The 71988-nt window shown below is 42.9% G+C and overlaps 5 protein-coding genes across 5 annotated transcripts; 2 read left to right on the top strand and 3 right to left on the bottom strand.

The window, feature by feature from the left end:
• The first annotated feature begins 3665 nt into the window (after positions 1-3665).
• LOC101550093 (olfactory receptor 7D4-like) lies at positions 3666-4604 on the top strand. The gene has a single exon (XM_012934160.2). It carries the CDS (start codon positions 3666-3668, stop codon positions 4602-4604), a length of 939 nt encoding a protein of 312 aa, XP_012789614.2.
• A 5460-nt stretch (positions 4605-10064) lies between these two features.
• LOC101549036 (olfactory receptor 7D4-like) lies at positions 10065-11042 on the bottom strand. The gene has a single exon (XM_004614836.3). It carries the CDS (start codon positions 11040-11042, stop codon positions 10065-10067), a length of 978 nt encoding a protein of 325 aa, XP_004614893.2.
• A 12628-nt stretch (positions 11043-23670) lies between these two features.
• On the bottom strand, positions 23671-24648 carry LOC101549838 (olfactory receptor 7D4-like). The gene has a single exon (XM_004615034.2). It carries the CDS (start codon positions 24646-24648, stop codon positions 23671-23673), a length of 978 nt encoding a protein of 325 aa, XP_004615091.2.
• Positions 24649-43705: 19057 nt separating this feature from the next.
• On the bottom strand, positions 43706-44644 carry LOC101549303 (olfactory receptor 7D4-like). Its single transcript, XM_004615032.2, has one exon. The coding sequence runs from the start codon at positions 44639-44641 to the stop codon at positions 43706-43708; it is 936 nt and encodes a 311-aa protein (XP_004615089.1). The 5' UTR covers positions 44642-44644.
• An 8234-nt stretch (positions 44645-52878) lies between these two features.
• LOC101549037 (olfactory receptor 18-like) lies at positions 52879-66401 on the top strand. Its single transcript, XM_004615031.1, has 2 exons — positions 52879-53033; positions 65459-66401. The coding sequence occupies exons 1-2, from the start codon at positions 52879-52881 to the stop codon at positions 66399-66401; spliced, it is 1098 nt and encodes a 365-aa protein (XP_004615088.1).
• Positions 66402-71988: the final 5587 nt, after the last annotated feature.

Below are 71988 nucleotides of genomic sequence, written 5' to 3'. Positions count from 1 at the left end.
GGAGCCCTATTTACTATCAGGAATCCTCCTAGGGCTTTCCCTAGAGGCTGGGTCTCATGGTGTTGTCACCACATGCCCACTTACACAAGTTTCTATGGGTCATTCTCCCTGATGTGAAGTTGTGGGGTTTTTTTGTTTTTTTTTTTTTTTTTTGCTTTTTGGGTCACACCTGGCAATGAGCAGGGGACACTCCTAGCTCATGCACTCAGGAATTACTCCTGGCGGTGCTCAGGGGACCATATTGGATGCTGGGAATCGAACCCAGGTTGGCCGTATGCAAGGCAAACGCCCTACCTGCTGTGCTATCACTCCAGCCCTGAGGTTGTGATTATTATTTGCATTTCCCTATTAATCTGTAAGAATGAATGCTCTCTCATATGCCTAACACCAATGCTAATATCTTCCTCAAGGACTGACTTTGCAACTCCTTTCCCCCTTGGGGATGGGAATGTTTCCTTGTTGGATTGAGGTCAGTGAGTCTTTACAGCCCCTGGGTATTGACCTCTGACCGGTGTATGGTGTGTTGGACTATTTTTTCTCAATCCACAGGGTCTTGTTTTTTGTTTTAATTTCAGCCATAGATTGATTTTTGTCTGTGGATATGCCGCAGATAGTCATGGAGATGGTTCTGAGATTCCAGACCATTGTGAGCAATGACAGCAAGTAGGTGTAGCTGAGCTGGACTTGTGTCACCGCTGTATTCATGACAGGAATATCAGATGGCAATCAAGGAAGGTAAGGTGCCATTTTTACTGAGGACTGATCAATTCATCGTGACTTACAACCATTGTTGGCTGCCTCATCACAAGAAGCATATCAAGAACTAACAGTTACTCTGGAGGTGACAGATGGTGCTAAATTTTAAAAGTGCCACTGAAATAATAATATCAATAATAACAGTTGTGATTTATTAAACAGATTGGGTTCTATGCATTTCCCATAGAATTGTGTCATTGTATCTTTTGGGGGGGTCACACCCAGCAGTATTAAGGCTCTGTGCTTAGGGATCAGTCCTTTTGGTGCTTGGGGACCCTGTGTGGTGCTGGGAATTTGAACTACCGTGAGCTTGATGCAAGACAAAGCCTTATCCCCTCTATTGTCTCTCCAGCCCTATGCCGCCTCTTCTTAACAACACAGGCAGCTCCCATAGCTTCCCGCAGCCACATCCTTTACGTGTTCCATAAGGGATGGAGTCAATTTGTCCTTCAGAAAGAACTGGCTTAGGGCTGGAGCAGGGAGGGCGTTTGCCTTGCACTCTACCAACCTAGGTTGGATAGCCGGCATCCCATATGGTCACACACCCCGCCCCCAGCACCTCCAAGAATAATTCCTGAGTGCAGTCAGGAGTAGCCCCTGAGCATTGCCAGGTGTGCCCCAAAAAGAAAAAAAAAAAAAGAACTGGTTTAAAACAACAACTGTTGGAAGTCACATTAAAGGGAAAGCCACATAGACACAGAGTTAATTTTCAGTCAATGCTTTCTGTGGCGGTCCCGTCCTGTCCAGCAGGGAGGACCTTTCATGGGACTGAGAAGGGAACACAGCCAAATGAACAGACGCAGAGCCAGAAGGAGGAGGAGAGAGAAAGAGAGTTTATTCTATGGCAGTTACAGTATTTATACCTCTCTGCTTGGGAGGTGGTGGTATGGTATGCATGCAGGGACCCCCAATAGAAATGCAGGGTGTGGCATGGGCATTAGCTAGTGATAAACAAATGGTGATAGGATAAGATCAGTAAAATCAGGAGTGGCAACATTGCTACAGGAACTTAAGTAAGCCTCTGTTTAACCAGAAGATAAGAGCCAAGCTTTGTAAAATGGCTCCCTACAGCTTTCTTGAATCAACTTCAAGCTGCTGCATGCTGAAACCAATTTCCATAGCAAAGACAAGGCCTTTGGCAAAATTCAAGTGTCTTTTGTTGTTGTTGCTTTTTCATTTGTTTGGAGGCCACACTCAATGGTGCTTGGGAATTACTCCTGTTTCTTAACTCAAGACTCACTCCTAGTGGTGCTCAGGGATCATATGGGATGCCTGAGATAGAACCCAGGTCAGTCGCATACAAGGAAAATGCCATACCTGTTGTAATATCACTGTGCCCCTCCCAAGTATCTTTTAACAAAGCAACGGTCAGATTGTTAAATAGTTCTCTTTCATGATTGAAATTTATTTGTTTGCATTTTATCAATATCACTTGACTTTTGTAGATTATAAAATGATGAGCACAATAAGTTTATGCCACAGGCCTTGAATAATTGATTGCCAACTGAGAAAGTCCTATTTGTCTTCAAGTTTTCTGAAATAAGTATATATTTACTCAAATGCTTTGCTAAACAGAAATGAATCAATGAAATTCTATAGAGTTCTCCTTTTAAATTGAGATGTAGCTGTCCTACCATTATGTAAGCTCATGTCTTACACGTAGTATGTTGAGGTCTTACTCATTGGCATGTTGAAGTATTGCCTATATCCACACAGTAATATTAGTTATAATTTCTGACATATCACATACTTGTCATTTCTCTCTGCTAGAAAAAAACAATTAATATTGAGTCTCCTAGCAACTTTGTATACTATTCACTGCAGCTTTGTTGGTGATCATTTCCACAAAGCATGTAAAGACTTGTCTTGAAATCCCAAGGCGGGGCTGGAGCAATAGCACAGAGAGGGCATTTGCCTTGCACGCGGCTGACCCGGGTTCTATTCCCAGCATCCCATAGGGTCCCCTGAACATCACCAGAAGTAATTTCTGAGTGCATGAGCCAGGAGTAAACCCCTGTGCATTGCCGGGTGTAACTCAAAGAGAAAAAAAAAATTCCAAGGCTATGCATGTTAGGGTCACTCTTCATATGAGTTCTCTAAACCATGAATTCATTGAACCATCCTGACAATTCAATAGAGGAAGCACCATGAATCATCCCACTGTGCCCATTAGGAACCCAGGTGCAGATGCAATGACTCACCAGGGGTCACTGGGGTGTCTAGTCGAGATTCAGTCCAGAGCTATCAGCCTCCAGCTTCCTTCACTCCTTGTTACTATCGATGTATTTTCACTCCTTGTTACTATTAAACTTGTGCCTCTCTATATGCAGGAGTGTGCTAAGAACAAGGATTGTTTTATGCTTCAGTGGATGCGTTTGGTATCAATTTTGATCACACACCCCACCCTTGCTTGTTCTGAGCACCTGCTATGTGTGGACACTCAGGTAAGTCAGCCCCTGGAAGGGCTGAAACAATAGCACAGCGGGGAGGGTGTTTGCCTTGCATGTGGCTGATCCAGGTTCGATCCCTGGCATCCCATAGGGTGCCCTGAGCACCACCAGGAGTAATTCCTGAGTGCAGAGCCAGGAGTAACCCCTGTGCATCTCCAGGTGTGACCCAAATAGAAAAATAAAAGTCAGTCCCTGGAATAACCCAGAAATCCAAATGGCTACAATCCCTCACCCACCTACAAACACAAAATGACTGCTGAAGATTGGAGGTACGTGGGGGATTGGGACAAGAAACTGCATTGGGGACCTTACACACCCTGACTTCCTGACTCCTGTGATCTTCCCCATCGTCTCTCTTTCATTAGCCTCTCATTTCATCAAAATGACCAAACTCGCAGTCCCATCAAGAATCTGCACATTTTCTTCACTTGGCCTTTTCTTATTTTTCCTACCAGCTCCATGGAAGCAGCAAACCAAACGGACGCATCCCACTTCCTCCTCCTGGGACTCTCCGAGGATCCGGACATGCAGCCCCTCCTCTTCGGCATGTTCCTGTCCATGTACCTGGTCACTGTGCTGGGGAACCTGCTCATCATCCTGGCCAGCATCTCTGACCCCCACCTCCACACGCCCATGTACTTCTTCCTGTCCAACCTGTCCTTCACAGACATCTGCTTCACCTCCACCACCATCCCCAAGATGCTGGTGAACATCCAGACGCAGAGCAAAGCCATCTCCTACCTCGGGTGTCTCACGCAGGTCTACTTTTTCATGTTATTTGCAGGACTGGACAACTTCCTCCTGAGTGTGATGGCCTATGACCGCTTTGTGGCCATCTGCCACCCCCTGCACTACATGGCCATCATGAACCCCCGCCTGTGTGCCTACCTAGTTCTTATGTGCTGGTTGGTCATTTTCTGGGTTGCCCTGTTTCATATCCTCCTGATGGCACAGTTGACCTTCTGCGTGGGCACCGAGATCCCACATTTCTTCTGTGAACTGGCTCAGGTGCTCAAGGTGGCCTGCTCGGATATCCTGGTCAATAGCGTTGCCTTGTATGTGTCCACTGCACTTCTGGGCATGATTCCACTCGGGGGCATCCTCTACTCCTACTCTCAGATCGTCTCCTCCCTAATGCGCATGTCCTCCAGTAAGGGCAAGTACAAAGCCTTCTCCACCTGTGGCTCTCACCTCTCCGTGGTCTCCTTGTTCTATGGCACTGGACTGGGTGTCTACTTGAGTTCTGCAGCGACTGACATTTCCATGAAGAGTGCCGTTGCCTCGGTGATGTACACGGTGGTGACCCCCATGCTGAACCCCTTCATCTACAGCCTGAGGAACAAGGATGTCAAAGGGGCACTGGGCAGGCTCCTCAGCCAGGCAGTCATATGTCAGTGAAGGGTTCCTGGGCTAAGGAGCATTATGGCCCCCAAGGGAAATTCAACAGAGAATTGAATTATCCTGGGTCATTATCTCCCTAAGAGACAAGCTCTGTTTCTTCCATTCTCATGGCATGGAAGTCATTGGTTCTGTTAGTCTTCGTATTTTCTCTCACCCCCTCTGCAATTCCATGTCCCTCTTTTTCTTCACTACTTGAAGCTCCTAATGCTGTTTCTTTGGTCATCTCAGGCTCATGTCTTTTCCAAAGATTCCCAATGCTGAAATGAAGCCTTCGTACCCAATGACGGCAGCGATACCCCCAATATCCACCCAAGTGATAATGTCCTCCACTAAGTTGAATTCTGCCTGTGACTCCCCTGAGAAATGGGGTGGGGAGGCCTGGAATTATACCCTCCTCGTCATGAAGGGAATTCTGATCAAGTCACTGCATGCTGTTGCCATGGATGAATTTATTTTTCTTCAAAGCATAATTTTGCAATATTTCTTCTTCTCTGCCCCACTTTTCATATGAAGGAGAGAGACTGAACTGGACTCTCACAGGGCATGCCCACACTGAATCTAATGTTTCTGTCATACTTTTTCATGCCAATCATATTGTAGTTTTAAACTTCATAGTAGGAATGTGGACTGGAAAGCTATATCATTTGAATGATTGGTAGGAGTAAAATGCCTAAAGAATTTTTCTAGGCTGCTTTATTCTTTGTCATCTGTGCTTCCTTTCTTTTCTCCCTTTTTCTCTCTTTCTTTCCTTCTTTGTTTCTTCCCACAATTGATATTTCTTACTTCTGATATTGGCATAAAAATCACCCCAGTTTTTGTGGTTTAGAGTTAAGGTGACTATGTACATCAAAGTTCTGAGATGCAACACTGTTCAAAGTCTGTGACCAAACAATAAGAAGAAAATTAAAATAAATGAGTATGCTACAGAGGGTGGTGGAGAAAAAGAAGATTGTTGGCAAGGGTTGTTGATGACAGTGATGAACTTGGGGAAGAAGCATTTAATGCCCAAGATTCTGCTATTATTTCAGAGACAGAAGGGACCACTATGACAATAATGGGTGGAAATGATCACTCTGGACAAGAACTGAGCTCCAGAAGAAGGCGCAGGAATATGCATGATACCCTTTCAGTAACAGTAACAGTATTGCAAACAACTGTGCCTAAGAGGGAAAAAATGGAAGTTGAGAGGAGAGAGACAGAGACAGAGAGAAGAAAAGTGTCTGTCAGGGACCAGAGCAATAGTACAGCCTTGCATGTTTGTCATGCACGTAGCCAACCCGGGTCCAATCCCTGGCATCCCGTATGGTCCCCTGAGCACCTCCAGAAGTGATTCCTGAGTGCAGAGCCAGGAGTAACCCCTGAGCATCACCGGGGGTGACCCAAATAGAAAAAAAAAGGAAGAAAAGAAAAGTGTCTGTCATAGAGACAGGCTGCAGTGGAGGGGGCAGGAAATTGGGGACATTTGGGTGGTGGGAAATGTGTGCTGTGAAGGGATGGTGTTGGAGCCATTTTATAGCTGAAAATCATGAACAACGTTGTAATTATGTGATTCACTGTGATTTAATTTAATGTTTTAATTTAAAATCATGCTATTAAAAAATATGCTATTAAAAACTTTATAAGTAAATAAAATCAACCCAAAGTCAGTGGCACAAAACAACAAGTATTTTATCATGCATGAAAAGATTCCTCATAGGGAGAGCCAGAGAGATAGTACAGTGGGGAGGGAGCTTGCCTTGCATACAGACAACTGGGTTCGATACACAGCACCCCAGATGATCCCAACACTGCTGGGTTGGGCTGGGTGGGAGGGACAGATTTAGTCCATGGGGACCTTTTGTTAATGGGATGATTTTTTTTTCTTTTTGAAAAAAAATTTTGAGACACCAAAGATTCATAAAGTTCTCCACAGTTGAGTTTCAGGCATACAATGTTCCACCTCCAATACCAGCACTGGTGTCCCAGGTTCCCTCCCACCCCATACCAATCTCCTGCTGTCTCTTTGGCAGGCACATTGTTAAGTTTTTTTGTTGTAGTTAAGTTTGCTTGTTGTAGAATGAAGGATCTCCTGCATTTGGTGTTGTTGATTCTGTGGTTTGAATGTGTAGCTGTACCACATCTCAATACATCTCATGTACGCAAGGCCCTTGACCCTGCCCTTCAAAATATTCCCCTTCCACCTCGTCTTACTTAACTGCTCCCTGTAGATTTCTTTCTTCCTCTGTCCTTCTCCTTATAGCCCTGAGTCAAGGAAGATCTAGTAGTTCCCACTTTACTACATTGCATTTCCTCATCTGGTTATTTTAAATAAGTAAAATTATGCTGCATTTGTCTTTCTTCTTCTGGCTAACTCCACATCACAGGATATCTTCCAGTTCCATCCAAGTTCTAGCAAATTGCAGGATTGCCTTGTTCCTTGCAGAGGCACAGCATTCCGTCGGCACACGGGGACCTTGGTCCTCTTTTCCTCAAGTCTGGAACTCAGATCTGAAACTGAGAAGCAGTGAGCCTGTGTTTACACAGAGGGACAGCATCTGCTTGTCGTGGTTAGTTCACTGAAAGGACTGCACGTGTAAGACCTGATGAGAAGTCTCCAGAAGCTGCTGCCCCAGGGGTAGGTGGCCAGACTGCACTTCCCGTGAGGTAAGAGAGGTCAACAGCCTCAGCGAAGTCTGTGAGGGTCTCAGTAGAGCCATCCCAAATGGCTTGCAGAGCGGTGCGTTATCTAACTCTAAACTCGTGTCTTTGTTCTCTTGGCGTTAATATCCAGAAGAGGAATTGACTCATCTTGTAGGGGCAGTTTTTATTTCTTGATGATCCCCCCAATAAATTAGAGACTGTGCCAATTTCTATTCCCATGAACAGAAAATAATATATTTCTCCTTAATCTACTCAACAATTATTAAAATTTGGAGTCTTGAGCTCAAGAGATAGTCCAATGGTTAAGTTTCTTGTTTTACAGAATCTGGAAAAAACCTGAGTGCATCAGAACAGACGACTGGTTGAAGAAACTTTGGTACATCTACACAATGGAATACTATGCAGCTGTTAGGAAAGATGAAGTCATGAAATTTGGGTATAAGTGGATGAACATGGAGAGTATCATGCTAGGTGAAATGAGTCAGAAAGAAAGGGACATTCATAGAATCAATGCACTCATTTGTGGAATATGAAATAACATATGAGACTAACACCCAAGGATAGTAGAGACAGGGCCAGAAGGACTGCTCCACGGTTGGAAGCCCGCCTAAAAGATGGGGGACATCTGTGGAATATAAAATAACAGAGTAGGAGACTAACACCCAAGAATAGTAGAAATAAGGACCATGAGGTTGGCTCCATGGCTTGGAAGCTGGCCTCACATGCTAGGGGAAAATGCAGTTCAGATAGAGAAGGGAACATCAAGTAATCTCTGGTTGGAGGACCCCCTCGGGAGAACAGATGCATGCTGAAAGTAGACTATAGATTGAACACGATGGCCGGTCAATACCCCTATTACAGACCACAACACCCAAAAAGAGAGAGAACAAAAGGGAATTCCCTGCCACAGAGATGGCGGGAGTGGAGGGGATATGGGAAACACAAGTATGAAAATGTGTAAATCTGTTACTGTACCCCCATGGTGATTCACCAAATAAATAAATAAATAAATAAATAAATAAATAAATAAATAAATAAGATTGGGGGGAAAGGCAGCTGGAATACAGAAGGAATCACTAAGTCAATGATGGTTGGAAGGATCACTGGGATGGGAGATGTGTGCTGAGAGTATATAAAGGACCAAACATGATGACCTCTCAGTTTCTGTATTTCAAACCATAATGCCCAAACATAGAGGGATAGTAAGAGGGAAATTCTCTGCCAGAGAGACAGGGGGAGGTGTGGGTTGTGAGGGAGGGATACTGGAAACATTGGTGGTGGAAAATGTGCACTGGTGGAGGGATAGATGTTCAAACATTGTGTGACTGAAACTCAAACATGAAAGCTATGTAACTGTAGCTCACGGTGATTCAATTCAAAAAACAAAAGTTTCTTGTTTTGTGAGCAGCTAACCCCATTTCTATCACCAGCCACAGAGTGCCAGGTGTTATCCCCAAGCAAAGAGCCAGGACTAATTCCTGAGCACTGCCAGGTAGCCCTGATGGTTCCCCCAGTGAGGTTCCAGGGAGGGCCGCATTACTGTTCAAACCTTGATCCAAATTGGTGACTATCTCAGAGTACTGTCCCTGAGCATTCAGGCATGGTTAGGAAGCTCTCAGACCTCACAGTGATTCAGTGATAAGAAAAATATCAGTCTCACTGTCATCCCATTGTTCATCAATTTGCTTGAGCGGGCACAAGTTACATCTCTATTTGTCGAGCCCTGAGATTTTAGCAGCCTCTCCTTACTCGTCTTTCCCAATGACTGGAAGCTCTTTCAGGGTCAGGGAAATGAGACTGTTATTGTTACAGTATTTGGCATATGGAATACACCAAGGGGATCTTGTCAGGCTCTTCCGTGCAAGAAAAAATATAATAAAATGAAAGACAGAAGGTGGGATTATGAAGACCTAGGCAACATATTAGAATTTATATTTACAGTTTAAAACTTAACAGTCATCTGAACAAGTTTCAGATGCACATTCCTATCTTAAGGTTTAAAGCCACACTAAGTTTGTTGTAAAAAAAGAGAGACCGCAACTTTGGGACTTGCCCTCAAGAGTCTGGCTCAGTCTCTCTCTATCTGTCTCTTTTATCTGCAAAAGTACAATCATATAAATGTCTCAAGGAAGATTTTTGAGGAAAGACATGGGCATGCATGCATACACTTGAGCAGGAAGCCTGTCTTGACTGGCCTTCCCCATGTTGTGACGATGGTGAAACTTCCATTCCTCCCTCATCATTTATTCTGGGCGAGATATAGAAGAATTAAAATTTGTTGAGGTGCATCATCATTGGACTTGGCATTTGGGAGAAAAATATCATCACTTGATAGGAAAACTTTTAATATCATGCTGTGGAAGAGGGGTGAGGGACGACAGGAGCTATTACAGCAAGTAAGGTGCTTGCCTTGCATGCATCCGACCTAGGTTACATCCCCAGCACCCTATATGGTCCCTGAGCATTGCCAGAAGTTATTGCTGAGTTCAGAGTCAGAAATAGCCCCTGAACATTGCCAAGTATGACCAAAACAAACACACAAATAAATAAATCTCATGCTGAAGTCTCAGAAGAGAGTATGAGCCAAGTTGACCAAAGACAGCTCTTGAGGGGATTCAAATAGACATGAACAAGGGGAAATAGAATTGCAGATGTCATTGTGAAAAATGCACAACTATTCAATCCAATGACTTGCAGGACCCCAGCATAGAAGAAATAAAGTCTGTCTTGGCGAGAAAATGACCCAGGACTTTCAAATTCTTGATTAAATCTGCCTTGGGGGTCACAATGTTCCTTAGTAATAGTCCGGGGACCCTCTCACTGATAAGAAATTGCTCTTCTGAGGAGCCTGCCCAGCGCCCCTTTGACATCCTTGTTCCTCAGGCTGTAGATGAAGGGGTTCAGCATGGGGGTCACCACCATGTACATCACCGAAGCAATAGAATTTTTCTCAGAAGTGTGAGCGGCCGGAGAAATGAGGTACACACCCAGGCCCGTGCCATAGAACAAGGTGACCACGCAGAGGTGAGAGCCACAGGTGGAGAAGGCCTTGGACTTGCCCTTCCTGGAGGACATGCGCATTAGGGAGGAGACGATCTGAGAGTAGGAGTAGAGGATGCCGCTGACAGGAACCACACCCATCACGGCAGTGGACACGTAGGAGACAGCATGGTCGATGAAGGTGTCCGAGCAGGCTACCTTGAGCACCTGAGCCAATTCACAGAAGAAATGTGGAATCTCGGTGCCCACGCAGAAAGTCAGCCGTGCCAACAGGAGGGTATGAAACAGGGCAATCCAGAAGCTGAGCAGCCAACACATAAGAACCAGGTAGGCACAGAGGCGGGGGTTCATGATGACCGTGTAGTGCAGGGGATGGCAGATGGCCACGAAGCGGTCATAGGCCATCACCGTCAGGAGGAAACTTTCCAGTCCAGCAAATATAATTAAAAAGTAGACTTGCGTCAGGCAGCCGAGGTAGGACATGCCTTTGCTCTGCCTCTGGATGTTCACCAGCATCTTGGGGACAGTGGTGGAAGTGAAGCAGATGTCTGTGAAGGACAGGTTGGACAGAAAGAAGTACATGGGCGTGTGGAGGTGGGTATCAGAGATGCTGGCCAGGATGATGAGCAAATTCCCCAGCACAGTGACCAGGTACATGGACAGGAACAAGCCAAAGAGGAGGGGCTGCATGTTTGGATCCTCGGAGAGTCCCAGAAGGAGGAATTGTGGTGCTCCTGTCTGGTTTGCTGCCTCCATGGAGCTTATGAATCTGCCAGGGAACATGAAAATTGTCATGAAGGTTTTTGCAGGGCAACTATCCTGAGGCTCCCACATGTCAAGCATCTGCTCTTCTCCTTTGAGCTATCTCCCTGGCCATGATATGATACACCTGATTTTTCTTTTTCTGAAGATAGCTATTGACTTAGTTGATTGTTAACCTATTTCTATTTTAAATATATATGTACTCAGATTTCTTTATTTAAACATAATTTCTTCATCTCCTACTCACTACCTCTAATTCTTTTTCTGAATTTAATTTTTATTTATTATCTGCTTCTGAGTTTAATCCAATTTCTTCTTTGCAGTTTCTTCTGAAATAACTAAAGGCAGTTCAACTATTCTACTGATAATTTCTCTGAATTTTTTTTATTTGAATAACTATATTTTTAATTATAAAAGGCAAGAATTTTGCACATGAAATGACGTCAAAGTTAAAAAACTAGGAGAAACATGGGCTAAAATTAAAAGATACTCAATTAATGGAAGAAACTAGTTGCACACAAAATATCCAATAAAGGGCTACTATCTCATATACATAAAGTACTCACACAACTCAGCAGAAAAGGTACAAGAATGCCTAACATGGATGGCCAGTAGACATGCAAATAAATGTTCACAGTTATTTATTATCAGGGAATTGTGACCAAAATGAAACAGAATACCACTCCATATCAATGAGCGTAACCAATATCAAAAGCCTGGAAATAATCAGCTGTGGCAGGAATACAGTGGAAACTGAACCCTGATTCACTATTAAAAGGAACATTGTCAGGGCTGGAGTGATAGCAAAGCAGATAGGGCACTTGCCTTGAGCGCTACCAATCCGGGTTCGATTCCTAGCATCCCCTATCCCATATCCCATATCCCATATCCCATCCTATATCCCACCCGAGCACTTCCAGGAGTAATTTCTGAGTGCATGAGCCAGGAGTTGCCCCTGTGCATCACCGAGGGTGACCCCAAAAAAGATTAAAAAAATAAAAATAATAAAAAGAACGTTGTCTGGTTCAGTCTCTGGAAAACAGTATGAAGATTTCTCAAAAAGTGAAAATACAGCTTCCCATATTACCCAGACATTTCATGTCTTGGCCTCTACCATAAACACAACAACTTAAAAATGACGTAGCCCTCCCTATATTCACTTCAGAGCTAAATGCAATGGCCAAGGTATCAAACAACCCTACTGGCAGATGTTAGATAAAATGTAGGAGATGTGGTCTCTTTACACAATGGAAACTGTCATTGAAAGGGAGGATTTAATCTTGCCTGTTGCTTCAATACAAAGAGCTAAAGTTGTCTTGTTAGGTGAAATAAGTAAGGAGAGAAAGGCCAACACTGAGGAGGTCACTCATGAGTGGTACATTAAGAAACAAAACATAGGTGGAGGCAGTGTCAGATGACTGACTTTTGACCACAAGACTGAGGTGACCAAGCTGGGGAGGGAGGGATGTTTGTGGGGTGATAGAAGAAGAGACACAAGATGGAAGTGATACAAGATCAGGATGTAGAGTCTTCCTAATTTGGTAGCGGTGCAAGTGCAATTTTGCACTCCCGAAGGGTAAATGGTAATACTCCAGTAACCATACAACCTAATCAACAATTAAAAAGAACCAAAAGCAGAACAAATCAGAAACAGATAAAAATAGAATCCTGGCTGCAGGCAACACAACACCGAGAATGCTCCGGATCCAAAACCAAGCCAATAATACCAGGGTGCCCCAGATGGAGGAGGTGCACTCTCCCCACCTTCACCAGATGGAATCCGGCAACACTGAGCTTTTACAAACATGGCTCCGGTATGTGGGGGCCCGGACTATTTCTCTTGATATACAAAGTGAGCAATGGAAAATAGATGACTTAGCATCTGCTCCTAGAAGGCAGGCTTGAATGGTGGTGTTGAATATCCAAGCAAAATATAATGCCCCAAACTACAGAGAGAGCACAACAGGCACACAAATCAAGTTCAGTGACTTCTTGCAGAAATGCCTCTAGACTGTGAACTAAGCTATGGCCTCGTCCTGACCCGAGAGCAGAAAGGGAGCAGAAAGGTTCTGTCCCTCGGCCTTTTTGACTGGCGGCAGCAGCATGGCGACCACCATCATTCAGAACCCATTGGATGGAGGTACGAGTTTGCATTGATGAGCGCACGGGAAACCTCGGGATGGGGGAGGCGGTACCAGTGCTGCTCCCCACCCAGACGAGACTCCAAGCAGCCGCCCACAAACGGCTCCTCTGCTCCTGAATGGCCATGATCCCAGAGGCAAACAAACCAATAGCAACACCCAGGGGCTTCTGGCAGAAATCACTCTGGACTTAATTACAAAAATACCAGAAATCCAAAATCATATATTCTTTATTATCAGCAATAGATATCATATTATCAAATGATGCCTTTTCGGCAGGTCTGATTGTGGGAGGAAAATTCCAAATAATAATAGTGGGTTTTCTGTCAAAAATTGAATGTAATCAAAGTAAAGAGAAAGTAAAGTGAAAATCATCTGCCACACTGGCAGGGTGAGGGTGGGACAGGGTGGGTATACTGGGGTTCTTGGTGGTGGAACATGTGCACTGGTGAAGGAATGGGAGTTTGATCATTCTATGACTGAGACATAAACCTAAAAGCTTTGTACCTGTTCTCACAGTAATTCAATGAAAAAATAATAACAAAAAGCTTCCATTCCAAATAACCTTAACTCTAGAACCTTGTCTTCCTCTCTGAAACTTTCCCTCATCAGCCCTCTTTCATGTGCCTTCTTAATTTTCTTCCTGAAAATGGGGTAACTGTTATTACCTTCCTTGGTAGGTTAAAATTTCTTCAGTTATAGCAGGATCTCAATCATAACAGATAATAATATTCTTGTTATTCTATTCCCACCGGACAGCGATTTTGACCTAGACACTTCCAAAGTCCAATGTAAATCTAGGTGCTAGGAGCAAGGATCCTGAGTCAGATTCCCTGAAATAAAGTTTTGGGTCACAACTGTATGTGACCTTGAGAATTTAATCTGTCTCAGCTACTGAGACCTCACTCCTTCCAATCAAAGCAGCAGACACATTCTATAAGATGGCAAGTGAATTAAATGAATGGGTTCGTGTTATTCTGTCTGGTGTGATTTCTTCAACAACTTGTGCATAATTCACAGCTTACCTGCAATTCTAGAACTACCTCCATGGTTCTCTACCTGAGGAATAAAAGTAAAGAAAACTATGACTGAAATCAAAGAACACCTTCTTGAACAGGCTATGTGGGAATTCACCCCCACTAACCAAAACCCGGAGGGTGAGCTATGCCCCTAGGTAAGATAGTTTAGGTAATGCAAAGGGGTAGCAAAAATGCACCAAGAGGAACATATCAGGAAAGAATAGAATGGTGAGCAAATACATGCTGGCTGAAAAACTATGCCATACAAGCACAGAATAAGACTGTTACTCTGTGTCTTCTAGATGTAGGGACTCCATGAACAAAAATAGACTAAGAATCAGTCAAGACTTTCTATTTTAAGAGTGCCTTCTGATAGCTAAATAAAGTACACCAGCCTCTGATCTTCATGGGCCTATTGAATTTTGGTGTGCTTACTAATTGTCCTTAGTGTCTCTGGAACAATGGTTCTTCTGTTAGGAGTCCCCGGGGAGTGATAGAAAAACAATATTGTATTGAATCAATAGACTGTGAGACCACTGATGACTGCCTGGGTGACCTGAAGTTTGGACAGTCTTTGTGTATATTTGTCTCCTTATGTGTTTGTCTCATTTTCTGTGACTAGCACCTGCTAAATAGGGGACAAAGGTGCCACCAAATTGGCTTTTAGCCAAGATGTAACACTTGAGCATCCCACATCTGATAAGGGGTAGTAGCTATTATATACAAAGCCCTTACAAAACTCAACAACAAACTTAAAAAAAATACATGAAAATTCTATCAGATACAGAGCAATAGCACAGCAGGTAGGGCGTTTGCCTTGCACGTGGCCAACCCAGGTTTGATCCCCGGCATCCCAGAGGGTCCCCAAAGCAATGCCAATATTAAATCTTGAGTGCAGAGCCAGGAGCAACCCCCGAGTTCCACTATGTGATCCCAAAAGCTAAATAAATAAATAAGATGTTTTAAAAATTAAAAAATGAAATTAGTTCAAAGATAATACAAGGACAGTAATGGAAGGTCATGAGCACTTTAGGGTTGGCACTATATGGTGCCTTCATATATCAAAAATATAAACTAAAATTAATTATAACCATATAACAGAACAAATAATAGCTTTTTTAAAAAACGTGGTGAGGAGCTCAATAGTCAAATCCTCAAGGAAGAAATACTTATAGTCACGAGGCATATGAAAAATCAGTGATGAATAGGGAAATGCAAATAAAATGACAGTGATCTATTTCACACCAATGATAATGATGACCAGTAGCAAAATGAATGGAGTCTATTCATCACCCATGCTGGTGAGGATGAAAAAGGAATCCTCTTTCACTGCTGATGAAAATTTCATTCTGTTTCAGCCTCTCTGGAAAACAGTCTGGAGTCTTCTCAGACCATTAAATCTACAATCCCCAAATGACTCAGGGATTGCACTTCTTGGCATCTATCCCAAGAACTTAAAAATCATTAAACTTGAAATGGAATAATTACATCTATGTTCATTTCAGCACTGTTTACAATAGCCAAGAGCTGGAATTGATCCAAATGGCCAACAACAGATGAGCAGATGAAGAAATCATCTCTATGAACAATGGAAAACTTTTCAGCTATGAGAAAAGATGCAATCTTGCTGTTCACTACAACTTGAATGGAAGGAGAGTGTTTCCAGATAAGCTAGAGTGAGAAGGTCAAATGCCAGGTGATCTCACTTATCTGTGGGATATAAAGAAACAAATCAAGGGAATGGACAGAGGTTGGTGAGGGGTGGGTGGGGTGCAGAGAAATTCTGAGGTTCTGTGTGCAGAGGTGAGGGTATGAAGTGAAGGACAGGAGAGTCGGGGAGGGATAGGGCAGACTGGAAGTGACATAGGGACAGTGATGAACTGTCTTTGGCATGTTGTTAGTGAAGAAATAGCCTCGTAGCCCAAATCACAAACACTATCACTATCCCAACCATGTTACACCAATAATAAAATACTAATCATATATTCAGCAGGAAAGGTTTATGAGGAAGAAGCTATCACGTCATATCCAAATCACAAGTATTATCACTACTCTATCCACGTTACATCAGTAATAAAACACTAAAATTATATTAAGCAAGAAAAGATCATGAGGAATACTGAGCAATCTGATAGAAAACTGTCATAAACATGCAATTGAAGAAAATAAACAGACAGGTAATATACAAAACCTATTGACTTCTCATATTATATAATTCCTGAAAGTGACTAAGGAAAAAGTAGGGTTAATACATACCAATGTGAGGGGAAACAATAAAGTGAAAAGCAATGTATTTGTACCACTTGCCCTTTATGAATTTTTTGACCATAGTAAAACTTCCTATGCAGCCATTTTACAATGCTACATGACATCAAAACAAGAACCTCAAAAAATTAAAATAAACTCAACATGAAGGACTACTCTCTGCTGATTTGAAGTCTTCTCACTGGTGAAGAAATGTACCATAAGCAGTATATTATTTATTCTGTCTATGCCTAAAAGGTAGGGCAGGACAAAAGGACAAAATCAGTGTCTAACATAGAGTTATGCCAGGGGCTGGTAGGAAAACTGGTGACACTGGTAAAGAGAAGTGGACGCTGGTGAAGGGATGGGTGTTGAACATTGCATGCCTGAGCCTCAACCATGAATAACTTCGTAACTGTAGTTCATGATGATCCAATTAAGAAATATTAATACATCATAGATCATAAATACACACAATAGATGCACACTAAAAAGGATGTCACATTTGGACAGAACTTAAAATTCTTAGTAAATAAAAGGTGCTTTAAAAAAGTAAGAAGTTACAACCAAAGGTGCATTGTTACAAGAACATGCCTATCACATGATGGAAGAAAGTTTATTTCCTTAAATGATTCACAAGTACAGGGGGTGGTGGTGTGGCTATGGAGGGAAAATTACACTTGGCTGTGACTCTGCTATAGTTACAGAGTCAAATTATTATGTTTACACAGAAATTACATTGTTATCCACAATATCACCTCAACAAAGTGAAAAATAAAAATAGCATCTTTCTCAAACTATTAAGCAACATCATACTGTACTGAAGTGGGAAAGAGATGACAAAGTTCAATATCAGATAAGCATTTCCTAAGAGTACCATCATCATTTCCTAGAATCTACCTTGTGGAGTTCTTCTGCAGGCTAAGCACGGACAATGATTGGAGATTATTCCTATGACCACTCACCTCCTGGAGTGCCTGGACGTCTTAGGTTTGGACTTCGACCTATACTCATCTTTCAGAAAACACTAAGTCCAAAGGAACCATCCAAGTGGTCCCAGGCGAACACCTGGGGATGGAATGATGGATGGCAAGAGGGCTTTTGAAGTGCAGAAAAGCCCGCTTGTGCTGGAATAAAATTGACAGCACCAGTGGGACAGGCATGTTACTTGTCTTGTCTGTAGGTCAGTTATCTGGGAGCAAAGGAGGGAGATGTGGAGCATTGATCCATTAGGGACTCCCAGAGGTGAATTCTCAAAACTCCCAATTAAAAACATTTTCTCTGGATATTCAAACTGTGCTTGACAACTCCACTCCCAGTTGTCAAATCTGTGTCCCTGATGTTGCATTTCTTCCCATTTCCTGACTAGTTATCATTAACCATTGTTGAAATAATTAGGAATACTTTTAATGATCACATATCTGGTAGGGCTGAAAAGATACTAGAGCTCGCAGGATGCTCGCCTTGCATGTTGCCGAACCAGGTTCGATTCCCGGCACTATATAGGGTCTCCCAAGCACCACCAGGAGTAATTTCTAAGCGTAGTTAGGAGTAACCCCTGAACATTGCCAGCTGTGCCCCCTCCCCGCCAAAAACGAAACACGTCACTAGTGAGTCGATAAAAATGATAGGGGGCTGGAGCTATACCACAGTGAATAGGGCATTTGCCTTGCACGTGGCAGACCCAGGTTCGATTCCCAGCATCACATATGGTCCCCTGAGCAACTCCAAGAATGGTTCCTGATTGCAGCGCCAGGAGTAACCTTTGTGCATCGCTGGGTGTGGCCCAAAAGGCAAGTAAATCAATCAATCAATCAATCAATATGATAAAATCCAACACCGGTCACTCTTCTAGAATGGCCACTGAAATCATTGTGGCAAAAAAAACAAATGTCATTCTTGGTTCTCTTCTGAAAATTAAAGCCGCCATTACATTTCAAGGATTACAGCCTTGAAACCTACCTCCTAAATTTAGGGAGTGGTTTGGGACACACTTGACTGTGTTGGGAGACCATGTGTGGTTCAAGGAATCAAATCAGAACTGGGATCATCGGACTCATGCAAGGCAAGTATCTCAATTCCTGTATCTCTCCAACATAGAAAACTAACTTTCAATTTGCGTGATTAGGGCTTCCCCCTTCCTTCCTAACATGAGACTTCTCTGAAGACAAACCGATGCTGTCCACTGACACACAAAATTCTCATACCTGTCTAACAGAGTTTATGTACATGCCTTTGGAAAATGATTATGCTGAGGCTCCACTTGCGTTAATGTTGATGACCCCGTGTTCCTGTACTAACCCCTCCACTTTTGAACATGGTCAGATGGTCATGTCCACCACTTGGGACTGAATTTAGGGATTTTGTTTGTTTGTTTGGTTGGTTGGTTGGTTGGTTGGATGGTTGGTTGGTTGGTTGGTTTTGGACCACACCTGCAATGCTCAGAGCTCACTCCTGCATCTGCACTCAGGAATTACTCTTGGTGGTGCTCAGGGAAACCTATAGGATGCCGCAATCGAACCAATGCTGGCCACATGCAAGGCAAATGCCTTCCCCACTGCACTATCTCACCAGCCCCAGCCGGCTGTACTTTCATTGTGGATGCCTTGACCAATGTGAGTTCTTTCTCCTTGCATTAGACAATGAGAATTTAACCATGAAGTCTCAAGCAACCGTTTTTGCCAAATCGAAGACCCCTTATGACCCTGAGGGGTTACTTATCCTGAGGGCGAGGGTCCAGCATACTGACCAGCCCTAAATCTAAATCCAGGCAAGGTTTTTCACCATGCCTGATCACAGTGTGGATCGTTGGCTTGGTCGTTCAATCCACTTTCTCATTAGCTAAAGCAAACAAGCAATACTTCAGTACGGAAGCAGTACAATTTCTTTGTCCACTCATCCCATTGATGGACCTTGGACTCTTTCCAAATCTTGGATATTATATATTATATTCAGCGGAAGCAAACATGTGGGTTCTGACAACATGACTGAGTTTGCCTAAAGAGAAGAGAAATATCTTTGGGCGGTGGTGGAGGGTAGTTGGCACCTTGGTGGTAGGTATGGTGTGATAACACGGCCCCCTAAAAACAGAAACATTTATAGTTCTGAACAGTAATATTACCCCAATAAGTTCACTCCAGGAAAAAAATTGATTTATTGCATGAGGAAATGTAATGTGCAAAGGGGGAGTCCTAGGTCACCCTTACTCGGGGTATAGGCAGAAGGACAGAGAAGGAAAAACTCAAGGGAGAAAGGATGGTGAAAAAGGAAAGTAATGGGTTTTCAGTTATACTGCTGATATGAGGGAGTATAGAGTCATTTTCCAAAGCACAGACTCAACAATACTGAAACCATAAAATCGAAACTACAATCACTGTAGCACTGTAGCACTGTCGTCCATTGCTCATCGATTTGCTTGAGCGGGCACCAGTAACATCTCCATTGTGAGACTTGTTGTTACTGCTTTTGGCATATCGGATACACCATGGGTAGCTTGCCAGGCTTTACCGTGCAGACAGGATAGTCTCGGTAGCTTGCCCGGCTCTTTGAGGAATCGAACTCGGGTTGGCCACGTGCAAGGCAAACGCCCTACCCTCTGTGCTATCGCTCCAGTCCTTTGAAATGTGCCTATCCAGGTGGCACTTGTGTGGGAGATTGGGGAGGTGGGGAGTGTTAAGCCCAGAATTCTGGGTTCCCAAGCAGGGAGACGGACAGAAACCCGAAATCGATAATGCAAAAGCAATAGGAGTTTTATTCCAGTATACTGGGGTCAACTATCTCACCCACAGAGGGGTCTCTAGTTAGAGATCCCGACTTCAGGCAGTAAGCAGATTACATAGGGTTTGATTACTTAAGCAGTACATGCCTTATTGTTTCAAAAAAAAAAATCTTACTTAGTTACCAAACAAAGGTGTTTTGGCAAGTGTCTAGGGTAACAGTGCCCAGGCAAAATTAAAAAATAATTTCCAGTATCTGTACCAATTTTATGATTACACAGATTTCTTTTAGGGTTAACAAGAGCAACTGCTGGGACATTGTGATAATTGATTAATTGAGCCCACCTGCTGAGCCCAGGTGCTTTCCCAGGTGGGTTCAGGTTGGCTAGCTACGAATTGTTTCATTGCTGGGAAACTGAATCTGTTTCAGTTCCAGGAACTGAACCTGAGGCCTACCTGATTATTCACATTTCTGCCACCTGACATAACGTCTGTTTCACCCTTACAGGGTCAAGGAAGATCTTGGAGTTTCCCCCTTTGCTACATTGCATTCCCTCATCTGGTTATTTTATCACTGTCACTGTCACTATCATCCCATTCCTCATCAATTTGCTCAAGCAGGCACCAGTAACATATCCATTGTGAGACTTGTAGTTACTGTTTTTGGCATATTGAATACCCCACGGATAACTTGCCAGGCTCTGCCATGTGGGAGAGATACTCTAGGTGTCTTGCCGGGCTCTCCGAGATGGATAGAGGAATCGAACCCAGGTCGGTCGCGTGCAAGGCAAACATCCTACCCTCTGTGCTATCATTAAACTGGTTATTTTATATAAGCAAAATTATGCTGCATTTGTCTTTCTTCTTCTGGCTAACTCCACTTCACAGGATATCTTCCAGTTCCATCCAAGTTCTAGCAAATTGCAGGATTGCTTTTTCCTTGCAGAGGCACAGCATTCCGTCGGCACACGGGGACCTTGGTCCTCTTTTCCTCAAGTCTGGAGCTCAGATCTGAAACTGAGAAGCAGTGACCCTGTGTTTACGCAGAGGGACAGCATCTGTTTGTCGTGGTTAGTTCACTGAAAGGACTGGATGTGTAAGACCTGATGGAAAGTCTCCAGAAGCTGCTGCTCCAGGGGTAGGTGGCCAGACTGCACTTCCTGTGATGTAAGAGAGGTCAACAGCCTCAGTGAAGTCCAGTGAAGTCTGAGAGGGTCTCGGTACAGCCCTCCCATATATTGAGCAGAGGTGTGTTATCTAACTCTAAACTTGTGTCTTTGTTCTCTTGGCGTTAATACCCAGAAGAGGAATTGACACATCTTGTAGGGCAGTTTTTATTTCATGATGATATCTTGATTGGCTGTGCCAATTTCTATTTCCATGAACAGAAAATAATATTTCTATTTCTCCTCAGCCTACTCAACAATTATTAAAATTTGGAGTTTTAGCTCAAGAGATAGTCCAAGGGTTAAGTTTCTTGTTTTACAGAATCTGAAAATAACCTGAGCGCATAAGAGCAGACGACTGGTTAAAGAAACTTTGGTACATCTATACAATGGAATACTATGCAACTGCTAGGAAAGATGAAGTCATAGAAATTTGGGAATAAGTGGATGGACATGGAGAGTATCATGCTAGGTGAAATGAGTCAGAAAGAGAGGGACACTCACAGAATCAATGCATTCATTTGTGGAATATGAAATGAAATGTGAGACTACTACTCAAGGACAGTAGAGGCAAGCCAGAAGGATTGCTCCACGGTTGGACACCTGCCTTATGAGCTGGGGAAGAAGGAAGCTGGAATAAAGAAGGGATCACTAAGTCAATGATGGTTGGAGGGATCACTCAGGATGGGAGATGTGCTGAGAGCAGATAAAGAACCAAACGTGATGACCTCTGAGTGCCTGTATTTCAAACCATAATGCCCAAAAGTAGAGGGATAGTAAGAGGGAAATTCTCTGCCAGAGAGACAGGGGTAGGGGTGGGTTGTGAGGGAGGGATACTGGGAACATTGGTGATGGAAAATGTGCACTGGTGGAAGGACAGATGTTCCATCATTGTAATACTGAAACTCAAACATGAAAGTTAGGTAACTGTAGCTCATGGTGATTCAATTCAAAGAAAAAAGTTTTTTGTTTTGTGAGCAGCTAACCTCGATTCTATCACCAGCCACAGAGTGCCAGGTGTTATCCCTGAGCAAAGAGCCAGGACTAATTCCTGAGCACTGCCAGGTAGCCCTGATGGTCCCCCCAGTGAGGGCTGCATTACTAGTCAAGCCTTGATCCAAACTGGTGACTATATCAGAGTACTGTCCCTGAGCATTCAGGCATGGTTAGGAAGCTCTCAGACCTCACAGTGATTCAGTGATAAGTAAAAATTTCACTGTATCACTGTCATCACATTGTTCATCAATTTGCTTGAGCGGGCACAAGTTACATCTCCATTTGTCGAGCCCTGAGATTTTAGCAGCCTCTCCTTACTCCTCTTTCCCAATGACTGGAAGCTCTTTCAAGTTCAGGGGAATGAGACTGTTATTGTTACTGCATTTTGCGTATTGAATACACCACAGCCTGGAGCATGCCAGGCTCTTCCATGTAGGTAAAAATATAAAAAAATAAAAGACAGAAGGAAGAATTATAAAGAATAGGCAACATATTAGAATTTATATTTACAGTTGAAAACTTAACAATCATCTGTACAAGTTTCAAATGCGCATTCCTATCTGAGGTTTAAAGCCACACTAAGGTTGTTGTAAATGAGAGACGCAGCATTGGGTCGTGGGCTCAAGCGTCTGGCTCAGTCTCTCTCTCTCTCTCTCTTTTTTCTGGGAAAAGTACAATAGTATAAATGTCTCAAAGAAGATTTTGAGGAAAGGCATGTGCACACATGCATACACATGAGCAGAAAGCCTGTCTTGATTGATCTTCCCGTCTTGTGATGATGGTGAAACTTCCATCCCTCATCATTTATTCAGGGCGAGATATAGAAGAATTAAAATTTGTTGAGGTGCATCATCATTGAACTTGGCATTTGGGAGAAGAATATCATCTCTTGATAGGAAAACTTTTAATCTCATGCTTTTGGGGGAGGGGGGAGAGAAGGCAGGAACTATTACAGCAAGTAAGGTGCTTGCCTTGCATGCATCCGACCTAGGTTCCATCCCCAGCATCCCATATGGTCCCAGAGCAGTGCCAGAAGTTATTGCTGAGTTCAGAGTCAGAAATAACCCCTGAGCATTGCCAAGTATGACCAAAACAAACAAACAAATAAATAAATCTCATGCTGAAGTCTCAGAAGAGAGTATGAGCCAAGTTGACCAAAGACAGCTCTTGAGGGGATTCAAATAGACATGAACAAGGGGAAATAGAATTGCAGATGTCGTAGTAAAAAATACACAACTATTCAATCCAATGACTTGTAGAACCCCAGCAAGGAAGAAATAAAGTCTGTCTTGGCTAGAAAATCATCCAGGGATTTCAAATTCTTCATTAAATCTGCCGTGGGAGTCACAATGTTCTGTAGTGATAAGCCCAGGGACCCATCACTGATAAGAAACTGCTCGTCTGAGGAGCCTGCCCAGTGCCCCTTTGACATCCTTGTTCCTCAGGCTGTAGATGAAGGGGTTCAGCATGGGGGTCACCACTGTGTACATCACCGAGGCAATAGAATTTTTCTCAGAAGAGTGAGTGGCCGGAGAAATGAGATACACACCCAGGGCAGTGCCATAAAACAAGGTGACCACGCAGAGGTGAGAGCCGCAGGTGGAGAAAGCCTTGGACTTGCCCTTCCTGGAGGACATGCGCATTAGGGAAGAGACGATCTGAGAGTAAGAGTAGAGGATGCCACTGAGAGGAACCACACCCATCACGGCAGCAGACACATACAAGACAGCATGGTTGATGAGGGTGTCTGAGCAGGCTACCTTGAGTACCTGAGCCAGTTCACAGATGAAATGTGGAATTTCAGTGCCCACGCAGAAAGTCAGCCGTGCCAACAGAAGGATCTGAAACAGGGAATCCCAAAAGTTGACCAGCCAACACATAAGAACCAAGTAGACACAGAGACGGGGGTTCATGATGACCGTGTAGTGCAGGGGGTGGCAGATGGCCACGAAGCGGTCATAGGCCATCACACTCAGGAGGAAACTTTCCAGTCCAGAAAATATAATTAAAAAGTAGACCTGCGTCAGGCAGCCTAGGTAGGACATGCCTTTGCTGTGCATCTGGAGGCTCACCAGCATCTTGGGGACGGTGGTGGTGGTGAAGCAGATGTCTGTGAAAGACAGGTTGCTGAGGAAGAAGTACATGGGCGTGTGCAGACCGGGGTCAGAGATGCTGGCCAGGATGATGAGCAGGTTCCCCAGCACGGTTACCAGGTACATGGATAGGAACACTCCAAAGAGGAGGGGCTGCATGTCCGGATCTTTGGAGAGTCCCAGAAGGAGGAATTGTGGTGCTCCTGTCTGGTTTGCTGCCTCCATGGAGCTTATGAATCTGCCAGGGAACATGAAAATTGTCATGAAGGTGGCGCTGGGCAACTATCCTGGGGCTGCCACATGCCAAGCATCTGCTCTTCTCCTTTGAGCTATCTCCCTGGCCATGATATTATACACCTGATTTTTTTTTCTGAAGATAGCTATTGACTCAGTCAATTGTTAACCTATTTCTATTTTAACTATATATGTACTCAGATTTCTTTATTTAAACATAATTTCTTCATCTCCTACTATCTCTAATTCTTTTTCTGAATTTAATTTCTATTTATTTCTATTTCTGAGTTTAACCCAATATCTTCTTTGCAGTTTCTTCTGAAGTAATTCGAGGCAGTTCAACTGTTTTCCTGATATTTTTCTCTGAATTTTTTATTTGAATAACTATATTTTTAATTGTAAAAGGCAAGAGTTTTCCACATGAAATGACGTCAAAGTAAAAAAAAACTAGGAGAAACATGGGCTAAAATTAAAAGATACTCAATTAAAGGGAGAAACTAGTTGCACACAAAATATCCAATAATGGACTACTATCTCAGATACATAAAGTACTCACAAAACTCAGCTGAAAATGTACTAGAATGCCTAACATGGATGACCAGTAGACATGCAAAACAATGTTCACAGTTATTTATTATGAGGAAATTGTGATCAAAATAAAACATAAGCATGTGGCCGACCCGGGTTCAATCCCCGGCATCCCATATGGTCCCCCAAGCACTGCCAGGAGAAATTCCTGAGTGCAAAGCCAGGAGTAACCCCTGAGCATCGCTGGGTGTGATCCAAAAAGCAAAATAAAAAAAAAAAACATAAATACCACTCCATACCAAAGAGCATGACCTATATCAAAAGCCTGGAAATAATCAGCTTTGGCAGGAATACAGTGAAAACTGAACACTCATTCACTATTAAAAGGAACATTGTCGGGGCTAGAGTGATAGCTAAGCAGATAGGGCACTTGCCTTCAGCACTACCAACCCGGGTTCAATTCCTAGCATCCCCTATCCCATATCCCATCCTATATCCCACCCGAGCACTTCCAGGAGTAATTTCTGAGTGTATGAGCCAGGAGTTGCCCCTGTGCATCACCGAGAGTGACCCCCAAAAAGATTTTTAAAATAAAGATAATAAAAAGAATGTTGTCTAGTTCAGTCTCTGGAAAACAGTATGAAGATTTCTCAAAAAGTGAAAATACAGCTTCCCATATTACCCAGACATTTCATGTCTTGGCCTCTACCACAAACACAACAACTTAAAAATGACATAGCCCTCCCTATATTCACTTCAGAGCTAAATGCAATGGCCAAGGTATCAAAACAACCCTACTGGCAGATGTTAGATAAAATGTAGGACATATGGTCTCTTTACACAATGGACACTGTCATTGAAAGGGAGGAGTTAGTCTAACCTACTTCTTCAATACAGAAAGAGCTAGAGGTTGTCTTGTTAGGTTTAATAAGTCATGAGAGAAAGACCAAACTGTTGAGCTCACTCATTAGTGGTATTTAAGAAATAAAACAGCCCGCGGCAGCGGGACAACTCGGAGCGCCCCAGCCCCGCCGGGCAGGTCCCAGTCATTCGCCCACCGCGCCTGATCCCACCCTCCCGTGTCCCACAGGTATATTGGCTCTTCCCCTTGGAGACCCTGTGCCACCCGGAAAAGCGCCCCCCACATCCCGTGCCCACCCGCGGCAGCGGGACAGCTCGGAGCGCCCCAGCCCCGCAGGGCAGGTCCCAGTCATTCGCCCACCGCGCCTGATCCCGCCCTCCCGTGTCCGAACAGGTTAGGGGCGTGTCCTCTAATTTGGGGATGTGGCCTCAAAAGTGGGCGTGGCCTCTTTCCAGCCGCAGATTTTTTTTTACCATTGCATGCATTGTCCTTTGGCCACAATTGATTGAACCCATTCCTCCGAAGAACTCCCTCATCATCTTAGTTACTATATGTTAATATTCAACTAACCTAGCCTATCCTAACTTCACAAAAACTGTCAATGAATACATCAACTTGCACAGAAAAGTACTTTGTCAAAAGAGCATAGCCAAAAATCTTCAGTCGAGGTTCCTCCCAAGCTAACGAGAGCTCCAGATAGTAAAGCCCATAACACCATGAAGAAACTGAGAAAATCCCCACCACTAGGAGAGAGCCAAGAAAATATCTCACTAACCTCAGCAGCGACCTCCCAGAAATACACCCTCCTCTCAGATAGAGAATTCAGAGAGGAAATTGTGAGGATGGTTCACGAACTCAACACAACTATGGAACGAACATCCAATAAATTAAGGGAGGATATGGATGCAGCGTTGGAACGCCCCACCAAGATAATCCAGGAAGAAATGAGAGCAGAAATTTCAAAGCTACGAACAGAAGTCACACAACTAAAAGATCAGTAGATGAAATGAAAAACTCCGTAGGAGCCCTCAATAGTAGAATGACTACAGCCGAAGACAGAATCAGTGAGCTTGAAGATGAGCTGCACAAAGCATATAGACAACAGCAAATAATGGCAAAAGACCTCAAAATGGCTCTAGAGCGAGTTAGAGTCCTAGGGGACGACCTCAGGAGAAACAACATAAGAATCATGGGAGTGCCGGAACCACACGGAAGCAATCCCAATGAAAAAAACACCATTAAAGACATCATTGCTAAAAAATTCCCAGAGCTAGAGAATGCGGACATCCAGATACAAGGAGTCCGAAGGGTGCCAGCTAAAAGGGACCCAAATAGAAAATCCCCAAGGCATATCATAGTCAGAATGATGGATGCCGTGGATAGAGACACAATACTGCAAGTAGCAAGATCAAAGAAGGAGATCATATACAAAGGCGCACCCCTTAGATTCACAGCAGACCTATCAGAAGAAACCCTCCAAGCCCGAAGACAATGGTGGGATATAGTGAAAAAACTTCATGAAATGAATGCCTCACCAAGAATACTCTACCCGGCTAAACTCTCAGTTAAACTTGAAGGAACCATACATTATTTCATGGACAAGCAACAGCTCAGGAACTTCATAGACTCAAGACCAAATTTAAAAGAAGGACTCAAAGGGCTACTATAAGACAAGGAAAAAGACCTATAAGAACAACAAGCCCTACAGAAAAATGGCACAAAATCCCATGACAATAATTTCTCTTAATGTTAACGGGCTAAATGCACCAATCAAGAGGCACAGAGTGGCAAAATGGATTCGGAAACTAAACCCAACTTTCTGCTGCCTACAAGAAACACGTCTGAATAGCCGGAACAAACACAGACTAAAAATCAAAGGATGGAAAACAATCCTGCAAGCAAACAGCCCCCTCAAAAAAAAAGCGGGGGTGGCCATACTAGTATCCGATAGCATTGATTTCAGGCTGAAAAAGATCAGAAGGGAAAGCAAAGGTCATTTTATATTCATCAAGGTATATGTACAACAGGGAGAAATCACACTCCTAAATGTATACGCACCTAATGAACGACCAGCTAAATACTTAAAAGAACTCCTAACAGAATTTAAGGAGGACATAACTAGCACCACGATAGTAGTTGGAGATTTCAACACTGCCTTATCACCTCTGGATAGATCGACAAGAACAACACTCAGCAAGGAAACGATGGCCCTGAAGGATGAAATGGAGGAGACAGGGCTAATAGACCTATACAGGGCTATACACCCCAAAAAGAAAGAATACACATTCTTTTCCAGTGCACACGGAACATTTTCGAAAATAGACCATGTTCTGGGCCACAAGTTATACCTTAACAGAATTGGGAAGATAGAAATTGTATCAACTATCTTTTCAGACCATGATGCACTGAAGATGGAAGTTAATCATGCATAGACGCGAAGAACCAAATCAAACACTTGGAAATTAAACAACTCACTATTGAACAATGAGTGGGTCATGGAGGAAATCAAGAAAGAAATTAAGAGATACCTCGAAACAAATGAGAATGAAGACACAAGCTACCAGAACCTATGGGACGCAGCTAAAGCTGTGTTAAGGGGAAAATTTATAGCTCTGCAAGCCTTCCTCAGAAAGGAAGAAAGGGCCTATATAGATAGTTTGACTTCGCAGCTCAAGATCTTAGAAGAGGACCAGCAAAAGGAACCCAAACCAGATCGAAGGAAAGAAATAATAAAACTTAGAGCAGAAATTAACGATATGGAAACCCGAAAAACAATCCATAAGATCAATGAAACAAAGAGCTGGTTCTTCGAGAAAATAACTAAGATTGATAAACCGCTAGCAAGACTCACAAAGAAAGAAAGAAAGAGAGAAAACCCTAATAAACCGAATCAGAAATGAAAAGGGGGACATCACAACAGAAACCAAGGAGATTCAAAGGATCATCAGAGACTACTTTGAAAGTCTGTATGCCACGAAACAAGAGAACCTAAAAGAAATGGATGAATTCCTTGACTCCTACAATCTCCCAAGAATGAGCCAAGAAGACGTGAAATACCTGAATAGGCCCATAAATATCAAGGAAATCGAAACGGTAATCAAGAGTCTCCCCAAAAACAAAAGCCCAGGTCCAGATGGATTCACTGGCGAATTCTTCCAAACATTCAAAGAAGACTTGTTGCCAGTTCTCCTCAAGCTTTTCCAGGAAATCGAAAAGACAGGAACCCTTCCGAACAGTTTCTACGAGGCACATATCTCCCTATACCAAAAGCAAACAAAGACACCACTAACAAAGAAAACTATAGACCAATATCCTTGATGAATACCGATGCGAAGATTCTCAACAAAATACTAGCAAATAGAATCCAACAACTCATCAAAAAGATCATACACCATGACCAAGTGGGATTCATCCCAGGGATGCAAGTTTGGTTTAACATTCGGAAATCAATCAGCATAATCCATCACATCAACAAAAGTAAAGATAAAAACCATATGATCATATCCATAGATGCAGAAAAAGCATTTGACAAGATCCAGCACCCATTCCTGATAAAAACTCTCACCAAAATGGGTTTTGGAGGAACTTTTCTCAAGATAGTCAAAGCCATCTACCATGAACTTATGGCAAGCATTATCATCAATGGAGAAAAACTAAGGGCTTTTCCTCTAAGATCGGGGACAAGACAAGGATGTCCACTCTCACCACTTCTCTTTAATATAGTACTGGAAGTATTAGCAGTAGCCATCAGGCAAGAAAAAGATAGTAAGGGGATTCAGATTGGAAAGGAAGAAATCAAGCTCTCACTATTCGCAGACGATATGATACTATACCTAGAGAAACCTAAAAGCTCTAGTAAGAAACTCTTAGAAACAATTGACCTATACAGTAAAGTCGCAGGCTATAAAATCAATACCCAAAAATCCATGGCCTTCCTATATGCAAACAATGAGACAGAGGAAAGGGACATGAAAAAAGCAATCCTGTTCACAATTGTGCCCCAGAAAATCAAATACCTTGGAATCAGCTTAACTAAAGAAGTAAAGGACCTCTACAAAGAAAACTATAAAACGCTACTTCATGAAATAAAAGAGGACATGAGGAAATAGAAAAATATCCCCTGCTCCTGGATAGGGAGAATAAACATTGTCAAAATGGCAATACTCCCAAAAGCATTATACAGATTTAACGCAATCCCTATAGGGATACCCATGGCATTCTTCAAAGAAACGGAGCAAGCAATCCTGAAATTTATATGGAACAATAAACGCCCACGGATAGCTAAAACAATTCTTGGGAAAAAGATGATGGGAGGCATCACCCTCCCCAACCTTAAACTCTACTACAAAGCGGTAACAATTAAAACAGCATGGTACTGGAACAAAAGCAGAACTGTAGACCAATGGAACAGGGTGGAATATCCCCACACACAACCTCAAATGTATGATCATCTAATCTTTGATAAAGGTGCAAGAGATGTGAAGTGGAGCAAGGAAAGTCTCTTTAACAAATGGTGCTGGCACAACTGGACAACCACATGCAAAAAAAATGGGCTTAGAACTCGATCTGACACCATGCACAAAAGTCAGATCAAAATGGATTAAAGACCTCAACATCAGACCACAAACCATAAGGTACATTGAAGACACGGTAGGCAAAACCCTCCAGGATATTGATGATAAAGGTATTTTCAAAGATGACACGGAACTAAGCAATCTAGTAAAAACAGAGATCAACAAATGGGACTACATTAAACTAAAAAGCTTCTGCACCGCAAAAGATACAGCGACCAGAATACAAAGACTATCTACAGAATGGGAAAGGATATTTACACAATACCCATCAGATAAGGGGTTGATATCAAGGGTATATAAAGCACTGGTTGAACTCTACAAGAAGAAAACATCCAACCCCATCAAAAAATGGGGCGAAGAAATGAACAGAAACTTTACCAAGGAAGAGATACGAATGGCCAAAAGGCACATGAAAAAGTGCTCTACATCACTAATCATCAGAGAGATGCAGATCAAAACAACCATGAGATACCACCTCACACCACAGAGGCTAGCACACATCCAAAAGAACAAAAGCAACCGCTGTTGGAGAGGATGTGGGGAGAAAGGGACCCTTCTACACTGCTGGTGGGAATGTTGGCTAGTTCAGCCATTTTGGAAAACAATATGGACGATTCTCAAAAAACTAGAGGTTGAGCTTCCATTTCACCCAGCAATACCACTGCTGGGAATATAACCCAGAAAAGCCAAAAAGTATAGTCGAAATGACATCTGCACTTATATGTTCATCGCAGCACTGTTTACAATAGCCAGAATCTGGAAAAAACCCGAGTGCCCTAGAACAGATGACTGGTTGAAGAAACTCTGGTACATCTATACAATGGAATACTATGCAGCTGTTAGAAAAAATGAGGTCATGACGTTTGCATATAAGTGGATCAACATGGAAAGTATCATGCTAAGTGAAATGAGTCAGAAAGACAGAGACAGACATAGAAAGATTGCACTCATCTGTGGAATATAGAATAATAGACTATAAGACTAACACCTAAGAATAGTAGCAATAAGTACCAGGAGGTTGTCACCATGGCTTGGAGGCTGTTCTCTCATTCTGGGCAACTCAGAGAAGGGAACACCAATTAAAATGTGGTTGTTGGTCATGTGGGGGAAAGATGATGCTGGCCGAATATAGACTAGAGACAACACAATGGCCACTCAACACCTTTATTGCAAACCACAACACCTAATCAGAGAGAGAGAGAACAAAAGGGAATACCCTGCCATAGTGGCAGTGTGGGGTGGGGGGAGACGGGACTGGGGAGGGGGGGAGGGATGTTGGGTTTACTGGTGGTGGAGAATGGGCACTGGTGAAGGGATGGGTTATCAAACTTTGTAAGGGAGAAACATGAGCACAAAAATGTATAAATCTGTAACTGTACCCTCACGTTGACTCACTAATTAAAAATAAACTATTAATTAAAAAAAAGAAATAAAACATAGGTGGAGGCAGTGTCAGATGGCTGACTTTTGACCACAAGACTGAGTTGGACAAGCTGGGCAGGGACGGATGTTTGTAGGGTGTAAGAAGAAGAGACACAAGATAGAAGTGACACAATATCAGGGTGTAGAGTCTTCCCAATTTGGTAGCAGTGCAAGTGAAAAATTTGCACTCCTGAAGGGTAAAGGCTAATACTTCACTAACCATACAACCTAATCAACAATTAAAAAGAACCAAAAGCAGCACACAGCAGTGAAGAATCCTGGCTTGCAGGAAACACAACACCGAGAATGCTCTGGGCCCCAAACCAAGCCAATAATACCAGGGTGCCCCAGATGGAGGAGGTGCACTCTCCCCACCTTCACCAGATGGAATCCGGCAACACTGAGCTTTTACAAACATGGCTCCGGTATGTGGGGGCCCGGACTATTTCTCTTGATATACAAAGTGAGCAATGGAAAATAGATGACCTAGCATCTGCTCCTAGAAGGCAGGCTTGAATGGTGGTGTTGAATATCCAAGCAAAATATAATGCCCCAAACTACAGAGAGAGCACAACAGGCACACAAATCAAGTTCAGTGACTTCTTGCAGAAATGCCTCTAGACTGTGAACTAAACTATGGCCTCATGCCGCCCCAGGAGCAGAAAGGTTTCTGTCCCTCGGCCTTTCCTTCTGGGAACATCAGCATGGCAACCACCATCATTCAGAACCCATTGGACGGAGGTAGGAGTTTGCAGTGATGGGCACATTGGAAACCTCAGGATGGGGTGGCAGTACCAGTGCTGCTCTCCACCCAGACGAGACACCGGCAGCCGCCTACAAATGACTCCTCTACTCCTGAATGGCCATGATCCCAGAGGCAAACAAATCAACTTCAGAACCCAGCGGCTTCTGGCAGAAATCACTCTGGACTTAATTACTGAAATACCAGAAATCCGAACTCATATATTCTTTATTAACAACAATAGATAACAAATTATCAAATGATGACTTTTCAGCAGGTCTGATTATTAGGGGAAAATTCCAAATAATAATAGTAAGTTTTCTGTCAAAAATTGAATGCAATCAAACAAAAGAGAGAATAAAGTGATAATCATCTGCCACACAGGCAGGGTGGGGGGTGGGACAGGGGGATATACCAGGGTCTTTGGTGGTGGAACATGTGCACTTGTGAAGGGATGGGTGTTTGATCATTCTATGACTGAGACTTAAACCTGAAAGCCTTGTAACTGTTCTCACGGTAATACAATAAAAATAAATAACGAAAAGCTTTCATTCCAAATAACCTTAACTCTAGGACCTTGTCTTCCTCTCTGAAACTTTCCCTCATCCGCCCTCTTTCATGTGCCTTTTTAATTTTCTTCCTGAAAATGGGGTAACTGTTATTACCTTCCTTGTTAGGTTAAAATTTCTTCAGTTATAGCAGGAACTCAATCACAACAAATAATACTATTCTTGTTATTCTAATCCCACAGGACAGCGATTTTACCCTAAACACTTCCAAAGTCCAATGTAAATCTAGGTGCTAGGAGCAAGGATCATGAGTCAGATTTCCTGAAATAAACTTTTGGGTCACAACTGTATGTGATCTTGAGAATTTAATCTGTCTCAGCTCCTGAGACCTCACCCCTTCCAATCAAAGCAGCAGACACATTCTATAAGATGACAAGTGAATTAAATGAGTGGGTGAGTGTCATTCTGTCTGGTGTGATTACTTCAACAACTTGTGCATATTGCACAGCTTACCTGCAATTCTAGAACTACCTCCGTGGTTCTCTACCTGAAGAATACAAGTAAAGCAAAACTATGACTGAAATCAAAGAACACCTTCTTGAACCAGCCATGTGGGAATTCACCCCCATTAACCAAAAACTCCAAGGGTGAGCTATGCCCCTGAGTAAGATAGTTTAGGTAATGCAAAGCGGTAGCAAAAATGCACCAAGAAAAGAAGAACATATCAGGAAAGAGTAGAATGGTGAGAAAATACATGCTGGCTCAAAAACTATGCCAGCCAAGCACAGAATATGTTATTCAGTGTCTTCTAGATGTAGTGACTCCATGAACAAAAGTAGACTAAGAAAAAGTCAAGACTTTCTATTTTAAGGGTTCCTTCTGATAGCTAAGTAAAATACCCCAGCCTCTGATCTTCATGGGCCTATTGAATATTGTTGTGGTTACTAATTGGCCTTAGTGTCTCTGGAACAATGGTTCATCTGTTGGGAGTCCCAGTGGAGTGATAGGAAAGCGATATTATATTGAATCAATAGATTGTGAGAACACTGATGACTGCCTGGGTGACCTGAAGTTTGGACAGTCCTTGTGTATATTTGTCTCCTTATGTGTTTGTCTCATTCTCTGTGACTAGCACCTGCTAAATAGGGGCCAAAGGTGCCACTCAACTGGCTTTTAGCCAAGATGTAACACTTGAGCATCCCACATCTGATAAGGGGTAGTAGCTATTATATACAAAGCCCTTACAAAACTCAAGAACTAACTTTTAAAAAATACATGAAAATCCTATCAGATACAGAGTAATAGCACAGCAGGTGGGGCATTTGCCTTGCAGGTGGCCAACCCGGGTTCGATCCCGGGCATCCCAGAGGGTCCCCAAAGCAATGCCAATAGTAAATCCTGAGTGCAGCGCCAGGAGCAACCCCTGGGTTCCACTATGTGATCCCAAAAGCAAAATAAATAAATAAAGAAGATGTATTTAAAAATAAAAAAATGAACTTAGTTCAAAGATGATACAAGGACAGTAATGGAAGGTCATGAGCACTGTGGGGTTGGCACTGTATGGTGCCTTCATATATCAAAAATACAAACTAAAATCAATTATAACCATATTACAAAAACAATAATAGCTTTTTAAAAAAACGTGGTGAGGAGCTCAATAGTCAAATCCTCAAGGAAGAAATACCTATACCCAAGAGACATATGAAATATCAGTGCTGAATAGGAAAATGCAAATAAAATGACAACTATCTGTTTCACACACCAATGATAATGATGACCAGTAGAAAAATGAATGGAGGCTATTCATCAACCACTGGTGAGGATGAAAAAGGAATCCTCTTTCACTGCTGATGAAAATTTCATTCTGTTTCAGCCTCTCTGGAAAACAGTCTGGAGTCTTCTCAGACCATTAAACATTAGAATCCCCAAATGACTCAGGGATTGCCTTCTTAGCATCTATCCCAAGAACTTAAAATCATTAAATTTGAAATGGTATAATTACACCTAAGTTCATTTCAGCACTGTTTACAATAGCCAAGAGCTGGAATTGATCCAAACGCCCAACAACAGATGAGTGGATGAAGAAATCATCTCTATGAACAATGGAAAACTTTTCAGCTATGAGGATAGATGCAATCTTGCTCTTCACTGCAACTTGAGTGGAATGAGAGTGTTTCCAGAGAAGCTAGAGGGAGAAGGTCAAATGCAGGTGATCTCACTTATAAGTAGGATATAGAGAAATACATCAAGGGAATGGACAGAGGTCAGTGAGGGTGTGGGTGGGGTGCAGAGAAATCCTGAAGTTCTGTGTGCAGAGGTGAGGGTATGAAGTGAAGGACAGGAGGGACAGGGAGGGACAGGGAAGACTAGAAGTGACATAGGGACAGTGATGAAGTGTTTTTGACATGTTGTTGGTGAAGAAATAGCTTCTTCGCCACTGTCACTATTCCAGCCATGTTACACCAAAAATAAAATACTAAACATATATTCAGCAGGAAAAGCTTAGAGAGAAGAAGAAATCACATCATATCCAAATCACAAGCATTATCACTACTCCATCGATGTTACATCAGTAATAAATAACTCTAAAATTATATTAAGCAAGAAATGCTCATGAGGAATACTGAGCAATCTGATAGAAAACTGCCATAAACATGCAATTGAGAAAAATAAACGACAGGTAATATACAACACCTATTGACTTCTCACAATTATATGATTCCTGAAAGTGACTAAGAAAAAATAGGGTTACTACATACCAAATTCAGGGGGAAATAATAAAGTGAAAAGCAATGTATTTGTACCACCTGCCTTTTATAAATTTTTTGACCATAGTTAAACTTTTCTATGCAGAAACATGAAGTCATGAAATTTGTATATAAGTGGATCAACATGGAGAGTGTTCATGTTGAGTGAAATTAATCAGAAAGAAAGGGACAGACATAGAAAGATTGCACTCATCTGTGGAATATAGAATAATAGACTATAAGACTAACACCTAAGAATAGTAGAAATAAGTACCAGGAGGTTGTCTCCATGGCTTGGAGGCTGGTCTCTCATTCTGGGCAACTCAGAGAAGGGAACACCAAGTAAAATGTGGTTGGAGGTCATGTGGGGGAAGGATGATGCGGGCCGAATATAGTCTAGAGACTGAACACAATGGCCACTCAAACCTTTATTGCAAACCACAACACCTAATCAGAGAGAGAGAAGAAAAGGGAATACCCTGCCATAGTGGCAGTGTGGGGTGGGGGAAGATGGGACGGGGAGGGGGGGAGGGATGTTGGGTTTACGGGTGGTGGAGAATGGGCACTGGTTAAGGGATGGGTTATCAAACTTTGTATGGGGGAAACATGAGCACAAAAATGTATAAATCTGTAACTGTACCCTCACGTTGACTCACTAATTAAAAATAAACTATTAATTAAAAAAAAGAAAGATTGCACCATATGTGGAATATAAAGTAGCTGAGAGGTACAAACTTGAAATGATGCAAATTCTGGCAGATATTTCTCTGGACTTAGTTACTAAAATACTAAAATACAGAAATCCCAAACTGTGCGGCTGCTAGTACGGCCGCTTGACCTCATATCTCTTTATTTTCAGCAATGAAAAACAAATTATCAAATGCTTCCTTTTCAGCAGGTCCGACATTAGGGGGGAGAAACTCCAAACAATATTAGTGAGTTTTTTTGTTGAAATATTGAATGTAATCAAAGTAAAGTGAAAGTAAAGTGAATTTTACCAGTTACACATGCGGGGTGGGGGGCTGGGGAGGTGAGTGGGTGGAGGGAAGCTATACTGTGATTCTTGGTGGTGGAATATGTGCACCGGTGAAGGGATGGGTGTTCGAGCATTGTATAACTGGGACTTAAACCTGAAAGCTTTGTAACTTTCCATATGGTGATTCAATAAAAGAATAAATTTTTTTAAAAAAATTCTTATGCAGCCGTTTTACAATGCTGCATGACATCAAAACATGGAGCTTAAAACAGAACCTCAAAAAATTAAAATAAACTCAACATGAAGGACTACTTATCTGCTGAGTTGAAGTCTTCTTACTGGTTAAGGAATGTACCATAGCTGAATATTATTTATACTGTCTATGCCTAAAAGGTGGGGCAGGACAAAAGGACAAAATCAGTGTCTAACATAGAGTTAGGCCAGGGGCTGGGAGGAAAACTAGGGACATTGGTGGAGAGAAGTGGAAGCTGGTGAAGGGATGGGTGTTGGAACCTTGCATGCCTGAAACTCAATCATGAATAACTTCATAACTGTAGTTTATGATGATCCAATTAAGAAATATTAATACATCATGGATACTAAATACACATAATAGATGCACACTAAAAAGGATACCACAATTGAACAGAAGATAGAATTTTTCTTAAATAAAAGGTGCTTTAAAAAAGTAAGAAGTTACAACAAAAGGTGCACTGTTACAAGAACATGACTAGCACGTGATGGAAGAAAGGTTATTTCCTTAAATGATTCATAAGTACAGGGCGTGGTAGTGTGACTATGGAGGGAAAATTACATTTGGCTGTGACTCTGCTATAGTTACAGATGTCAAATTATTATGTTTACACAGAAATTACATTGTTATCCACAATATCACCTCAACAAAGTAAAAAATAAAAATAGCAGCTTCCTCAAACTATTAAGCAACATCAGACTGTACTGAAGTGGGAAAGAGAAAACAAAGTTCAATATCAGATAAGCATTTTCTGAGAGTACCATCATCATTTCCTAGAATCTACCTTGTGCAGTTCTCTTGCAGGCTGAGCACCGACAATGATTGGAGATTATTCCCTATGACCACTCACCTCCTGGAGTTCCTGGAAATCTTAGGTTTGGACTCCAACCTATACTCATCTTTCATCTTTCAGGCGAACACCTGGGGATGAAATGATGGATGGCAAGAGGACTTTTGAAGTGCAGAAAAGCCCGCTTGTGCTGGGGTAAAAAAGACAAGTAACAGCACCAGTGGGACAGGCATGTTATTTGTCTTGTCTGTAGGTCAGTTATCTGGGAGCAAAGGAGGGAGATATGGAGTGTTGATCATTAGGGACTCCAAGAGGTGAATTCTCAAAACTCCCAATTAAAAACATTTCCTCTGAATATTCAAACTGTTCTTGACAACTCCACTCCCAGTTGTCAAATCTGTGTCCCTGATGCTGTTTTTCTTCCCATTTCCTGACTAGTTATCATTAACCATTGTTGAAATAATTAGGAATACTTTTAATGATCACATATCTGGTGGGGTTGAAAAGATACAGAGCTCGCAGGATGTTCGCCCTGCATGTTGCCGACCCAGGTTCGATTCCCGGCACCACAGAGGGTCTCCCAAGCACCACCAGGAGTAATTTCTAAACGTAGTCAGGAGTAACCCCTGAACATTGCCAGTTGTGCCCCCTCCCTGCCAAAAAAGAATCACATCACTGGTGAGTCAATAAAAGTGATGGGGGGCTGGAGCTATAGCACAGTGCGTAGGGCATTTGCCTTGCACGTTACCGACCTGGATTCGATTCCCAGCATCCCATATGGTCCCCTGAGCACCTCCAGGAGTGGTTCCTGAGTGCAGAGTCCGGAGTAATCCCTGTGCATAGCCAGGTGTGGCCCAAATTGCAAATAAATAAACAACAAACAAACAAATAAATAAATAAATATGATAAAGTCCAATACTGGTCACTCTTCTAGAATGGTCACTGAAATCATTGTGGCAAAAAAACAAATGTCATTCTTGGTTCTCTTCTGAAAATTGAAGCCGCCATTACATTTCAAGGATTACAGCCAGAAGCCTACCGCCTTAATTTGGGCAGTGGTTTGGGACATACTTACCTGTGTTGGGAGACCATGTGTGGTGCAAGGAATCAAATCAGAATCGGGCTCATTGGACTCATGCAAGGCAAGTATCTCAAGTCCTGTATCTTTCCACCCTAGAAAACCTAACTTTCAATTCATGTGATTAGGGCTTTACCCTGCCTTCCAACATGAGACTTCTCTGAAGACAAACCGTTGCCGTCCAACATTTCACTGACTCACACAAAATTCTCATATCTGCCTAACAGAGTTTATGGACATGCCTTTAAAAAATGATTATTCTAAGGTGGTTGGCTCCACTTGGGTTAATGTTGATGATCCCGTGTTCCTGTACTAACCCCCTCCACTTTTGGACATGGTCAGATAATCATGTCCATCACTTGGGAGTTAATTTAGGGATTTTGTTTGTTTATTTGTTTGTTTTTGGACCAGACCAGTGATAGTCCTGGTTCTGCACTCAGGAATTACTCTTGGAGGTGCTTGGGGGAACCCTATGGGATGCCGTGATCGAACTAAGGCTGGTCACATGCAAGGCAAATGCCTTCCCCACTGCACTATCTCACCAGCCCCAGCTGGCTGTACTTTTATTGTGGATGCCTTGACCAATGTGCATTATGGTCCTTGCATTATGCAGTAAGAATTTTACGTGAAGTCTCAAGCAACCTTTTTTTGCCTAATCGAAGAGAGCCCTTATGACCTTGCGGGGCTGCTCAGCCTGAGGTGGAGGCTCCAGCATACTGACCAGCCCTAAATATAAATCCAGGCAAGGTTTTTCACCTTGCCTGATCACAGTCTGGATCGTTGGCTTGGCTTTTTCAATCCACTCTCTCATTAGCTAAAGCAAACAAGCAGTTCTGCAGTACGGAATCCAGATGTTCTGAGCTTAGCTTTGACCTGTTAATTGGGGTATAAACTTGCCTCTTTCTGGGAAATGAAAAAAATCAGTATATGGTATGAGTTCAGGATGCGTCCAGGACATCCTGTCCTTGGGGTACCTTGCCCTGATTTTCAGTTGTCTTTGGACAGCCCCCTGCTTTTCTGCTAACTTTGGTTCACCTCATCACGATTCCAGTACAACAGTGTCCATCTGTACCCGTCGCTCAAGTTCCAGGTCCCGCCACCCTGTTTCCAAAGCCATTTCTCTGCTTTGTTTCCCTCACTTACAATTCTATTGGCCATAGTTAATCCTGCTGGGGATTATCTAAGGCCTGCCTTTGTTTCCTTCCCCCCTGCCTATGAGAGAGAGCATCTGTGTGCAATGTGTCCTTTTTTTCTTCTGGTCCATAGCATGACGCCCTTCCACTTCATCAGTTGCAGAAAATGGCAAGATTTCATCTTTTCTCAGAGATGAGTAATAATCCATTGTGTACAGACATCTCTACAATTTCTTTGTCCACTCATCCCATTGTTGGACACTTGGGCTGTTTCCAAATCTTGGATATTATAAATCATATTCAGCAGAATAAACACATGGGTTCTGACAACATGACTGAGTTTGCCTAAAGAGAAGAGAAAGACCTTTGGGCGGTGTAGGAGGGTAGTTGGTACCTTGGTGGTAGGTATGGTGTGATAAAACGGCCCCTCCTAAAGCACAGAAACGTTTATAGTTCTGAACATTAATGTTATTCCAATAAGTTAATAACTTCAGAAAATAAAATTGATTTACTGCATGAGGAAATGTAATATAGCAAAGGGGGAGTCCTACATTACTCTTACCCCGGGATATAGGCAGGAGGACAGAGAAGGGAAAACTCAAGGGAGAAAGGAAGATGAGGAAGAGAAGTAATGGGGTAACACGGGTCAAGGGCTTCAGTTACACTGGTGATGTGAGGGAGTATACAGTCATTTTCCAAAGCACAGACTCAACAATACTCAAATCATAAGATCTAAACTACAGTGATTGTAGTAGCTGTAGTTACTGTAGCGCTGTAGCACTGTCGTGCGGTTCCAGCAAGCACCAGTCACCTCTCCATTGTGAGACTTGTTGTTACTGTTTTTGGCATATAGAATACGCCATGGGTAGCTTGTCAGGCTTTGCCATGGAGGCAGGATACTCTCGGTAGCTTGCCGGGCTCTCAGAGATATCGAGCCCAGATTGGACACATGCAAGGAAAACATCCTACCCGCTGTGCTATCACTAAACTGGTTATATTCTATAAGCAAAATTATCCTGCATTTGTCTTTCTTCTTCTGGCTAACTCCACATCACAGGATATCTTCCAGTTCCATCCAAGTTGTAGCAAATTGCAGGATTGCCTTGTTCCTTGCAGAGGCACAGCGTTCCGTTGGCTCACGGGGACCTTGGTCCTCTTTTCCTCAAGTCTGGAATTCAGATCTGAAACCGAGAAGCAGTGAGCCTCTGTTTATGCAGAGGGAGAGCATCTGCTTGTCGTGGTTAGTTCACTGAAAGGACTGCACGTGTAAGACCTGATGAGAAGTCTTCAGAAGCTGCTGCCCCAGGGGTAGGTGGCCAGACTGCACTTCCCGTGAGGTAAGAGAGGTCAACAGCCTCAGGGAAGTCTGTGAGGGTCTCGGTAGAGCCATCCCAAATGGCGAGCAGAGCCGTGCGTTATCTAACTCTCTAAATTCGTGTCTTTGTTCTCTTGGCGTTAATATCCAGAAGAGGAATTGACACATCTTGTAGGGGCAGTTTTTATTTCTTGATGATCCCCCCAATAAATTAAAGACTTGCCAATTTCTATTTCCATGAAGAGAAAATAGTATTTCTATTTCTCTTAGCCAACTCAACAATTATTAAAATTTGAGTCTTGAGCTCAAGAGATAGTCCAATGGTTAAGTTTCTTTGACTTACAGAATCTGGAAATAACCTGAGTGCATAAGAACAAAGGACCGGTTAAGGAAACTTTGGTATATCTACACAATGGAATACTGTGCAGCTATTAGGAAAGATTAAGTCATGAAATTTGGGTATAAGTGGATGAACATGGAGAGTATCATGCTAGGTGAAATGAGTCAGACAGAGAGGGACAGACACAGAATGACTGCACTCATTTGTGGAATATAAAATAACATAATAGGAGAATAACACCCAAGGACAGTAGAGACAAGGGCCAGGCAGATTGCTTCATGTTTGGCAGCCTGCCTCATGAGCTGGAGGAGAAGGTACCTAGGATAGAGAAGGGATCGCTAAGTCAGTGATGGTTAGAGGGATCGCTCAGGATGGGAGACGTGTGGTAAAAGTAGATAAAAGACCAAACATGATGCCCTCTCAGTATCTATATCGCAAACCATAATACCCAAAAGTAGAGAGAGAGTAAGAGGGAAATAGAGATGGGTGGAGGCATGGGGAGTGGAAACTGGGGGCACTGGTGGTGGAAAATGTGCACTGGTGGAGGGTGGGTGTTTGATCAATGTATAACTGAAGCTCAAACATGGAAGCTTTGTAACTGTATCTCACGGTGGTTCAATTACCAAAAAACAGTTTCTTGTTTTGTGAACAGCTACCCCCAGTTCTATCCCCAGCCCCATAGAGTGCCAGGTGTTATCCCCAAGCAATCCCTGAGCACTGCCAGGTAGCCCTGATGGTCCCCCCAGTGAGGTCCCAGGGAGGGCCACATTACTGGTCAAGCCTTGATCCAAATTGGGTGACTATCTCAGAGTACTGTCCCTGAGCATTTAGGCGTGGTTAGGAAGCTCTCACACCTCACAGTGATTCAGTGATAAGTAAAAATATGATAAAGATAAAAGAATAGAAGGAAAGATTATGAAGACTTAAGCAACATGTTAGAATTTATATTTGCAGTTTAAAACTAACAATCATCTGAACAAGTTTCAAATGGACCTTCCTACCTTAAGGTTTAAAGCCACACTAAGGTTGTTGTAAAAAGAAGATACCACAGTGTTGGCATGTGGGCTCAAACTCTGGCTCAGTCTCTCTTTCTCTCTCTCCCTCTCTTTTTCTGGAAAAGTACAATAGTGTAAATGTCTCAAGGAAGATTTTGAGGAAAGACATGGGCATGCATGCATACACTTGAGCAGCAAGCCTGGTCTTCCTGTCTTCCTGTCTTGTGATGATGGTGGAATGTCCATCCTTTATCACTTATTCTGGTGAGATATAGAAGATTTAAAATTTGTTGAGGTGCATCATCATTGAACTTGGCATTTGGGAGAGGAATGTCATCACTTGATAGGAAGACTTTAAATTGCATTCTGTGGGGGAGGGGTGCGGAAAGGCAGGAGCTATTATAGCAAGTAAGGTGATTGCCTTGCATGCAGCCGACCTGGGTTCCATCCCCAGCATTCCATATGGTCCCCAAGCAGTGCCAGAAGTTATTGCTAAGTGCAGACTCAGAAGTAACCCCTGAGCATTGCCAAGTATGACCAAAACAAACAAATAAATAAATCTCATGCTGAAATCCCAGAAGAGAGTATGAGCCAAGTTACCAAAGACAAGTCTTGAGGGGATTCAAATAGAGATGAACAAGGGGAATAGAATTGCAGATGTCGATGTGAAAAATACAAAACTAATCAATCCAATGACTTCCAGGACCCCAGCATAGAAGAAATGAAGACTGTTTTGGCGAGAAAATGACCCAGGACTTTCAAATTCTTCATTTAATCTGCCTTGGAGGTCACAATGTTCCTTAGTGATGAGTCCTGGAACCCATCACTGATAAGAAATTGCTCGGCCGAGGAGCCTGCCCAGCGCCCCTTTGACATCCTTGTTCCTCAGGCTGTAGATAAAGGGGTTCAGCATGGGGGTCACCACCGTGTACATCACCGAGGCAATAGAATTTTTCTCAGAAGCATGAGTGGCCGCAGAAATGAGATACACACCCAGACCGGTGCCATAAAACAAGGTGACCACGCAGAGGTGAGAGCCGCAGGTGGAGAAAGCCTTGGACTTGCCCTTCCTGGAGGGCATGCGCATTAGGGAGGAGACGATCTGAGAGTAGGAGTAGAGGATGCCGCTGACAGGAATCACACCCAACAGGGCAGTGGACACATACAAGGCAGCGTGGTCTATGAAGGTGTCCGAGCAGGCTAGCTTGATCATCTGAGCCAGTTCACAAAAGAAGTGTGGAATCTCAGTGCCCACGCAGAAAGTCAGCCGTGCCATCAGGAGGATATGAAACAGGGCAACCCAAAAGTTGACCAGCCAGCACATAAGAACCAGATAGACACAGAGGCGGGGGTTCATGATGACCGTGTAGTGCAGGGGGTGGCAGATGGCCACAAAGCGGTCATAGGCCATCACACTCAGGAGGAAATTGTCCACTCCTACAAATATCATGAAAAAGTAGACCTGCGTCAGGCAGCCAAGGTAGGACATGGCTTTGGTCTGCGTCTGGATGTTCACCAGCATCTTGGGGACGGTGGTGGAGGTGAAGCAGATGTCAGTGAAGGACAGGTTGGACAGGAAGAAGTACATGGGTGTGTGGAGGTGAGGGTCAGAGATGCTGGCCAGGATGATGAGCAGGTTCCCCAGCACGGTGACCAGGTACATGGACAGGAACACGCCAAAGAGGAGGGGCTGCATGTTTGGATCCTCAGAGAGTCCCAGAAGGAGGAATTGTGCTTTTGTATGGTTTGCCGACTCCATGAAGCTTATGAATCTGCCAGGGAAGATGAAAATAATCATGAAGGTGGTGCTGGGCAACTATCCTGGGACCCCCACATGCCAAGCTGTAGGATAACATGGGGTTTGTCCTTTTAGCCTTGCCGCAGGGAACTTAGTTTACCTTAAAGAAATGTCCTGTCTGTATGGACACAGGAAGACAGTTAATGTTATGCTTTGTAACTTGGGAGCCAATTGACTCCAATAATATTTACTCCCTGGCAACTGCTTTTTCAACTCTGTTGCCCTTAGTTCCTAGTACCCCAAAGGCAGGGTCCCGACAAGGGACGGATTGGACCCATGGCAAGCTGTGAGCTACCGTGGCATATAAATGGGCCAAGCCAAAGCGCCACAATACTCAACTATAAGTTGAGAGCATGGTCATAGACAAATGCTGTCATGATCCAAAAATAACTATGAGACTAGGACTCTGCTGGGGTTAGGAAGATTAATCTGGCCTGAGAACTATGGTCTGGAATGTCCTCAGGTAGAACCAAACTTTAAGTCTGATATATCTCTTACTGTGCTCATACAGAATGACATTGCTAGAAATATTAGAAGTAAATTTACTATAACTATTTAAGCAGATTACTAACTCACACCCTGACACACCCTTGTTTGGACCCCACCCTTAAGTGGATCTCCTAGTAATCTCCCTAGATGACACTTTGTTAATGGTCTCACCCTTCTTTGTTGATTTGTTAATGTTCAGCCCACCTTTGTGTCACCACCCTATGTAATTTGCTATATAAACTGAGACTGAAGGAGAAGATGGGGGCACTGACGGGAGACAGAAGAAGAGGACGACACAAGAGAAAACACAGAAGATACAAGGGAAGACACAGAAGTGAAGCAGACAACACAGGCAGAAGAAGACACAGAAGCAGAGACAGAGAGAGGTCGGAAGAAACCAGAGGAGAAACTACAGAGACAGAGACAGACAGAGAGACAGACAGAAGAGAGCACAGCGGCACACACAGAAGCACAAGGAGGAGCCATCCCGATCCGGTCCTTACACAGCGGCTTGAGAGCACCGAACGCAAGCGGTGCATGCGAGAGAGAGCTGCCCCTAGTGCCCTCGGACAACAGAACAACACGACGCATCATTGCATCTCCCCCTCCCGAATGCCGCCTTTGTGACTTTTTACACCGAGCATCTGCTCATCTCCTTTGAGCTATCTCCCTGGCCATGATATGATTTACCTGATTTTTATTTTTCTGAAGATAGCTATTGACTTAGTCGATTGTTAACCTATTTCTATTTTAAATATATATGTACTCAGATTTCCTTATTTAAATATAATGTCTTCATCTCCTACTCACCGTCTCTAATTCTCGTATTTCTTTTTATCATTTTAATCCATTTTCTTCTTTGCAGTTACTTCTTAAATAATTCAAGGCAGTTAAACTATTTCCTGATAATTTCTCTGATTTTTTTTATTTGAATAACTACTTTTTTTTTTTTGCTTTTTGGGTCACACCCGGCTATGCACAGGGATTACTCCTGGCTCTGCACTCAGGAATCACCCCTGGCGGTGCTCAGGGGACCATATGGGATGCTGGGAATCGAACCCAGGTTGGCCGCATGCAAGGAAATCGCCCTACCCGCTGTGCTATTGCTCCAGCCCCCGAATAACTACATTCTTAATTTTAAAATATGAGGGTTTTCAACATGAGATGACATCAAAGTTAAAAATAAATCACCAGAAGAACAGTAGAAATAAGTACCAGGAGGCTGACTCCATGGCTTGGAAGCTGGCCTCACATTCTGGGGAGAGGGCAACTCAGAGAAGGGATCACCAAGTATAATGCAGTTGGAGGCCATGCGGGGGAAGGGTGATGCGGGCTGAATGTGGTCTAGAGACTGAACACAGTGGCCACTCAACACCTCTATTGCGAACCACAACACCTAATGAGAGAGAGTACAAAAGGAAATGCCCTGCCACAGTGGCAGGGTGGGGTGGGGGGAGATGGGATTGGAGAGGGTAGGAGGGATGTTGGGTGTACCGGTGGTGGAGAATGGGCACTGATGAAGGGATGGGTTATCAAACTTTGTATGGGGGAAACATGAGCACAAAAATGTATAAATCTGTAACTGTACCCTCATGGTGATTCACTAATTAAAAATAAATAAATTTTAAAAAATCACCAGTAGGAGAAACATGAGCTAAAATTAAAAGATACTCAATTAATCTCTTAATTGAGAGACTAGTACAAAATATCCAATAAAAGACTGATATCTCAGATACATAAAGCACTCACAAAACTCAGCAGAAAAGGTTCTGGAAAACTTAACATGGATGGCCAGTAGACATCAAAAAAATGTTCACAGTTGTTTATTATCAGGGAATTGTGATCAAAATGACACAGTAATACCACTCCAGAGAAATGAATATGACCTATATCAAAAGCCTGGAAATAATCAGTGTTGGCAGGAATACAATGAAAACTGAACCCTCATTCACTATTAAAAGGAATTTTCCTTGTTCAGCCTCTAGAAAATAGTATGAAGATTTCTCAAAAAGTGAAAGTACAGCTTCCTGTATTTCCCAGTGATTTCATGTCTTGGCCTCTACCAGAAACACAACAACTTTAAAAAGACATAGCCCTCCCTATGTTCACTTCAGAGCTAAATGCAATAGCCAAGGTATCAAAACAACCCTACTGTCAGATGTTAGATAAAACGTAGGACACATGGTCACTTTACACAATGGACACTGTCATCGAAAGGGAGGATTTGAGATTTAATCTTGCCTTTAGCTTCAATACAGAAAAAACTAGAGGTTGTCTTGTTAGGTGAAATAAGTCAGGAGAGAAAGACCAATACTGAGGAGTTCACTCATTTGTGGTACATTAAGAAACAAAACATAGGTGGAAGCAATGTCAGATGACTGACTTTTGACCACAAGACTGAGGTGACCAAGCTGGGAGGGACAGATGTTTGTGGGGTGTCAGAAATAGACACAAGATAGAACTGATGCAAGATCATGGTGTAAGCGGCTGCTGGCAGATATGCTCCTACACTATGAACTAATCCACGGCCCCGTGCAGCCCCGGGAGGGGAAGGGTTTCTGTCCCTTGGCCTTTTCCCCTTTGCGGCAGCATGGCGACTGCCACCATTCAGAACCAACGAACAGAGAGGTAGGAGCTTGCAGTGATGGGACACAAGGGTGAGCTATGCCCCTAGGTAAGATAGTTTAGGTAATGCAAAGGGGTAGCAAAAATGCACCCAGGAAAGAAGAATGTATCAGGAAAGAATAGAATGGTGAGAAAATACATGCTGGCTCAAAAATTATGCCAGCCAAACACAGAATAAGACTGTATAGAGTCTTCTAGATGTAGGGACTCCATGAACAAAAATAGACTAAGAAACAGTCAAGACTTTCTCTTTTAAAGGTGCCTTCTGATAGCTAAGTAAAATACCTCAGCTTCTGATCTTCATGGACCTATTGAATATTGACGTGCTTACTAATTTTCCTTAGTGTCTCTGTGAATAATGGTTCATCTGTTGGGAGCCCCAGGGAATGATGGGAAAGCGATATTATATTAAATCAATAGACTGTGAGACCACTGATGACTGCCCAGATGACCTAAAATTTGGACAGTCTTTGTGTATATTTCTCTCCTTATGTGTTGGTCTCATTCTCTGTGACTAGCCCCTGCTGAATAAGGGTCGGAGGTGCCAACCCAATTGGTTTTAAACAAGATGTAATATTTGAACATCCAATATCTGATAAGAGTTAATAGCTATTATATACAAAGCTCTTACAAAACTCAAGAACTAACCAAAAAATGCATGACAATGCATGATAGTACAGAGAGTAGGGCGTTTGCCTTGCACGTAACTGGCCTGGGTTCGATCCTCAGCATCCCATATGGAACCTCAAGTACTGCCAGGAGTAATTCCTGAGTGCGGAGCCAGGAGCAACACCTGAGCATCGCTGGGTCACCCCAAAAAGCAAAATAAATAAATAAATAGATAGATAAGTAAGATTATTTTTAAAAAAGGAAATAGATCAAAGATGATATAAGGACAGTAATGGAAGGTCATGAGCACTTTGGTTTTGGCACTGAATGCTGCCTTGATATATCAAAAATATAAATTAAAAGATGATTATATCCATATTACAGAAACAATAGTTTTTTTAATGTGCTGAAGAGTTCAATAGTCACATCCTCAAGGAATAAATACTTATAGCCAATAGGCATATGAAAAGTCGGTGATGAATAGGGAAATGCAAATAAAATGCAACAATCTATTTCACACCAATGAGAATGACCATTAGTAAAAAAGAATGAAGGCAACCCTGTCGTGTGAACATTCATTTAGTCGGAGGTGCTGAGACAAGGAACGCAAAACCAATTTATGTCATGGAGGACCCAGGTTCTCTCAGACCTGTGACAAAAGTAGAGAGCCCCAAAATCTCTTTTTATTGATTATGGTACCTCTAAAGGGCAGCAGAGCCTGGCAAGCTACCCGTGGCATACTCAATATGCAAAAAACAGTAACAACAATGGTCCTCATTCCCCTGATCCTGAAAGAGCCCCCAATACACCATCAGGCTACACTAGCATGCGACAGGGATGAATAAAGACGTTACTGGCACCCGCTCGATGAACAACGGGATGACAGTGATGGGATGACAGTGATACAGTGATACTTCTAAAGGGCCCAATACATCAAAAGAAGTTACAGAAAGAACACTGAGGCAGTCATGGCATGTATTGTTTCCTTGCACTGCAGGCCAGTAATTTTGGCCTCTGGAAAGAAGATACAAAACCAAAACTGAAAAGTTTCTTGGGCTACAAGCTCTTGGATTTGCATCCCAAAGACAAGGCTGGGCTGGAGCCCAGAATCTACTGTCAAAGATTAGGCCTGGCTATCACCTGAGATCTGCATGTCAAAGGCCAGCCAGGCTCTGTGAGAAAAGGAAAACTGCCCCTTTCAATATACTGAGATTATTTACTGAAGGCAGCTTGAAGGGGAAAAATGCTCAGCTTCATCTAAACCAGTCAGGACACACGAGAAATCTCACCCATTTTCATGGGTCCCTAATGTTCCTGCCTGGTGTATGGTGCAGTCTACATGGGCTCTCGCTGATGGCTCAGTCCAGCCCCAACACAACCCGTGCTGGTGAGGATGAAAAAAGAATCCTCTTGCACTGTTGTTGAAAATTTCATTCTGTTTCAGCCTCTCTGGAGAACAGTCTGGAGTCTTCTCAGACCATTAAAACTAGAACCCCCAAATGACTCAGTGATTGCAGTCCTTGGCATCTATCCCAAGAACACACCTATGTTCATTTCAGCACTGTTTACAATAGCCAAGAGCTGGAATTGATCCAAATGCCCAACAACAGACGAGCGGATGAAGAAATCATCTCTATGAACAATGGAAAACTTTTTTTATCTATGAGGAAAGATGCAGTCTTGCTGTTCACTACAACTTGAATGGAATGAGAGTGTTTCCAGATAAGCTAGAGGGAGAAGGTCAAATGCCAGGTGATCTCACTTATCTGTGGGATATAAAGAAACACATCAAGGGAATACAAAGAGGTCAGTGAGGGGGGTGGTCACAGAGAAATCCTGAGATTCTGTTTGCAGAGGTGAGGCTATGAAGTGAAGGACAGGAGTGGCAGGGGAGAAATAAGGCAGACTGGAAGTGACATAGGGACAGTGATGAAGTGTCTTTGACATGTTGTTGGTGAAGGAATTGCATCATAGCCCAAATCACAAACACTATCACTATTCCAACCATGTTACACCAATAATAAAATACTAAACATATATTCAGCAGGAAAGCCTTATGAGGAAGAAGCAATCATCATATCCAAATCATGAGCATTATCACTATTCCATCCAAGTTACATCAGTAATAAAACTCTAAAATTATATTAAGCAAGAAAAGCTCATGAGGAATACTGAGCAATCTGATAGAAAACTGTCATAACCATGCAATTGAAGAAAATAAATAGAGAGGTAATAAACAACACCTATTGACTTCTCATAATTACATAATTCCTGAAAGTGACTAAGAAAAAATAGGGTTAATACATACCAATTTCAGGGGGAAATAATAAAGTGAAAAGCAATGTATTTGTACCACCTACCTGTTATAAATTTTCCACCATAATACAACTTTCTTGTGCAGCAGTTTTATAATGGTGCATGACATCAAAACAAGGAGTTTATGACAGAACCAAAAAAAATGAACTCAACATGAAGGATTACTTATCTGCTGAGTTTTTCTTACTCATTAAGAAATATACCACAAGCAATGTATTATTTATACTGTTTATGCCTGGGCTGGAGCGATAGCACAGCGGGTAGGGCATTTGCCTTGCACGCAGCCAACCCAGGTTTGATTCCTCCATCCTTCTTGGAGAGCCCGGCAAGCTCTCAAGAGTATCTCGCCCGCACGGTGGAGCCTGGCAAGCTACCTGTTGCATATTCGATATGCCAAAAACAGTAACAAATCTCACAATAGAGATGTTACTGGTGCCCACTCGAGCAAATGACAAATGACAGGAATCAATGTCATCCCGTTGCTCATCGATTTGCTCAAGCGGGTACCAGTAACGTCTACATTGTGAGACTTGTTACTGTTTTTTGGCATAGCAAATACGCCACAGGTAGCTTGCCAGGCTCCACCATGTGGACGAGATACTCTAGGTAGCTTGCCAGGCTCTCCGAGAGGGGTGGAGGAATCGAACCCGGGTCGGCCGAGTGCAAGGCAAACGCCCTACCTCCAAATACATATAACAGATGCACACTAAAAACGATACCATCACTGAACAGAAGTTAAAATCTTTTGTAAATAAAAGGTGCTTTAAAAGAGTAAGAAGTTACAACAAAAGGTGCATTGTTGCAAGAATATGCCTAGTACATAATAAAAGAAAGGTTATTTCCTTAAATCATTCATAAATACAAGTGGTGGTAGTATGGCTATGGAGGGAAAATTACATTTGGCTGTGACTCTGCTATAGTTACAGATGTGAAATTATTATGTTGTACACAGAAAATTACATTGTTGGGGGCTGTAGTGGTAGCACCGTGCATAGAACATTTGCCTTGCACGCAGCCCACCTGGGTTCGACTCCCAGCATCCCATATGGTCCCCTGAGTACCACCAGGTGTAATTCCTAAGTGCAGAGCCAGGAGTAACCCTTATACATCACCAGGTGTGACGAAGAAAGAAAGAAAGAAAGAAAGAAAGAAAGAAAGAAAGAAAGAAGAAAGAAAGAAAGAAAGAAAGAAAGAAAGAAAGAAAGAAAGAAAGGAAGGAAGGAAGGAAGGAAGGAAGGAAGGAAGGAAGGAAGGAAGGAAGGAAGGAAGGAAGAAAGAAAGAAAGAAAGAAAGAAAGAAAGAAAGAAAAGAAAGAAAGAAAGAAAGAAAGAAAGGAAGGAAGGAAGGAAGGAAGGAAGGAAGGAAGGAAGGAAGGAAGGAAGGAAGGAAGGAAGGAAGGAAGGAAGGAAGGAAGAAAGAAAGAAAGAAAGAAAGAAAGAAAGAAAGAAAGAAAAAGAAAGAGAGAGAAAGAAAGAAAGAAAGAAAGAAAGAGAGAGAGAGAAAGAAAGAAAGAAAGAAAGAAAGAAAGAAAAAAGAAAGAAAGAAAGAAAGAAAGAAAGAAAGAAAGAAAGAAAGAAAGAAAGAAAGAAAGAAAGAAAGAAAGAAAGAAAGAAAGAAGAGAGAGAGAAAGAAAGAAAGGAAGAAAGGAAGGAAGGAAGGAAGAAAAGGAAGGAAGAAGAAAGGAAGGAAGGAAGGAAGGAAGGAAGGAAGGAAGGAAGGAAGGAAGGAAGGAAGGAAGGAAGGAAGGAAGGGAAAGAAAGGAAGAAAGAATGAGAAAGGAAGAAAGGAGAGAGAAGAAAGAAAGAAAGAAAGAAAGAAAGAAAGAAAGAAAGAAAGAAAGAAAGAAAGAAAGAAAGAAAGAAAGAAAGAAAGAAAGAAAGAAAGAAAGAAAGAAAGAAAGAAAGAAAGAAAGAAAGAAAGAAAGAAAGAAAGAAAGAAAGAAAGAAAGAAAGAAAGAAAATTACATTGTTATCCACCAATGTCACCTCAACAAAGTGAAAAATAAAAATAGCATCTTCTTCAAACTATTAAGCAACATCAGACTACTGAAGTGAGAAAGAGATGACAAAATTCGATATCAGATAAGCATTTTCTAAGAGTACCATCATTGTTTCCTAGAATCAACCTTGTGCAGTTCTCTTGCAGGCTGAGCACTGACAATGATTGGAGATTATTCCTATGACCACTCACCTCCTGGAGTGCCTGGACGTCTTAGGTTTGGACTTCGACCTATACTCATCTTTCAGAAAACTCTAAATCCAAAGGAACCATCCAAGTGGTCCCAGGTGAACACCTGGGGATGGAATGATGGATGGCAAGAGGGCTTTTGAAGTGCAGAAAAGTCTGATTGTCCTGGGATAAAGTTGACAGCACCAGTGGGACGGGCATGTTACTTGTCTTGTCTGTAGGTCAGTTATCTGGGAGCAAAGGAGGGGATATGGAGCATTGATCCATTAGGGACTCCCAGAGGCGAATTCTCAAAACTCCCAATTAGAAGCATTTCCTCTGGATACCCAAACAGAAACAGTACTTGACAACTCCACTCCCAGTTGTCAAACCTGTGTCCCTGATGCTACCTTTTTCCCATTTCCTGACTAGTTATTATTAGCCATTGCTGAAATAATTAGAAATACTTTTAATAGGGGGCTGGAGTGATAGCACAGAAGGTAGGGCATTTGCCTTGCACACAGCTGACCTGGGTTCAATTCCCAGCATATGGTTTGCTGAGCACCACCAGGGGTAATTCCTGAGTGCAGAGCCAGGAGTGACCCCTGTGAATCGCTGGTTGTGACCCAAAATGAAAAAAAAAGAAAGAAAGAAATACTTTTAATAATCACATATCTGGTGGGGCTGAAAAGATACTAGAGCTGGTAGGATGAACGTTCGCCTTGCATGTTGCCAACCCAGGTTCAACCCTTGTCACCATATAGGGTCTCCCAAGCACCACCAGGAGTAATTACTAGTAATAACTAGTAATTCCTAGTTACTCCTGTGGTCAGGAGTAACCCCTGAGCATAGCCAGCCATGTCCCCTACCCCAGAAAAAGAATCACATCACTGGTGAGTCAATAAAAATGATAAAGTCCAACACTGGTCACTCTTCTAGAATGAACAATGAAATCATTGTGGCAGAAAAACAAATGTCATTCTTGGTTTTCTTCTGAAAATTGAAGCCGCCATTAGATTTCAAGGATTACAGCCAGAAACCTACCTCCTAAATTTAGGGAGTGGTTTGGGACACACTTGGCTGTGTCCATCCACTTATATGCAAATTTCATGATTTCATCTCTTCTAACAGCTGCATAATATTCCATTGTGTAGATGTACCAGAGTTTCTTCAACCAGTCATCTGTTCTCGGGCACTCGGCTACTGTAAACTGACAATCAAGCTTTTTTTTTCCCAATCGAAGAGCCCTTATGAACCTGAGGGGCTGCCCAGCCTGAGAGCAAGGGTCTCAGTGTACTGACCAGCCCTAAATCTAAATCCAAGCAAGGTTTTTTAACCATTCCTGATCACAGTCTGCTTGGCTGCATCAATCTTTCTCATTAGCTAAAGTAAACAAGCAATATTGCAGTACAGAGGCCAGATGTTATGCATTTAACTTTGACCAGTTCATTGGGGATATAAACTTGCCTCTTTCTTGCAGTTGAAAAAAAGCAATGTATGATATCAGTGCAGGCTGTATCCAGGGCACCCTTTCCTTGGGATGCCTTGCTCTGATTTTCAGCTGTCTTTGGACAGCCCCCTGCTTTTCTGCTAACTTTGGGTTGCCTCATCACACTTCCAGTACAATAGTGCCCATCTGTGCCCATAGCTCAAGTACCAGGTCCCTCCACCCTGCTTCCAAAGCCATTTCTCTGCTTTACAATTCTATTGGCCATAGTTAATCCCGCTGGGGATTTCCTTCTACCCGGAATAAGAGAGGGAGCATCTGTGTGCAATGTGTCCTTTTTCCCTTCTGGTCCATAGCATGACGCCCTTCCACTTCATCAGTTGCAGAAAATGGCAAGATCTCATCTTTTCTCCGAGAGGAGTAATAATCCATTGTGTACAGACATCTCTACAATTTCTTTGTCCACTCATTCCATTGTTGGACACTTGGGCTGCTTCCAAATCTTGGCTATTATAAATAATAAATAATATCTGGTGGAAGCAAACACTTGGGTTCTGTCAACATGACTGAGTTTGCCTAAAGAGAAGAAAAAGACCTTTGTGTAGTGGTAGAGGGAGTTGGCATCAAGGTAGCACCTTGGTGGTAGGTGTGGCGTGATAACACGGCCCCCTAAAACACAGAAACGTTTATAGTTCTGAGCATTAGTGTTACCCCAATAAGTTAATAAGTTTTCAAAAAACAAAGTTAATTTACTGCATGAGGAAATGTAACGTAGTAAAGTGGGAGTCCTAGAACATTCTTACCTGGGGTATAGGCATGAGGACAGAGAAGGAAAAACTCAAGGGAGAAAAAAAGATGAGAAAGGGAAGTAAAGGGGGAACAGGGGTCGGGGTCTTCAGTTATACTGGTGATGTGAGGGAGTAGATAGTCATATAACCAAAGTACAGACTCAAAAACACCAAAACTGCAGGATTTAGGGGGCTGGAGCAATAGCACAGCAGGTAGGGCATTTGCCTTGCATGCGGCTGACCGGGTTCAATTCCCAGCATCCCATATGGTCCCCTGAGCACCGCCAGGAGTAATTACTGAGTGCAAAGCCAGGAGTAACCCCTGTGCATCTCCAGGTGTGACCCAAAAAAAGCAAAAAACAAACCCAAAAACCCATAGGACTTAAATTACAACCATCGAACTCTGAAATGTGCCTATCTAGGTGGCATGTGTGTGTGTGTGTGTGGTGTGTGTGAATGCGAGGAGACGGTTTGGAAGAGGGCTGGGGGGAGGGAGCAGGGGAACATTGGTAGAGGGATGTTGACATGTTGACACTGATGGTAGAATTGGTGCTGAAACATCTTTTGCCTAAAACACAACTATCCATAACTTTGTGGATCACAGTTATTTTAATACAAAATGTTTTTTAAAAACAAAATTTATTTAACTTTGGGATCTGTAGGCACAAATTAATCTAAGGAAAAGAAGACTGAATTAAGGAGTTCTCCCTTTCCAAAGTAGAAATTAAGTCATATGGGAAATGTATCTAGTTTAGCTCAATACAACAAGAGCTGGGTAGGTTGTTGATGGGGCCTTGATGAGAGAGGAGTAGTTGCTAATTTAATTTAGGAAGGCCATCCCTGACAGTGTTTGGGGCAGTCATTCCTGGTGCTGTTGGGAGACCATGCAGTGCTGGGCACAGGACCTGGGCTTTCACCTGCAAAGCATGCACACCAGTCTTATCTTTTCGGTTTTTGTTCTGCTTTGTTTGGGAGCCACACCTGGTCACACATAGGGCTTACTTCTGGCTCTGCCCTCAGGCATCACTCCTGATCGGGCTGGGGGACCATTTTGGATGCCACTATTGAACCCGGGCCAGCAATTGCCAGCAAGCACCCTACCCACTATACTATCTCTCTAGCTCCTTACACCAGCCTTTATTTTTTTTATTTTTAATTAGTGAATCACCATGAGGGTACAGTAGCAGATTTATACATTTTTGTGCTCATGTTTCCCTCATACAAAGTTCGAGAATCCATCCCTTCACCAGTGCCCATTCTCCACCACCAGTAAACCCAGCATCCCTCCCACCCTCCCCAATCCCATCTCCCCCCACCCCACCCTGCCACTGTGGCAGGGTATTCCCTTTTGTTCTCTCTCTCTCTAATTAGGTGTTGTGGTTTGCAATAAAGGTGTTGAGTGGCCATTGTGTTCAGTCTCTAGTCTACATTCGGCACGCATCACCCTTCCCCCGCATGGCCTCCGACCACATTTTACTTGGTGATCCCTTCTCTAAGTTGACCTCTCCCCAGAATGTGAGGCCAGCCTCCAAGCCACGGAGTCAACCTCCTGGTACTTATTTCTATTATTCTTGGGTGTTAGTTTCCTACTCTGTTATTCTATATTCCACAGATGAGTGCAATCTTTCTATGTCTGACTCTCTCTTTCTGACTCATTTCACTCCTTACACCAGCCTTTAAACAATTTTATACCTCTTTGTCTTTCCTTCTTAAGACTTTATGACATAAAACAATATGACAAGACCGCAAGAAATATAGGTCAGGAAAGTATATACTTGCCGGAGCAGAGTATAACGGGTAGGGAGTTTGCCTTGCACGCAGCCAGCCTGGTTTGAATTCCCAGCATCCCATATGGTCCCCTGAGCAGCGCCAGAAGTAACTCCTGAGTGCAAAGCCAGGAGTAACCCCTGAGCATCACCGGGTGTGATCGCCCCCCAAAAAAATAAAATAATGTACTCATAAATTCTTATTTAGGGAAAATTTCTGAGGCCGTTACACTACAATTAGGGTTGTAAATTAATTGGGATAACATCCCTGCAGAGTCCCGTGGTGCTTAGAGATCAAAGTCATGACACAGGTGCAGCCTGTCAGAGGGAGATTTGAATACTCTTATCATGTTCTCCTCTCCTGGAATCATGGTATTTTGTAGATCTATTGATCTATTGGCTGACAAAACCCAGGGTTGACTGTTTGCATCCAAGTGTAGGAGCACCAGTTACTTTTTTTTTCTTTTTGCTTTTTGGGTAACACCCGGCAATGCTCAGGGGTTACTCCTAGCTCCGCACTCAGGAATTACTCCTGGTGGTGCTTGGGGGACCATATGGAATGCCAGGGATTGAACTTGGGTCAGCCTCTTGCGAGGTGAACGCCCTACCCACTGTACTATCATTCCAGCTCTGATTACATCTTTTTTTTTATTTTTTATTTTATTTTATTTTTATTTTTGCTTTTTGGGGTCACACCCAAAAAGCACAGGGGTTACTCCTGGCTCTGCACTCAGGAATCACCCCTGGCGGTGCTCAGGGGACCATATGGGATGCTGGGAATCGAACCCTGGTCAGCCGCGTGCAAGGCAAATGCCCTACCTGCTGTGTTATTGCTCCAGCCCCCCTGATTACATCTTTAGAGTAGTATCTTCCCCCAAACTCTGTAGGCACTGCATCTCTGGCAGACTCTTATTTCATAGGATAGGTGAACCGTCTTCTTTCTTTAGAGAAGCAACTGCTACAAATAGGGAAATAAGCACAAATGTTATTTCCTGTAATTATACAGGCATAAATCAGTAAAAGCAAGCCATTTAACTAGGACTGATATTTAAACAATAAAGCCTTCCAAACTGGAAATTAAAAGTTTATCTTTGAAACAAATGTATACTGAGAAATTAGATATTGTACTTTTATTATTTTTCAGGGTTAACAAAATTATTTGCAGGTAAGAAAAGTCAGATGTTTCATTTTAAAAGAGTCTGACATTATTGGGCTGGAGCGATAGCACAGTGGGGAGGGCGTTTGCCTTGCACGAAGCCATCCCATGTTTGATTCCCAGCATCCCATATAGTCCCTAGCAGCGCCAGGAGTAACCCCTGTGCATCAACTGGGTGTGACCCAAAAAAGCAACAGCAACAGCAACAACAACAAAAAGAGTCTAACATTACTGTGGAGAGATTTGAGATCAGCTCTCCAAAGCAAAGTGGGTCTTCCATGGGAAGGCCACAACTTTTTTTTTTATTAATGAATCACCGTGAGACAAAGTTACAGACTTACAGGTTTTCAAGCTTATGTTTCAGTCATACAATGATCAAGTACCCATCCCTCCACCAGTGCCCATTTTCCACCACCAATGGTCCCAGCATCCCTCCCACCACCCCCACCCTGTCCCCTTCACCCCACCCAGCCCCACCATTCCCATTTGCTCGCTCTCTCTTTCTGGGTGTTGTGGTTTGCTACAGAGGTATTAAGTAGGCATCATGTTCAGTCTATAGTCTATTTTCAGCCCGTATCTCCCATCCCTAGTGGCCCACCTACAACCCTTTGCTTGGTGATCCAGGAAAGGCCACAACTTCTAATGACATTCGATTCCTACTTTGCTCAGATGAGAATCTGTTCCAATCAGGAGGCCCTCAGGGACTGGGCTAACAAGGAGCTCTCACTATTCATTCTGTGTGTTGATCCCTCAGGGCCATGGAGCAGTCATAAGGACTCAGCCCTGCAGCCCGGAAGGGTATTTCTCAGTGGGGCTCCTACCCGTGTCCTTCCACCATCATCACCTGTGCAGGTTCATGCCTGACTTTGCCTTCCTCCCCATCCTGAGCACGGAGTCTCAGCTCCCATCACTCATGAGGGAGGAGAGAGCCGGGAGGGCCCAGCTCCAAGCATGAGCCAGCAGGGACCCAGCAGAGACCAGTGAGTGGTGAGAGGGTGTTGGGAGGGGGAGGCTGGTCCTGACTCTTGTCTCCTCACCCAGACGAGTGGGACATGGAGGCAGACATGGGGGTCATTCTGTGCAAGATTTCCATGCAGACCCACAGGGAGCTCATGTTTGCTTTTCCCATTTGGGGCATTCAGATCGCTCATCAAGAATCTTGCTCTCCTATTCATAATAAACAATGCAAAAGAGAGTAGGGGAGAGATTGTCTGCCATCAAGGCAGGAGGAGGGGTGGGATGGGGGCTTACTGGGGAACTTGGAGGTGGGAGATGTGCACTGGTGAAGGGTTTGTTGATCGATCACTGTATGACTGAAACTCCAACAGAAAAGCTTTATAGCTGTATCTCACAGGGATAATAATAATAATAATATAATAAAATAAAATTAATATTCAAAAAAAGTAATGTGGAGTTCATGCCCAATTCAATCAGCTTAATCAATGGCTGAATAAATAGCAGTACTCCTACATTATTAAAAAATAATAAATAAATTGTTTAATTGTTTTAAAATTTTTTTTTAAAAAAATTTTAATGAATTCTGCTCTCCCTGCCAGCATTTCCAGCTTCCACTGGTCTTACCCAATGGACTTTTACTGAATTTCCCGAAACTCTTCCCCAAGCCCCCCAAATGCTCATGGATCTGATGGTGCTTATAGTTACGGTGAGGAGGAGAGTAACAATAACATCAGGAAACTTTGCTGATGGTTTCCTCTTGATAGTGTTTGGTGAATACGCTGTAGAATTTCACTCTTTAATATAGAGGAATATAGAGGACCCGTCACCCTCCAGCCCCGTGGGCAGCCTAATTCCATTACATCTGAGAATTCTTAGTTGAGGGAAGGGCACAGCACTCTTCAATTAACTGAAGTAACACTGGTTTGTGAAAGGGCAAATGGGGTCTGAAGTGATAGGACAGAAATAAGACATATGTCTCGCACACAGAGCATCCAGGTTCAATCCCCAGCACCGCCATAGGGTTCCTTGAACCCCACCGTGACTGATCCCAGGGCGCAGATTCAAGATTAAGTCCTACGGAGCCAGAGAATAGCACAACGGGAAGGGTGTTTGTCTTGCACGCTGCCGACCCGGGTTCGATTCCCAGCATCCCATAGGGTCCCCTGAGCACCACCAGGAGTCATTCCTGAGTGCAGAGCCAGAAGTAACCCCTGTGCATCGCCGGGTGTGACACAAAAAGCTAAAATAAATAAATAAACATTCATCTAAAAAAAAAAAGATTAAGCCCTAAGCACCTCCAGGGATTGCTCAAAATCAAACCCCCTAAAAGGAGCAAAACTTTTCCAATGTTTTAGTCAAACTACGTTACTGATAAGTTTGAGAACCCAATCCAGTGCAGACAGAGAAACAGAGAGAAGGTAAGTGGAGAAACAGAAATGGCTTATTGGCGGCCACTCCCTGACAGCACTACTGACCACTGGTGAGGTTGAGGCAGGTCCATGCCTGGGAGATGCTCACCTGGAATTTTAAAGTCTCTTTTTTTTTATTGAATCACCGTGAGATACAGTTACAGACTCTCATGATTAAGTTTCAGTCATATAATGATCAAGCACCCATCTTTCCACCAGTGTGCATTTTCCACCATCAATGTCCCCAGTATCCCTCCCGCCACCCCCTCACCTCATCCAACCCCCTGCCTCTGTGGCAGGTACATTCCTTCTTTCTCTCTACTTTTTGGGCATTTTGTAACACAGATACTAAGAGGCCATCATGTTTGGTCCTCAGTTTACTTTCAGCACACATCTCCCATCCTGGGCGATCCCTCCAATCATTATTGACTTAGTGATGCCTTCTCCATCCCAAATGCCTTTTTCCCCAGCACGTGAGGCCAGCTTCCAAGCCGTGGAGTGATCCTCCTGGCCCTAATCTCTGCTCTCCTTAGGTATTAGTCTCCTATTATGTTATTAAAGTCTCTTTAAAGGGTAACAGAAGACAAAGTGGTCTCTCTGGCAAGAAGGGACCAAAAGGAAGGCATGCTCTTTGGCGAGAGGGAGGTAGGGGATGGTGTGGATGGTGTCTGGTATTCCTTCATCCTCAGGGGGCAGATGGAATGCAGCCTGGTGGTATATAGTTTTGTCCTCCTTGGGGGTGGGGGGAGAAGGTGATTCCAAGCAAACCTTACAGCTACCACACCACCATGTTTCCTGGTTTTGTATTTAAAATTGTTAGGCTAAGTCAGGTTGGGACCTGGACAAGGCACCTGCATTTGTGTCCTACCAGCTCAACCCTCCCTTCTTTTCCTAGGTCCCAGTTACACCATCTGCAGGAAAATAGCTGGTGGGCTTTCATTTCTGACTCCCCAGCATCCCCATGATGGTAGACATGGTTAAGCAAAATATTTACTTAAAAATATATTGAGGGGCCAGAGCGATAGACCAGAGGGGAGGGCATTTGCTTTGCATGCAGCTGACCCAGGTTCAATCCCTGGCATCCCATATAATCCCCCAAACACAGCCAGGAGTAATTCCTGAGTGCAGAGACAGGAGTAACCCCTGAGCATTGCTGGCTGTGACCCAAAAAGCAAAATTAATTAACTAAAATAATAAAAAATATATTGAACACCAAATAATCTAGATGAGCATTTTATTGCTGTTCTGCAAATTCTGTAGTTTTGGAATTCTAGTGGGAGTCTATTGCATATCTCTGTTGAGATTTGTTTGTGGGTTTTTTTTTTTGATTGTTGATTGTTTCTTTTGTTTTATAGTCACACCTTGTGGTGTTCCAGGCTTACTCCTGAGTGTGTGCAGGAATCATTCCTGGTGGTGCTTTGGGGGCTTTACAGAGTGCTGGGGATTGAATGAGAGTCAACTGTATGCCAGGAAAACAGCTGCAGCACTATCTCTCCGGTTCCTCTCTGTTTTAATTATTGGATTCTTCTTTCATAGCCATTGTTTCCATCTCCTACTTGTATATTTAATAATATACAAGGAGTAATTATATAATATATATAATAATATTATTATTATATAATAATATACAAGTCAGTAGGAGTCCTTTAGAAGCAGGGTCTCACTCTGTTCTCTGACTCATATAAACTTGTTTCTTCCACAAGTTTCAGATTCGGTTCTTCAGTGTGAGACACCTACTCACCAATAATGGCTTCCAGACTATTTTTATCACCTGTGCTGCAGCCAGTTTTGAGTTAAATATGTCCCTGTGCCCTCAGACGTCATGGGTACCTCCCTATATTACTCCATGAGCCTGAATTTTCTATGACAAAGGCATGGGCAACTGTAGCAGATTAGGTTTGCTAAATTCTGGTCTTGTTTGTTTGTTTGTTGTGTTTTGGTTTTGGTTTTTAGGCTATACCCAGCTATGCCCAGGAGTTACTTCTGGCTCTGAACTCAGGAGCCATTCCGGGTGGTGCTCAGGGGACCATAGGGGTTGCCAGAGATCAGACCCTGGTTTGTCACATGCAAGGCAAGCTCCCTACCCACAGTACTATCTTTCCAGCCCCTTGTCCTGCCCTTTTAGTAATTCAGACTAGCCTCTGAGCCTCTCCTTCTCCCTTTCTTTTGCTCCTTCCTTCCCCCTCCAGCCCTCCCACCTCTCTTTTCACTTTCCTGAGGACCCATCCAGGTACCCAATGAACCTTTATCATCACTCAGGATCTATTCATTGTCCCTGAATACCCACAGGATTCCAAAGTAATCAACACACAAAGAATTAAAAAACTAAGGTGATTTCCAATGTTCCCAGTGTTTTGTCATCACTTAACTCAAAAACTACAAATACATCTGGATGAGATACCAGACTCAGGGTCATACAAATAAGCCCCTGATCCCAGAATCACATACATCAGAGACAAGTATGTGACCATAAATGAGGTCATTGATGTGTGTGAGGGCAGCTCACACACCAGGGCAGCTCAGGGCTGCATACTCCGTAGTGTACGGTTGCCAGGCAACAGCTCCAAGAGGAGGAGGATGTGTAAGAAGATCCAAGGTGGCAGCCCTTGTTCCAGTTCCCCACTCCACCCAGCAAGTAGAGTCGGCCAAGGAGGGAAGAACCTACCCCCCTCGATTCAGCCTCATGTGGAGGCAGACACTGCCACACTGACAAGAAAAGAGAAGCCCTATCTGTGGCAATCACAGCACATCTTCCACAATTTTATGAAATACATGTGTGGGAATGGGCTGCCTTGGTTTGTTTGATGGTGATTATGAAAATGAGGGTGCCAGGTGGATGCCCTGTGTAGGTGTACTGGCACTCACCATCAGAGAAGGGAAAACACAATAGTTCTTCTGCTTTTGTTGTTGTTACTTAAGCTAGACATTCATTGGACAGTAGCAAAACCCCAAGAAAATGATGGTCCAATGAACGGTATTGCTAACGCTTAGATAACACATCACATCAGTTAAAGCTCTGCTTTATCTTGGTGAAATTTTGGGGGGCTGGAGCGATAGCACAGCAGGTAGGGCATTTGCCTTGCACACGGCCAACCTGGGTTTGATTCCTCCGTCCCTCTCGGAGAGCCTGGCAAGCTACTAAGAGTATCCCGCCCGCACGGCAGAGCCTGGCAAGCTCCCTGTGGCGTATTCAAGATGCCAAAAACAGTAACAAGTCTCACAATGGAGATGTTACTGGTGCCCGTTCGAGCAAATTGATGAACAATGGGACGACAGTGCTACGATGACAGTGGTATGACAGTGCTACTTAAGCTAAGTCCTTGATTTTTTATTTTTATTAAAGGACTGTGATTTACAAAGTCTTTGATAGTTGAGTTTGAGGTATATAATATTTCAGCACCAATACCACCGCCGGTGTCCATTTCCCTCCCAGCCTCCCTCCCCACCCCAACCCCCAACCAATTCCCCCCTGTCACCCTGACAGGCCCATTACAAAGTGTCAGTGGTTGCATCTTAGATCTCATGTTTTCAGTTCTGTTGAGTCTATGTCTGGATATATGACTATATTATACCCCTCACCCACATCACTGGTCTAGCTGAAGCCCTGAAGCCCGTTCAGCCATTACTTCCTGTCCTCTTCTCCCTCCTCCCCCTTGATATCTTTCCTTATCCTTTTTTCTCTTCTCTCAACACTGAAATCCAGGGTGATCTAGGCATCCCTCTTTCAGCACTATACACTTCCTTATCCAGTATTCTATATGCCACAGAGAAGTAACATCATCCTGACAACTCGAAATTTCTTTTTAAATAAAATATATAACTGAGATGACATCAAGTTACTTCAGATAATAACGAAGACTTGGTATTTGAGTAGAGTGCAAGATGATCAGCTCTCAAATTATTAACATACAGCACCCTCAATCATTCCAAAGTTTACTGTGAGAACTTTTGAAAGCTATTTATATCTTGAAACACATTTACTGCAACACAGTAATATTAATTCTTGGCCCCATGATGTGCACCTGTCCACATTAAGGATTTATTTTATATATGAGGATTCCAAGTTTCTCGAATCTAGCCCAGGTGTGGGTAGAGGGGAAAGTGACTTGGCTTAAATTTAAATGATACAGAAAATCACCAGGAAGGAAGTTCAGTGCTAGAGTACTTGCTTCGCACATCTTAGGCCTGGCTCGCTGTCCCCGACGTAACACACATAGAATTGTTAGTGGCAATAATTAGTCAACAGTGTGATGGGCAAAATGGAACTAGACACATTACTATAATGTGCTCACAAATATTCCACCGCAAGAAAATTAGCTGCCTTGGATTTGTATAAAATAGCACGTTCTTGTGAGTATCCTTGACTTAGAGTTTTTTTTTCTTTTAAGGGTATTAAGAATTTCATATTCTTTCAATTTCATTTAAAGGAGTGTGTGTTGCTCTTTTGCTCTGAATTACAGTTTTGGAGATCTTTTTTTTTTTTTTTTTTGCTTTTTGGGTCACACCTGGCGATGCACAGGGGTTACTCCTGGCTCTGCACTCAGGAACTACCCCTGGCCGTGCTCAGGGGACCATATGGGATGCTGGGATTTGAACCCGGGTCGGCCGCGTGCAAGGCAAACGCCCTACCCGCTGTGCTATCTCTCCAGCCCAAGTTTTGGAGATCTTTGAATAACTTTGTTCTTTAGTCTTTCTAGAATCAATGCATATGGCAATGAGATGGAGCAAAAGTCAATGACAAAAAACGATCTAATAAAATGTTTATCCCAACCTAGAAATATAGATAGACATGTATAGGACTCATGCATCATCACTGTTTAAGGATGAGAGCAACAGTAGAGCAGGTAGGGTGCTTGGTTTGTACACAGCTAACCCAGGTTAGATTCCCCGCATCCCATGGGGGTCCCCTGAGCAACATCAGGAGTCATTTCTAAGTGCAAAGCCAGGAGTAATCCCTGAGCACCATGGGGTATAGCCCAAAAAATAAATGTGTGTGTGTGCTGATAAGGTTCTGTACACCAGTTATCCTTTCTCTTTAATTTGCCCAAAGGTGTCTCTGCTCTGTGGACCCACACAATGGAACAGGCGCTGTGGAATTTCTCCTCCTGGGACTCTCTGATGACCCACAAGTCCAGCCTCTCCTCTTCTGTCTCTTCCTGTCCATGTACCTGGTCACCATCACGGGGAACCTGCTCATCATCCTGGCCGTCAGCTCGGACCCCCACCTGCACACACCCATGTACTTCTTCCTCTCCATCCTGTCCACGGCTGACATTGGCTTCACCTCCACCACGGTGCCAAAGATGATTTGGGACATTCACACTCAGAGCACAGTACTCTCCTATGCAGGCTGCCTAATACAATTGTCTCTTTTTTACCTGTTTGCAAATTTGGACAGTTTACTTCTCATGGTGATGGCGTATGACCGCTTTCTAGCCATCTGTCACCCCCTGCATTACACAGTCATCATGAATCCCAAATTATGTTCCGTGTTGGCTCTTGTTTCTTTTTCTGTCAGTCTTTTCAACTCCCAGCTACATTGCTTCATGATATCACTGCTAACCTTTTGCACCCACGTTGAAATCTCTCATTTCATTTGTGACCCCCCTCAACTCCTAAGGCTTGCCTGTGGGGACACCTCCACTGAGAGCCTAGCAATGTATTTTATTGGTGCAATCTTTGGGGGAGTGCCAGTCTCAGGGATCCTGTACTCTTATTTCAGAATCGCGTCCTCTGTTTTGAGAGTCTCCTCCACAGGGGGGCGGTCCAAAGCCTTCTCCACCTGTGGCTCTCACCTGTCCGTTGTTTGCTTATTTTATGGGACAGGCATTGGGGTGTATCTCAGCTCAGTTATCTCCCATTCTCCAAGTAAGCGTGCAATGGCCTCCGTCATGTACTCAATTGTTGTTCCCATGCTAAACCCCTTCCTCTACAGTCTGAGGAACAAGGACATCAAAAGGGCCTTCCAGAAGCTTCTCAGTAGAAGAGTCTAGTCTCAATCCTTATATTGTTAATTTCTTTGGCCCTGGAATTCGGGTTAATTCCAACCCGAATTGGTTGTAAAACCAATTGTCTGGAATCAGCCATGACTCCTGGACAGCTTACGTTTTGTAACTCCGGCTTTATATTATTTCTTAATCCATCCAAAATGCAAAATTAGTTTATTTAAGCTGCTCTTCAATAGCAGTGGGGGTGTATTCTGGAATATTTCATGGGTCAAAATCTATGATCTCTGAGGATCACTGCATTTTTGTCACCTGTGACCCATATGTAGAAACAGCATTGTATACTAAAGCGCATAATTATATATGTACACATATTGTTATTAAACATCTTCATATTGCTTATGAAACTGGGATTTGTTGAAATCTACTGATGAAAGCTGTGGAATGGTATATATTACTGATACTGTATCTTGACTTCATATAGAATCCTTGTATTTATTTGAGGGGTACCAATCAATAGTACTACCCCTGGGAGTACTGGGGGACTGTGAAGTGCCAGGTACTGAATCCAGACCCCCTGAAAACCATTGTAAACTCTAGTCCTTCAGTCATCTTCCTTGACCCCTATCAAGGGGCACACGGGGTAAGGTGCTTGTTTGCAAAATATAGATGTAAGGATGAGAGTGGGCAATACATGGTTTTCGTCTTTAGTTTTTGTTTCTGATCTGCTCATTTGGGACATTCAGATGATTCCATTTAATGGCTGCCAATCACAGATTTTAGTGGAATTCCCTAAGGAACTTTTACAAATATAGCTGAGTGGGACATATTACTGGAGATTCTGGCTTAGACAGACTGGTGTGTGATAATTTTTGTTGCTCGCTTTGAATGCAGGGTTTCTTTTCCTTGGATTTTTTTGTTTCATTAGTTTTCATTCTCTAGAATCCCCAGGTGAGTGGTATTACCCAGTATTTGCATTTCTCATGATTTACTTGTAGCACCCCTTCAAGTTCCATCCATGTTGCTGCAAGTTAACAATAAGCTTGTTTTGTTTTATATGGATAAAAGATATCAATAAAATATCTGTCTGTGGACATTATCTGGCCACATTTACAATTTTTTTTAATTTATTTATTTTTAATTAGAGAATCACCGTGAGGGTACAGTTACAGATTTATACACTTTTGTGCTTATACTTCCCTCATACAAAGTTCGGGAACCCATCCCTTCACCAGTGCCCATTCTCCACCACCCATAAACCCAGTGTCCCTCCCACCTTCCCCAATCCCATCTCCCCCCCACCCCACCCTGCCACTGTGGCAGGGCATTCCCTTCTGTTCTCTCTCTCTATTTAGCTTCTACCGCCCGCAATAAAGGTGTTCAGTGGCAACTGTGATCAGTCTCTAGCCCTCATTCAGCCCGCAACTCCCTTCCCCCGCATGACCTTCGACTACATTATAGTTGGTGATCGCTTCTCTGAGTTGCCCTTTCCCCAGAACGTGAGGCCAGCCTCCAAGCCATGGAGTCAACCTCCTGGTACTTATTTCTACAGTTCTTGGGTGTTAGTCTCCCACTCTGTTATTCTATATACCATAGATGAGTGCAATCTTTCTATGTCTGTCTCTCTCTTTCTGACTCATTTCACTCAGCATGAAACTTTTCATGCCCATCCACTTAACTACAAAATTCTTGACCTCCTTTTTTCTAAAAGCTGCATAGTATTCCATTGTATAGATGTACCAAAGTTTCCTCAACCAGTCATCCGTTCTGGGGCATTCGGGTTTTTTCCAGATTCTGGCTATTGTAAACAGTGCTGCGATGAACATACATGTGCAGATGTTGTTTCGATTGTACTTTTCTGCCTCTCTGGGATATATTCCCAGCAGTGGTATTGCTGGGTCAAATGGGAGCTCAATATCTAATTTTTTGAGAATCGTCCAAATTGTTTTCCAGAAGGGCTGAACCAGTCGGCATTCCCACCAGCAGTGAAGAAGGGTCCCTTTCTCCCCACATCCTCTCCAACAGCGGTTGCTTTTGTTCTTTTGGATGTGTGCTAGCCTCTGTGGTGTGAGGTGGTATCTCATGGTTGTTTTGATCTGCATATCTCTGATGATTAGTGATGCAGAGCACTTTTTCATGTGCCTTTTGGCCATTCGTATTTCTTCGTTGGTAAAGTTTCTGTTCATTTCTTCGCCCCATTTTTTGATGGGGTTGGATGTTTTCTTCTTGTAGAGTTCAACCAGTGCTTTATATACCATTGATATCAACCCCTTATCTGATGGGTATTGTGTAAATATCCTTTCCCATTCTGTGGATAGTCTTTGTATTCTGGTCACTGTATCTTTTGCAATGCAGAAGCTTTTTAGTTTAATGTAGTCCCATTTGTTGATCTCTGTTTTTACTAGATTGCTTAGTTCCATGTCACCTTTGAGGATACCTTTATCTTCAATATCATGGAGGGTTTTGCCGACCTTGTATTCAATGTACCTTATGGTTTGTGGTCTAATGTTGAGGTCTTTAATCCATTTTGATCTGACTTTTGTGCATGGTGTCAGGTCAAGGTCTAAACCCATTTTTTTGCATGTGGTTGTCCAGTTGTGCCAGCACCATTTGTTAAAGAGGCTTTCCTTGCTCCATTTCACATCTCTTGCTCCCTTATCAAAGATTAGATGATCATACATTTAGAGTTGTGTGTAGGGATATTCCACCCTGTTCCATTGGTCTAAAGCTCTGCCTTTGTTCCAGTACCATGCTGTTTTAATTGTTACTGCTTTGTAGTAAAGTTTGAGGTTGGGGAGGGTGATGCCTCCCATTGTCTTTTTCCCAAGAATTGTTTTAGCTATCCTTGGGTGTTTGTTATTCCATATGAATTTTAGGATTGCTTGATCCATTTCTTTGAAGAATGTTATGGGTATCCTTATAGGGATCAGGTTGAATCTTTATAATGCTTTAGGGAGTATTGCCATTTTGACAACATTGATTCTCCCTATCCACGAGCAGGGTATATGTTTCCATTTCCTCATGTCCTCTTTGATTTCATGGAGTAGGGTTTTGTAGTTTTCTTTGTAAAGGTCTTTTACTTCCTTGGTTAAGCTGATTCGGAGGTACTTGATTTTCTGGGGCACGATTGTGAATGGGATTGCTTTTTTCATGTCCCTTTCCTCTGCCTCATTGTTTGCATATATGAAGGCCATGGATTTTTGGGTATTGATTTTGTAGCCTGCAACTTTACTGTATAAGTCTATTGTTTCTAAGAGTTTCTTAGTAGAGGCTTTAGGCTTCTCTAGATATAGTATAATGTCGTCTGCAAATAGTGAGAGTTTGATTTCTTCCTTTCCTATCTGGATGCCCTTAATCTCTTTTTCTTGTCTAATAGCTATCGCAAGTACTTCCAGTACTATATTGAAGAGGACTGGTGAGAGTGGGCATCCTTGTCTTGTGCCTGATCTCAGAGGAAAGGCCCTAAGTTTTTCCCCGTTGAGGATAATGCTTGCCATAGGCTTGTGATAGATGGCTTCGACTATCTTGAGGAAAGTTCCTCCAAACCCCATTTTGGCGAGGGTTTTCATCATGAAAGGATGTTGGATCTTGTCAAATGCTTTCTCTGCATCTATTGATATGGTCATATGGTTTTTATCTTTACTTTTGTTGATATGATATGCTGTGTTATGTTGATTGATTTCCGAATGTTAAACCATCCTTGCATCCCTGGGATGAATCCCACTTAGTCCTGATGTATGATCTTTTTGATGAGTTGTTGGATCCTATTTGCTAGTATTTTGTTGAGGATCTTCGCATCGGTGTTCATCAGGGAAATTGGTCTGTAATTTTCTTTCTTAGTGGTGTCTTTGTTTGCTTTTGGTATTAGGGAGATCTTTGCTTCATAGAAACTGTTTGGGAGAGTTCCTTTTTTTTCAATTTCCTGGAAAAGTTTGAGGAAAACAGGCAATAGGTCTTCTTTAAATGTTTGGAAGAATTCGCCAGTGAAACCATCTGGGTTTGGGCTTTTGTTTTTGGGGAGGTTTTTGATTACAGTTTCAATTTCCTTAACATTGATGGGTCTATTCAGGTATTCCAGGTCTTCTTTCTTCAATGTTGGGAGATTGTAGGAATCAAGGAATCCATCCATTTCTTTTAGGTTCTCCTTTTTTGTGGCGTAAAGACCTTCAAAGTAGTCTCTAATGATCTTTTGAATCTCATTGGTTTCTGTTATGATGTCCCCCTTTTCATTTCTGATTCGATTTATTAGAGTTTTCTCTCTTTCTTTCTTTGTGAGTCTTGCTAGCGGTTTATCAATCTTATTTATTTTCTCAAAGAACCAACTCTTTGTTTCATTGATCTTTCGGATTGTTTTTTTGGTTTCGATGTCATTAATTTCTGCTCTAATTTTTATTATTTCTTTCCTTCGGTCTGGTTTGGGTTCCTTTTTCTGGTCCTTTTCTAAGGTCTTGAGTCATGAAGTCAATCTATCTATGTGGGTCCTTTCTTCCTTCCTGAGGAATGCTTGGAGAGCTATAAATTTTCCCCTTAACACGGCTTTAGCTGCGTCCCATAGGTTTTGGTAGCTCGTGTCTTCATTCTCATTTGTTTCTAAGTATCTTTTGATTTCTTCCTTGATTTCCTTCCTGACCCACTCATTGTTCAACATTGAATTGTTTAATTTCCAAGTGTTTGATTTGATTTTCCGTATTTGTGAGTGGTTAGCTTCTATCTTCAGCGCATCGTGGTCTGAAAAGATGGTTGATACAATTTCTATTTTTCCGATTCTATTGAGGTATGTTCTGGGGCCCAGTACATGGCCTATTTTAGAAAATGTTCCGTGTGCACTGGAAAAGAATGTGTATTCTTTCTTTTTGGGGTGTAAGGCCCTGTATAGGTCTATTAGGCCTCTCTCTTCAATTTATTCTTTCAGAATCAGTGTTTCCTTGTTGAGTTTTGTTCTTGTCGATCTATCTAGAGGCGATAAGGCCATATTGAAGTCTCCGACTACAATTGTGCTGTTAGTGATGTCCTCTTTGAAGTCTGTTAGGACTTGTTTTAAATATTTAACCGGTCGTTCGTTAGGAGCGTATACGTTTAAGAGTGTTATTTCTTCCTGTTTTACATATCCCTTGATAAACAGAAAATGACCTTTGCTGTCCCTTTTGATCTTTTTCATCCTGAAATCTATGTTGTCGGATACCAGGATGGCCACTCCAGCTTTTTTAAGGGGGTTGTTTGCTTGCAGGATTGTTTTTCATCCTTTGACTTTGAGTCTATGTTTACTCTGTTTGTTCAGGTGTGTTTCTTGCAGGCAACAGAATGTTGGGTTTAATTTCCGGATCCATTTAGCCACTCTGTGTCTCTTGGTAGGTGCATTTAGGCCGTTGACATTGAGAGAGATTATTGTGATGTGGTTTTGTGTCATCTTTCTGTGGGATTTGTTGTTCTTATGGGGCTCCTCCTTGTCTTACAGTAGCCCCTTTAGACCTTCTTTCAAGATTGGTTTTGAGTCTATGAAGTTCCTGAGCTGTTGTTTATCTGAGAAATAGTGTATGGTTCCTTCGAGTTTGAGTGAGAGTTTAGCCGGATAAAGTATTCTTGGTGAGGCATTCATTTCGTTGAGTTTTTTCACTATGTCCCACCATTGTCTTCG

Source organism: Sorex araneus, chromosome 2 (genome assembly GCF_027595985.1).
Source record: "Sorex araneus isolate mSorAra2 chromosome 2, mSorAra2.pri, whole genome shotgun sequence".
Lineage (NCBI taxonomy): Eukaryota > Metazoa > Chordata > Mammalia > Eulipotyphla > Soricidae > Sorex > Sorex araneus.
Note: the sequence above shows the minus strand (reverse complement) of the source record. Positions and strands in the feature narration are given on the sequence as shown.

Coding starts and splice junctions, on each gene's coding strand:
- LOC101550093 (XM_012934160.2), top strand. CDS start 3,666: ATGGAAGCAGCAAACCAAACGGACGCATCCCACTTCCTCCTCCTGGGA.
- LOC101549036 (XM_004614836.3), bottom strand. CDS start 11,042: ATGACAATTTTCATGTTCCCTGGCAGATTCATAAGCTCCATGGAGGCA.
- LOC101549838 (XM_004615034.2), bottom strand. CDS start 24,648: ATGACAATTTTCATGTTCCCTGGCAGATTCATAAGCTCCATGGAGGCA.
- LOC101549303 (XM_004615032.2), bottom strand. CDS start 44,641: ATGGAGTCGGCAAACCATACAAAAGCACAATTCCTCCTTCTGGGACTC.
- LOC101549037 (XM_004615031.1), top strand. CDS start 52,879: ATGATTGGAGATTATTCCTATGACCACTCACCTCCTGGAGTGCCTGGA. Junction 53,034..65,458: donor TGGGGATGGAATGATGGATG/GCAAGAGGGCTT, acceptor ATTTGCCCAAAG/GTGTCTCTGCTCTGTGGACC.